Source organism: Choloepus didactylus, chromosome 7, assembly GCF_015220235.1.
Source record: "Choloepus didactylus isolate mChoDid1 chromosome 7, mChoDid1.pri, whole genome shotgun sequence".
In the NCBI taxonomy this organism is placed as follows: domain Eukaryota; kingdom Metazoa; phylum Chordata; class Mammalia; order Pilosa; family Megalonychidae; genus Choloepus; species Choloepus didactylus.
Window position 1 is genome coordinate 112,843,402 of NC_051313.1, and position 57,039 is coordinate 112,900,440.

The following is a 57,039-nucleotide window of genomic DNA, read 5'->3' on the forward strand; positions in this document are numbered from 1 at the left end:
CACCCGCCGGCGCCGGGATTCCGGCCCCCGCCCTCAGCCTATGGAGGCCCGCCCGAGCTGCCGCCCCGCCCCGGGGGAGGTGCTTCGGGCCTCAGCGGCACCGAGGCTCGGCCGTTGGGAGTCAGGGACCTGTTGGAGCCAAGCGCCCCGCGCGGGCCGGGCAGGGAGCGGCTGTCCCGTGGGGTACGGGACGCCACCTGGGGGCACCGGCGTCACTCCGCGTGCTGGGAACTGTGCCACCCAGTAAATAACTCACTCTCGCGAGGCTGGGATAACTGCACTGAGATGAGAAACATTGCTTAGGGGGCTGGGGCGACTGCCCTGCAGCAGCCTGGAAATGGAAATTTGGCGGGAACTGGGGTCCTGAGGAGGATTCCAAGACATGCTTTGAGGAGATTTGGCACGGAAATGCGTAAGCATATAAAATAATGTTTTCTTTGACCTTCACAAGTCCTGAGGATGAGATGGTGTTGTACTTGAGAGCATAAAATGTTTTGTTGACTTAGTTTGCTCAGAAAATTATGACTTGGCAGTAATGTACAGAAAACTGACTTCTCAAAGTTCACTCCCCACCTCTTTCCAGTACAGTACAGTTCTGCTTTTCTGGAATTCCCTGACATGGTGTGACCTTGCCGGTTTTAGTTAGGAGGTGTTCAAGTCAATTTTTGAATGTGGAACATATATCACTCTAAAAATCAATTGAAGCAGACTGGAAAGCCTGTCGATTGAAAAAAACTAGCAACGAATATAAAGCCCACAAGTAAGGCTAAGTAAATGACAAATAAACCTTGGCCCATTCATATTATGAGATACTATGCAGCAATTACACTGCATGAGGTTTCTGGGAGAGGCAGCCACCTTGGGTCCACAGCCTTTTTGCACACCCTAGCACATTCTTGCTGAATTTGGGGGATTGAATCATGTCCCCCACAAAAGACATGTTCACATCTTATTCCTTGTTCCTGGGCATGTGAACCCATTTGTAAATAGGGCCTTTTGAATATGTTATTATTAGTTAAGGTGTAGCCACATTGAATCGAGGTAGGTCTTAATCAGTGTGACTGGAGGTGTCTTTATAAAGAGAGAGACTTCTGACTTAGTAGTAGCCAGAGAGGAGAAAAGGAGATTGCCATGTGACAGAGAATTGCCATCACCAGAATGCTACTAAAACTTCAACGCATGGCCTTGCAGATATCTTGATTTTGGACTTTAGTCTCCAAACTGTGAGCCAATAACTTCTTATTTAAGACCAATTTGTTGTGTGGTATTTGTCATAGCAGCTCTGGCAAACTAAGACACTGAGTAGGCTAAGCTGCAAGAGACAACCATTCTGACCCTGTGACTTCTGTAGCTAGTCATAGTGTAGCTAAGGAACAACTGCTCACTCCCCAGGGGAGCAGTTCTAGCTTATTTACTGCTTTCTACAAAAGAGGCTGTATTTTTAGTCCTTAGCTGCCACATAATCTACTGTATGCATCTGGGCCCATGATGTTGCCCAGTGGAACTTGGGGCCAGGAGAATTGGCTGCTACATGATACTCCTTCTGTTTGTTGTGCTGTAAGTAAGAAACTGTCTCAATCTGATCCACTGAGTCTCATCTACTTTTGGCATTTAACTGAGTTATGGCAGGTTTTCTACTTGCCATTCTTCTCTGTCAGAGGTATATTATATTCTGATGGAGTAACAAAATTATAGTTATATCCCTTAAAGAGTCTTAAATATCTACATATACCTTGACCTACAAATTCCTCTTTTGAAAATACATCCTAAAGATATAATCCTCAATACAGATAGAGCTTTTGTCCTAAAGAGTGTACTATAGTATTAGGCTTGTAGCATTATGATCCATGCAATGGTTCATTAACTCTGACAGAAAACTGTTTTTATGAAATACTGCCAAACGAAAGCACTCCTGAGAATGCCTGAGATGTAGGAAAAGGACACCTTCCACAGAGTTCTCTTGAGGTTTTATAGAAAGAAAATAACACATTTGTGCATATATAAAACATAAGTGGTTAGAAAGTACATACCCTGATAATTAAATGTCCTTCAAAATACAATGAGGGAATGAATGTATAAAAACCATTTAGCACAGTGATACATGACAATGGCTTAATCAATGCTAGCTGTTATTTGTGTTAAAATTCATATTAGTATTAGTTTCTGTCGTGAAGAAAAAATACTGAACTAGTAATCAGGGGACCTGAGTTTTAGTTCTGTGCTACACAATAAATAACTCAACTAATTAGTTTAATAACCCTGATATTGTCAAACTGCTTTAATCCTGAGTGTCCTCTTTTGTAAAATGAAGTGTGGGGGAGAGATTAGACAAATTCTAAATTCCCTTCCAGTTCCAAAAATCAGTTTCAAGCCTCATCAACTGAGAGAAATAAAAAATGTCAAGACAACCAACTGGAAATGTCTAGATGTTATAGCAAATATGCAATTAAAGTGCACAAATTAGCAATATTTGTTATAATTGTCATAACATAGCCACATGATCATATTATCAAATAATTTAAGTAGTCAGCCATCCAAGTAAAATGTGTATAAATATTGAAAAGCTATCTGCTGATCATTCCCTTGAGCTTTACTTCCAGGAGTATCAGCTTGTGCTATAACAGCACATTTATACCCTGTTCAGTTTTCAGTTTTGAAAAATCTACTGCCAATGCAGAAACTCAGAGCACCTGTCAGTATAAACCTAGGCAACTAATAGAATGATGTTTATTAAGGAAAAGAAACCTAACCATAAAAGTGTTTTGAACATATTCTGAGTAAATTTCCTACTAACAAAAAAGAAATAAAAGTATACATCCCTTGTAGTGGATTGAATCATGTTCCCCGAAAAATTCATCCAAGTCCTAACCCCTGGTACCTATGCTTGTGACCTTATTTCTAAACAGGGTCTTTGCAGATGTAATTAAGTTAAGGCTCTAGAGTTAAGATTATCCTGGATTTCGGGTGGGTCCTAAGTCTAAAGACTGATGTCTGTATAAGAGAAAGGAGAGAGAGGTTGGACACATAGAGGCCATGTGAAGATGGTGGCTTATATTGGAATTATGCTATCACAAGCCAAAGAACTCCAGGAGCCATGGGAAGTTTAAAGAGGCAACGGGGCAGAAGGCCCACCCTGTTCAAGTGCTGGGGCAGACTCACCCTTTCCACATATATGTGTGGGTCCAAGAAGAAGTCTTAGATCCAGACCTCAGCTTCCATGGTTTGGTGGTTTGAAGCTGTATGTACGTCCAAAAATTATGTTCTTAAAGCATATCCATTCCTGTGGCTGTAAACCTATTGTAAGTAGGTTTTCATGAGGTTACTTCAATTAAGGCAGGGCCCAGCATGGGTCTTAATCTTCTTTTGGAATTCTTTATAAATGGGGTGAATACAGAGAGAGAGAAAGAGAGAAAGCTATGGATGCAAGAAGTTGAAAGTAACAAAACCCAGAAGAGAAGGGAGAGACCAGCAGATGCTACCATGTGCCTTGCCATGTGACAGAGGAGTCCAGGATCACCAGCATCTTGATGATGCCTTGATTTGGACATTTTTTCTCAGCCTCAAAACTGTAAGCTTCTAAGCTAATAATTTCCCATTGTTAAAGTCAACACATTTTATGGTATCTGCTTGCAGCAGTCTAGCAAACTAAAACACACAGTTCTGACCCTGAAGTGATTTTACCTTCAGTCTGTCCCTTTTAGTCCAGGCTGGCAGTGGTTTCATTCATATGGATCTCACAAAAAACTTGTTGGTTTTCCACGTAGCACAAAGTGGTCTGTTCTGGTTTGCTAATGCTGCCATTATGCAAAATACCAGAAATGGATTGGCTTTTATAAAGGGGGTTTATTTGGTTACAAAGTTACAGTCTTATGGCCATGCAAATGTCCAAACAAAGGCATCAGCAGTAGGGTACCTTCACTGGAGAAAGGCTATTGACATCTGGAAAACCTCTGTTAGCTGGGAAGGCACGTGGCTGGTGTCTGCTAGCCCCCAGGTTGTATTTCAAAATGGTGTTCAGCTTCCAACGGCCTTCTGGTATATTAACCAGCCACAAATGTCCTTGCAGTAATGGTTAGGCCATGCTTGCTTGACCAAACACCTGGACACCATCACGTGGTCAAGTTGACACATGAACCTACCCATCACAGGGTCCAAACCATGAGAGTAAGGAACTTTCCACAAATTCTTCCTGGATAACTGCATTTCCAATCCTGACTTGCAATGAAATGGCTGACTGGATCCATGTTCAGTTAAACCCTCACATGGAGCACTATTCTCTGCAGACTCACTTTCCGGAAACTCAATTTTTCAAACCGCCAATTTCTGGTTTCTTTGTGCCCAGGAGTTCAGTTCTCAGCGTACCCCTTTTCTCTTGCATTTTACTATCAGCTGCAAAGAGAAACTGGGCTGCACTTTCCACATTTAGCTTGGAAATTGCCTCAGCTAAATATCCAAGTTCTTCACTTTGAAGTTTTGCCTTCCATCCGATATCAGAACTCAATTTTGCCAAGTTCTCTGGCACTTTAAAACAAAGAATCCCTTTCCTCCAGTTTCCAATAAATATTCTTAATTTCCTTTTAAGGCCTCATGGGAAGTAACTTCAGCATCCATAACTCTACCAACAGTCTCTTCAAAGCAATCTTGGCCTTTTCTATCAAACGCATCACAATTTTTCCAGCCTCTACCCATTACCCAATTCCAAAGCTGTTTCCACATTTTTTGGTATTTGCAATAGCAGCATCCCACTCTCCTGGTACCAAAATTCAGTTTAGTTTCCTAGGTTTCTTAAGCAATTACCATGAAATGGTTAGGCTTAAACAACTGTAACTTATTAGCTTATGATTTTGAGACCAAGAGAATGTCCAAATCAATGCATCACTAAGGCAATGCTTTCTCCCCAAGACAGTGGCTTTCTGGGGCTGGCTGCTGGGGACCCTTGGTCCTCAGCTTGTCACATGGCAAGGCACCTGGTGGTGTCTCCTGGTCTCTCCCTTCTCTTGTGGGTTCCATTGATTTCGGTTTCTGGATACTCTGTTGTGGCTTTCTTTCTCTATCTTTATTCATTCTGTTTATAAAAGCCTCCAATAATAGGATTATGAACCACCCTGATTGGGCTGAGCCATACACACTTTAAGTGAAATAACCACATCCTACTTAAAATGGGTTCTCACCCATAAGAATGGATTAAATTTAAGACTGTGTTTTTCTTGGATACATACAGCTTCAAACCATCACAGGTCCTTACTACTTTTTAGTTTTTAAATAAATGTATTATATAATATATAAGAAATATATAAAGAGGTATAAAGAAAATAGAATTATCTGTCTACCCAAATATCCAGCTTAAGTTATGGAACAGTGTCAACACAGTTAAAATCTTTGGTTTATTTTCCCTATTTATTTCCCCTCCTTCTCTGTTAAGAGGAAATAACATCCCTGAATTTGAAAATTTTAATTCCCAGGCTTTTCCTCATACCATTACCAGATCTGTATTTAGCCCTAAGCAAAATATTATATTGTTTCCCACATTTCAAAATTTTACAAAAGTGGAATCACACCATATATATTCTTCTACAAGTTTTATTTCATTTTTACTTGTGAGGTTTATCCATGTTAGAATGTGTACCACTGTCCTTTCCTTTTCATTTATGTATAGTATTCCACTGTATCAAAAGAACACAATCCATTTTTTGTGGTTTTGGATATTTGGAGTTTTTCCAAATTTTTGCTATTCAAACAATGCAATTATAAATATTATACCTGTCTCCTAGAGCACAGGACAATAATTCTCAAGGATATATACATAGTAGTGCATCCTAGGATGTGCTATTCTCAACTTCATTAAATACTGCCAAATTATTTTCCAAAGATTTTATAATAATTTATTTTTCCACCAGTAAATGTATATTAAGTTCAGGTGTTCCACATCCACACCAATACTTTCTAATGACAATGTCAATCTGAAGAGTGTAAAAAGACCCTTGTTTTTGTATTGAATTGCATTGTCCTATTTACTAGTGAGATAAATTTTTAAAATATATGTATTAGACATTTGTGTTTTCTCTTTTGTAAATTTCCTATTCTTCTCTTTTGGGTTTTTTTTCCTGTTGGGTTGTCTATCGTTTTTTCATTGATTTGTAAGAGTTTTTACATATTCTGGATACTGAGATACTGATCCTTTGTTGCCTATGTATATTATCCATGTCTTCTCCCAGTTTATGGATTGTCTTTTCACTTTTTATGAAGAGAACTTTTTTTTCCTTTTATATTTTGTGTTGTTACATCTCATTAAGTCATTTCTACCATGAATTCATAAGGATATTCTCCCATATTTTATTATTTAAGTTTTAAATTTTTGCCTTTTCACATTTATATCTTCAGTCCACTTGGACTTCAATTTTCCTTCTAGCACTGTTCACTGAAAATTTCATCCTTACCCCATTGATATGTGGTACTAATCTTAATATATTAAGTTTCAGATATATATATATATATATATATATACACACACACACACACAGATATACATATCTGTATAAGTTATCTGTTGCTGCGTAACAAATTACCCCAAAGTTTAGTGGCTGAAAACAACAAATATTTATTATCTCACAGTTTCTTTAGATTAGGAATCCTGGCATGGACTAGCTGGATAGTTCTGACTCAGGGCCCCTCATGAGGCTAAAATCAAGGCATCAGCCAGCACTGCAGTCATCTCAAGGGTCTCCTGGGAAAGGACTCACTTCCAAGCTTACCCATGTGGCTGTGGGTGGGCCTCAGGTCTTCATTGGCTATTGGCCAGAAACATCAGTTCCTTGCCACATGAGTCTCTCCATAGCGTTGCTCACAATGTGGCAGCTTGCTTCCCCTCTGAGTGAGGAAATGGAGAAAAAGAGGGTAAGAGAACTCCCAAGATAGCAATCACTGTCTTTTTATCATCTGATCTCAGAAGGGACTTCCCATCAGTTATGCCATATTCTATTCATTAGAAAACAGTCACTATATCCAGAAGAGCACAAATACCAGGAGATGGGGATCATTGGCAACCATCTTAGACCTGCATACATCAATCTGTTTTCATCTTTCTATTGGCCTATACTTGTACCACTACCACACTGTCTTGATTACTATAGCTTTATATTGTCTTGTTACCTGGTAGGGTAGGTAACCCTACTTAATTATTCTTCAAATACAGCTTGCCTATTTTGGGCCCTGTTGTGGGTTGAATTGTGTACCCCAAAAAGGTATGTTGAAGTCCTAACCCCCAATACCTGTAAATGTGAGCTTATGTGGAAACAGTATCTTTGCAGATGTTGTCAAGTTATGGTGAAGTCATAATTGATTAGGGTGGGCCCTAAATCCAGTGACTGGTGTCCTTATAAGGAGAGAGAGATTTGTAAACATGCAGATAAACAAGGAGAAAAATCTATGGGAAGAAAGAGGGAGAAACTGGAGTTATGCTTCCACAAGCCAAGGCTTGCCAAGGATTGCTGACAACCACCAGAAGCCAGGAAGAGGCAAAGGGAGGATTCTTCCTTAACGCCTTTGAAGGGAACTGACACCTTAATTTTAGACTTCTAGACACCAGAACTGTGAGAGAATAAATTTCTATTGTTTTAAGCCACCCAGCTTGCTGTACTTGGTTATGGTAACCCTAGGAAACTAAAAAAGGCCCTGAATTCTAGAATAAGCTTATTCAGTTCATTTTAAAATTCTGTCAGGATTTTTGTTGGAATTGCATTACATTAATGAATTAATTTGTAAATGAACCGATATTTTATGGGATCAAATCATCCTATCCATTTATGTGGTTTATCTCGCAGATATTCCGAAAAATTCACTAGAAGAGTCAGAGAGAAAAAAAGACAGTTTGGAGTGTCTTTCAGTTTGTCCCAGACAAATTTCTTCTGTCTGGACTTCTTATGTGAGAATTCAGTGGTAATGCCTAATGTATGAAGGGTCTGTGTATTGCCTTTATTCCTGAGTTTAACAGTTTTAAGGTCTATCTCAATGTTGAAGTTCTAAAGTTGTAATACATTGAGTTTTCATGAAATATTTCTCAATAAATTAGTACTAGGTATGTACAAAACTTCTGTTTTTGTCCACCTTTTTGCAGTGGATGTTTATGGTTCATGTTGCCCAGCAACCCTTCCTACTTAAAAAAACAGATCTCCTTTTCTTTTGGGAAACTGCTTCTCCCCTACTCCAGCCAGATTCTTCTAATCCAGGCTAATCACAGTGCCCTGACCAAAGGAGAAAGTGCAGGTCAGGCCGGTTATAGCTCCCACCTGGATCTTATCAAACTGGAATTCAAGAAAGAGGTTCACTCCTCTAGTAAGGGGCTGACAGCTGTTAAAAGCCAAGTGTGTCTGACAAAATTAAATTGAAGAGAGAAGATGAGAGGAGAAATGGAGATGACATGCTGGTGGCCAGTTGGATGGTGCCAGATGTATACCTATCCTGCTTCAGTTTGGTTAGATGAGCCAATAAACTGATTTTGCCCAATGTCTGGCAACCCCAAATCCTGACATCCATTTCTCTTTTTGAAAATTTACACACACTCTTCTATTCATTTAGGTATTCTGTCAAATCTCATTCCTCATTCATTTTATTAAGGTCCTTTCCTAAATTATACTTATACCAGTTATTACAATTTATTCTTTTAACAATGGGAAGCATTTATTGACTATCTTCTATGTGCCAGGCATTGAAGACAAAGTAATGACTAAGCCTTCCAGTGAACACAATTAAAATTTGTGCCTTAGCAAAATTAATGTTAAAAATACTGCAAGTTATGGACGTTTAGATCATAAAATAGTCAAAGCATGACCTAAATCTCACTTAATCCTCACCAATATCCTGTAAGAAACCTCAGAGAGCCTCAATAACTAGTCTAAGCTTATAGATCTAATAAATAGTGGAACCAAAACTTGAACCTAGGTTTTTGACTGAGCCGGAGTTATTTTAATTAATCCCGTACTCCTTACACTGAGAATACTTTGTATTCTTACAATTTAAAAAAGAATAACTACCAGTTTTCACTTTCTACTAGATTCCTAAATTCTGACCAATTTTCTGAGGTATGGGTGATTACCAAACTCAATAGGTAAACAGAGACAAAACTGGATCATCAACTAAGAGAAACCGCGCTTTCCAGCGGCAAGGCCTTGTTTTCTTTAATTACTTAAAAAAAAAAAAGTGCCTGCCCCCATCATGCGCAAGTAACTGTGGGAGTTGTGGTCTGTTCGTAGAGCCCTTGCGGCCGGAGACGCTGAGGCACCGAGAGCCAATCAACGAAGAGCCAATTTGCTCTCCGCACAGCGATTGGCCAGAATTCAGAGGGCCCCCGCCCTGCGACGCTGTCGTGCTGTTGCTAGTAGAGGCAGTCCCAAGGTTCGAGAGTCGTGTTGGTAGCTTCTTCGTTCCCGCGTCCTCTTTGAGATACAGCAGTGCGTCTATGGCAGAACCGCAGCCCGCAGCCGGCCTTACCGACGAGGCTGCCCTCAGTTGCTGCTCCGATGCGGACCCCAGCACCAAGGTGGGCGTCGGGTCTGATTGCCCGGCCTTGGGGCCCCTAGTGGCGCGGCGGTGGCCTTTGGAGGGAGCGGATCCCCGGGCTCAACTGGTCCCGGCCTGGGTTGGATTCGAACCCCATCTGGCTGCCGCTGCAGGTCCGACCGTCTTTGGCGGACGGGAGTAGTCTATGAAGAGGGTTAATCCCGTCTGATGGGGGAATCCGTGGTGTCCGTGATGAATCAAGGGGTTCCACTTTTTCAGGTTGTTTCAAAGGCCTGCGACTTTACCCGCATTAACTTTATTTTGGGACGGTAGCTGGAAACCACAGCTAACTCAGGGCCAGGCTTCTTTACGTAGACTTGCGCGTTCCCGAAGTCAATTGCCAAGGCTCATAAGAAGAGCAATTGTAGAACTCCCAGTCGAAGGTCCAAAGGTTCCTGTCCCTGCCGGTCCCTCTCGATCATTTTATATAACTGCCCTGGCTCCAAACTAATTTGATCGCTCCGATTTTAACCGCGCCCAGGATTTCCATTTGCTTGGCTTTTGCTGCTGCTCACGACCACACTTTTACCCTCACTGTGCGTGGTGGCCCCCAGGAGAAATTACAGAATCATGGAGTTTACATCTGGAGGGAATCTTAGAAATTCCTTCTCCGACCCTCTCGTTTTACAGCTGAGATCCAGTAAGAGGAATGACTTGTTGCACATGGAGGCATTCACCTCTCCAGCTTTGCTTAACATGTCAGTACTGAGTCAGTGTAGCTCAATTAGGTGTGGTGCCTTGGTGCGTTGTCAGAAGCTGCTCGGGGAGTTTATTCTAGGGTACTCATTACTGTTGGCAAATGCCTTTATTTATTCACTAACTGCATAGTGAGCTCCTTGAAGACTGAATATATGTTTAGAGGGACAGATGGTCCATGACTTTGGTCTCTGCTTACCCTTTGCCTTCAGGGTGAAGAGTTGGACACTTGGGATTGCTTAAGCTTTTGACTAGCACCTGGTACTTAGCTTAGGAACAACGTTAGTTACTGCAAAAGTGGGGAAGGGGAGACTATATATTTCCTCTCACTCTTATCTCACTCATATACACCCCCCTAATGTTAATACCTAGTTATTTCGCCTAATATAAATTGAGTCATTCAGTGTAAAACAGTTTCCCAGATAACTGGGAGTTTTATGTACTAGGATATTTAAAAAGAAAGACTGACTTCAGGGAGAGCTTTATAAAATTTATTAATATGCTTCCTTGCATTCCTAATTTATACCACACATTAAATGAATTTCTCTTGATAATTTAGAGTAATCAGTTTTTGAGATCAGTAATTTTTGGCCCTGGAAGTATGATTTGGGGAACATGAAGTGGCATACATAAGAGCTGATACATATTGAATGTGTTAGGCCTTGGGTTGATGTTTTAAGTACATTATTTAATTTAGTCCTTACAACAACCCTATTGGGAAGGCATAATTATTATCCCCACTTTACAAATAAGGCACACAAGTGTTGAGTAACTTGCCTAGGGAGGAGCCCATACTCCCAACTTCCACCCTAATTTTGCTCCTAGGGTACTGATTCGGGCAGTAATTCTGGAATTTGCCGTGAAGGAAAAGAAAAAACCCAAATGAATTAAATTTAACTGATCAATGATTGCCTGCTATATGTAAAGATTGTGGTAGGTACTTTGAGGAACACTTGGATGAACAAGACAAGGTCCCCTCCTGTCTTTGCTTACCAGACTATCATAAATACCACACACTGGGTTGACTTAAGTTAAACAATGGAAATTTATTGGTTGACAGTTTTGAGGCTAGGAGAAGTCCAAGATCTAAATGTTGGCAAGGTTTGGTTTCTTTCCAAACACTGGAGGATTTTCGTGCTGGCTGCAGACAATTCTTGGGTTTCCTTGGCTTTCTCATCACATGATGATATCCTCTCTTTTTTCTTCTGGGTTCCCTCTCACTTCCTACTTCTGGCTACTTCCTGTGGCTTTCTCTTTATAAAGCTTCCAGTAATCCCGATTAAGACCCACACTCATTCAGTTGGGCCCCACCTTAATTAAAAATAACACATGTTTACAGTGGGTTCACACCCACAGAAGTGCAGATTAAGATTAAGAACATGTTTATGTTGGGGCACATAATTCAATCTACCACACCTCTCTTTCCTATATATATATATATATATATATATATATATATACATATATATATATATATATATACACAAACTCTAACATAAGATGGAACTGGGATTAATATGCTATTATAAAAAACCCCGGGAGCACAGAAGATGTAGAAGTTTTTGAAGGTAGCAGGTATGTCATGATAAAAGCACAAAGCATTTGGAGTCTGAAGACTTGCATGTGAATTCCCAGCTCTGTCATTTTGGCAGGGCAGTTGGTTATCGGAGTTTGTGAAGGGGGCATAAAATACTCAGCTGCTATGAGAATGAATAGATAAAATCGATCAATACCCTGTAATCTGTAAAGAGTGATATAATTCAAGATTGTTGTTCAACTGTAAGGATCAAAGTCCAACTGTGGGATTGTGTCTTGAAAGATGAGTGGGATTCCAGCAGACGGACATACAGGGGAGGATATTCTAAATGGAGGAAACATCTGAACCAAAATGTGGCGGGATAGCAAAAAGATGCAGTATATGGCATGTCCCTGGAGAGTTGAATTTTATGTTTTTGGTTGAAATTCAGTATGTAAGCAGTGGAGAAATGGTGGAGAAGGTTTGAATGGTAGGTTGGAGCCAGATTATGGAGAGCTTTGAAAGTCAAATCCAATTTCTAATGAATTTGGGCTTTATATAGGTAGTGGGGAACCATTTAGGATTTCAAAGCTTTCTATAAAGTAGAGTGGAGGGATCCAATCTACTTTAGCAAGCCTGGAGGTGATGAGGGCACTTAGAAGGCACTTCCAGAAGGTGAGATAAAGTGATGAGGGCCTGGTTTGGAAAGGAGAGAGCAGCATGGTGGAAAGTCAGCCTGCTTGTTGATCATTTGCATCTTTGTCATAAAGGCAGACTGAAGAATACATAGCTGCACCACATCTTGGACAGTCTTACTTGGCTGACTTTTCCTTCAAAAGGCCAAATATTCCTTCTCCCAAGTGGTAATCTCCTGAAGATCATTCTTTTTACTATCTCCACTGTGTCCTTTATTCTCAGTGGTGCTACTGTTTCTAATTTACCACTACCATTGTCTTCCTTCATATCATTCTGTTTCTCTTGAAACAAATTTGTTCATGAACTAATCCCCAGAATTTCAAGAAATAGCACACAAGTGCTTTAGGAATGGGTTACTCTTTTTGGAGTCTGGCAGACTGGATTATGTATCCCAGAGAAACATGTTCTTAATCTTTTTTTTTTTTTTTTTTTTAAGTGGGTTGTAGTCACTTCCCCTAATAACTAGTGTTGTTGAGCATCTTTTCGTGTGCTTTTGACCATTTATATATCTTCCTTGGAGAAATGTCTATTCAGGCCCCTTGCCCATCTTTCAGTTGGGCTACTTGTCTTTCTATCGAGTAGCAAGAGTTCTCTATACATTCTGGATATAAATCTATTATCAGATAAATGATTTGCAAATATGTACACCCAGTCTGTGGGTTGTCTTTTTACTTTCTTGATGGTGTTGTTTGAAGCACAAAAGTTTTCAGTTTTGATGAAGTTCAGTTTGATGAAGTTTAAAATCTTCTGTATATTATTTTTGCAGCTTTTGTGTACATCTAAAATTATTTAAAATTTAAAATTATTTATAAACATGGCACAAAGTTTATAAGCTGTGCACTATACCACCAACAGAGGGTAGAAATGGAAATTTTTATTTTCTACTCTACACAATTCTATTTCTTTTCTTTCTCCAGACTATACAAATAATGCAAATTCATTGTGGAAATTTTGGAAATTAAAATCACTACTAAATCCACTAGCCAGAGATAAGCATCATTATCATTGAGGTTTAAATTCTTACCCAAATGTAAAAACATTTATAAAAACAAAGGTCACGTGTTCTTTGGTGGGAGAGCCATGTAAACAAGGTGGGGAAGGATGGTGCTGGATTGACAGGAATTTGTGTTGTAAGGATGTGACTCTGAGAAGAGGTGCTCAGCCTGGGCCATTTAGGGAGTGATACTTGAGCTGGCTTTAAAAGGTTAGTGCTGACTCTGCTTTAGGGGAAAGAAGGAGGGAGCTTTCCAGACAGCAGCAGGAATGAAGGCATGCCTGTGGGCCAGTGATGGAAATCCCTTATCCATGTTCTTAATCTTAATCCATTCCTGTGGGTGTGAACCCATTGTAAAAGGGCCCTTTGGAAGATGATATTTTTAGTTATGGGGTGGCCAACTGAATCAGGTTGGGTTTTAATTTGGATTACTGGAATCCTTTATAAACAGAATGAAATTCAGACATAAAGAGAGAAAGCCACATGGAGGAGAAGAAGCTGAAAGTCAACGGAATCTGTGAGAGAAAGGATAAGACAGTGCCATGTGCATTGCTGTGTGACAGAAAAGCCAAGTACTTGGGGATTGTAGGCAGCCAGCCCTAGAATGTCACAGTCATCAGGGAGAAAGCATCACCTTGCTGACACCTTGATTTTGTACTTTTAGCCTCAAAACTGTGAGCCAATAAATTCTTGTTTAAGCCAACCCATTGTATGGTATTTGTTTTAGCATCTGGGAAACTAAGCCTTTTAAAAATTTTTTTATTCATTCAAAAATGTTTATTGAGCACCTAGGCACAATGCTAGGTGCTGGGGGATACAATGGTGAGCAGATAGTCGAGATCCCAGCTCTTAACAGAATAAGAAAATGGCAACAGGGTACAATTTGAACAGAATTCTGGGCCTGGATGATTTTGCAAAGTTTAATTATATTGACATCCCGTAGAAAACTGACCTCCTCCCAGCTTGATACAGAGCAGCTCCCCCAACCCCCAGCCCTGTTTTTATTTTGCCTGTTTTATATATTAGTTTTCCACTGAAGACATTGTTTGGAAAAAAAAGGAGTTCCACTCCTTAAAAAACAGCAAAAACTATGTTGCTATGGAGTAACTTTTTTCTTCATTTGACAAGCATCTATTACTATATGTTTAGCTCTGTGCCAAGGATAGACATTAGGCGAGGTGCATTGGATACTGAGATAAAACACAATCCTTACCCTCAAGGATGACTGTCTGTCTAATAGGGGCAATAAAAATAATATATATAGATATATATTATAATATGGGGCTCCTGTCGCATCTGAAGGGTTGGGGTCATAGAAAAATGTCAGTGTTGGTGACCCTTGAGCTGAGTCTTGCTAAATAAGGAGGGAGGTAGTCAGGTAGCATTGGATGCAGGCTAGGGGGAAGAGGGCATGGAAGGGAAGAAAGAAGAACAACAATGGCTAGATGGTGGTTTGCTATACTAGGAAGAGAGAATCATAGTATATATAAAGGCATGATGATGCCAGAGGACTGATGCAGGTACATTCAGGGCAGTGGGGGTGGAGTGGGGGGTGGTACACAGAACCACCATTGGATGCTCAAAGAAATAAGAGAACTATTATATTCATTTGTTTATCTCACCTTATAAAGATTTACATTTGGTAAGTATATTTTATAATATATAATATATATTGGTACATTTATATGTGTATAAAATTAAAATAAATATACATTTAATGGGGGGAAGCATGCTTTTTTTTAACTGATAAGGTACAAAATAAAAAATGTTTCTGATGACCAATTTAGGGGAATAGTTACAAAATATGAAGTTAGAGAAGCTTGCACTGACCATATGTGCTTGCTTTGGGGACTTTTTCCCAAGAGTGGAAAGGAGACACTGAAGGATTGGTTTTTAACCCAGAAATGACACAATTCAGTTATTATTGAAAGATCACTCTGATAGCACTGAAGAGGATGGATTGCATTCAGGTAGGCCTGCAAGGAACAGATACCAGGAAAGCTATGACAAATCTAGGCAGGAGCGTGAGCAAGGAAGTGATTATTAGGAAAGCAAGGAGGAGAAAGATTCCACAGGAATTTAAGCAGTGAGGTCAGTAGTATGCTTGGATTGGATTGGGGAAGAGGTGATGAGGGACGACTCAAGGAAGGTATCCAGGAGTCTGACGTGAACTAACAAGGGATAGTAGAGGCCTTCATCTATTCATTTTGGCTGTGGTGGTTTTGATAGTTTGACCCAAGTGGAAATGAGAAGTAAACAGTTGGAGATGTAAATCCAGAGCAGAGATTTGAGGCATGGGCTGAGGAATTCAGATTTAGGGATCAAAAGCAATAGTTGGTAGTGGAAACTTGGTGTATTTTATAATAACTATAGCAAGAGTCATAATATGCTAAGTATGCTTGTTCCATTTACTTTCCCATGTTGAATGGAACTATAATTACCCCCAATTTAAAGATATGGAGACTGAGGTTCAAAGAAGGTAATGATTTACTCAAGGTCACAGTGGTAGAGCCAGCATTTGAACCATATTGCCTCTCAAGGATTATTTTTTTCATACTTGTGTGTTTGCTTTATTCTCCCTCTGTGTGAGAATTGAAAGACTTCATGATACTGAGTGCTTCTAGGATTTTCCTATTTCTCTTTTCTTTTGCAAGAGTAGATTGACTTACGAAGGAAGCTTAGTAAGCTTACCAAGAGTAGTGCTTTCATATAGTGAGTAATTTTTAAAATTAAAAATGTTTCCTTTGCACCTGCTAGCTATTTGTGTCTCCCTTATCTATGGGGTAAATACACTTGAAGTAGTCCATTGGCTGGTGAGCTATAGAGTGAGAAGGGAAAAACTTCAGGAAACCCATTTAGATAAGATAGAATAAATAGAAATGGAGTAGCTGAATTATTTTCTGGAGCAATCCATCTGTGCCGGTCAGAAGCTGTTATGGACCCCAGGAGAGCCATGTTCTTTTATTCCAATCTTCTGGGACTTTTGATTAGATTATTTCCATGGAGATATGACTGCACCCATTCAGGGTGGGTCTTGATTAGATCAATGGAGTCATTAAGAGAGCTGAGAGCCCACACAGACGCAGATGCTTGGAGACGCCCAGAGTTTGCCCTGGAGAAGCTAAGAGAGCACCTCCAGATGCTTAGAAACACCCTGGGAGAACAAGCAAGGATGCGCAGAGGCTGAGAGAGAGAAGCTAAGAGAGACAGAAGCCCAGAGACATTTTGGAGAAAGCCATTTTGAAACTAGGACCCAGGAGCAAAGGATCAGCAGACACCAACCATGTGCCTTCCCAGCTGACAGAGGTGTTGGCCTTTCTTTAGTGAAGCTGTCCTGTTGTTGATGCCTTAGTTTGGACAGTTTTATAGCCTTAGAACTGTAAATTTGTAACCTAATAAATCCCCTTTATAAAAGCCAATCCATTTCTGATATTTTGCATAATGGCTGTTTTAGCAAACCAGAAAACTGTCGTATTTTGATATAGGCTGAGTCAGGAAAGTAACACTAGAAGGAGGAAGATAGTTTTTAAAAAAGGATCATATCACATTGTATATCAACCATTTGCTCTTGTGGACATAGTAAAACAATGTTATTCCCCTCAGATATACTTGTATTTCCAAAGTGATCTTTCACTGAAGGCAATTGAAAGGCCGATTTTAAAAAGTCAGAAAAGAAAAACGTTATCTATTTTTGTTTTATTAGTTATGACACCTAGAGGTAAAGCATTAAACCCTTTCCCCTTTCACATGAGAATTTGACTTTTGGTTAACCCTCTAGCTCTGTTTCCCAGGAAACAGATAAAAATGGTGTGTTGTTACTAGGCAACATTGCTTTTGGTAAAATTAACTTGATTGGAGAATTGCCTCTGGACAGTTTTATATAGGAAGCCATAGCTTTGGGCTTCTCTGCGTGCAGTGACTCTTGTAACTGTCCTTTGTGGAGATTCTGGAAGCTATGCCTGTGGAAATCCTACAAGATACTAGCTCCTGTGGAGCATAGGGCTTATACACCAGGGCAGTTATCACTCCTACCCATTGTGGATCTTCTCCCTCACCTGAGTTATATAGTATAAATTCTTGTAAGGACTTCCAATGAAGAGTATCTAATGCTGCTCTCTTGGCAGTCTTTTTGAGTAAACTGGTGCCATATATGGTCTATGATAGTCTTGAGAGTCTTGAGTGTTTAGTAGAGCCTTAGGAAGACCCCCCTCCTGAGGTGATGCAAAACGTTTGAAAGTTCATTGGAACAGAGAGTTGATGGCCTCCAAAGGGAATTGGCAGCACAGTCATTAAGGACCAAATATAACAGTTTAGGCCAAGGCAATTTAAAAATTTTTTAGAGGTTGGTGAAGACGAGTTTGAAAATTATATCTTTTCAAGACTGAAGGTAATAGGGGCATGCAGATTTTGATTTTGAGTAAGATGTAATATCTTACAAAGCTTCTTAGTAACAGTTCTGTATCTTCACTAGAGAGAGAATTTGGGGTTTCCAGGTAGAAAACACAAAGTCAGGCAACTTTTTATTCCATTGTTATGGTTACTGACTAGTTTGGTTTATCATGAAAACACACATAGTGACAAAACATACTCATATCCCATTGCTGGGGGCAATTATATAAAATCTATTTGGAGACTTCTGCTTCCAGGAAGATGGATTGTGTGTTCCTCCTGTTGAGTCACTATATTCCTCCTGTTAAGTACAATTAAAATCCCTGGACATAATATATAAAACAAACATAAGAAGACTCTGAAAGATAGAGAGAAGAAGGCAGACTGACTAGGGACCTCAGGATCCAAGGAACAACATGGAGGTTAGTTTCCTGGGTTTTCCTTTTGCCTCATATATCCTAGACTTTGAGCTGAAAAAAGCTGGCAACTCAGAAATAACAATGGGTATAGACAAAATTTCAATGAGAGCCTGCCCTCTCTAGCTGCAGGAACAGGAAACAGGCAGTCTAGCACAACAGAAAACTTATAGACAATAATCACTCTACTCCAGCCAAACACACAGAAAACACCGTGGCCTAGGCCCTGTCTTTGCCAACATGCCCTGTCTCTAGAAGAAACAGAAGACTCAACAGACCAATTAGAAGTAAAGAACTTGAGTCATTTATCAAAAACCTCCCAACAAAGAAAAGCCCAGGACCATGCAGCTTCATAGGGGAGTTCTGCCAAACATTCCAAAAAGAAATGATACCAGTCCTGCTCAAACCCTTCCAAAAAATTGAAGAGGAGGGCATACTACCTAACTCATTCTTTGAGGCCGATATTACCCAAATACCAAAGTCAAATAAAGATACTACAAGAAAAGAAAATTACATGCCAAGTTCTCTTTTGAATATAGATGCAAAAATCCTAAAGAAAATATGAGCAAATCAAATCCAACAGCACATTAAAAGAATTACACACCATGATCCAGTGGGATTTATCCCAGGTATGGAAAGGCTCAACACAGGAAAATCAGTTAATGTAATACACCACATTAACAAAATGAGGGGGAAAAACCACATGATCTTCTCAATTGATGCAGAAAAGACATTTGACAAAATCAAGCACCCCTTCTTCATACAAAACACTTAGAAAAACAGTAATAGAAGGAAATGTCTTCAACATCATAAAGGGCATATATGATAAAACCTCTGCTAATAGCATACTCAATGGTGCAAGACTGAAAGCTTTCCCTCTAAGATCTGGAACAAGACAAGGATGCCCACTGTCACCACTATTCAACATTGTGCTAGAAGTTCTAGCCAGAGTAATTAAGCAAGGAAAAAAAAAAAGACATCCAAATTGAAATGGAAGAAGTAAAACTTTCACTATTTGCAGATGACATGATCCTATATATAGATAGTCCTGAAAAATCTACAACAAAGCTACTAAAAAGAATTCAGCAAACTAGCAGAATACAAGATCAACATGCAAAATTTAGTAGTGTTTCTATATAATAGTAATGAGCAATCTGAGGAGGAAATCAAGGAAAAATTCCAAAAGAGAATCAAATATCTAGGAATAAATTTAACCAAGAATGTAAAGGACTTACACACAGAAAATCAGAAAACTTTGCTAAAATAAATAAAAAATCTAGATAAATGGAAGGACATTCCATGCTCCTGGATTGGAAGACTATTGTATAGATGTCAGTTCTATTCAAAACAATTTACAGATTCAACACAATCACAATCAAAATTCCAACAGCCTACTTTGCAGAAATGGAAAAGCCAATCATCAAATTTATTTGTAAGGGAAAGGGCCCTGAATAGCCAAAACCATTTTGGAAAAGAAGAACAAAGTTAGAGAACTAACACTTCCTGACTTCAAAACCTGTTACAAAGCTACAGTGGTCACAAGGATAGATATATAGACCAATGGAATCTGATTGAGAGTTCAGAATTAGCCCCTTACTTCTATGGTCAATTAATTTTTGATGAGGCTGCCAACTCTACTCAATTGGGAAAAAAGAATCTCCTCAACAAATGGTGCTGAGAGAAGTGGATATCCATATGCAAAAGACTGAAGGAGGACCCCTAACTCACACCATATACACAAAAGTTAACTCAAAATGCATCAAAGACCTAAATATAAGAAAAAAAACTTTAGAACTCCTAGAAGAAAATATAGGGAAGCATCTTCAGGATCTTGTGTTAGGCAATGGTTTCTTAGACTTTTATACCCAAAGCACAGGCAACAAAAGAAAAAAAATAGATAAATCAGACCTCATTAAAATTTAAAATTTTCGTGCATCAAAGGACTGTATCATGAAAGTTGAAGAGACAACCTACTCAATGGGAGAAAATATTTGGAAACCACATACTCAATAAGGGCTTAATATCCAGAATATATAAATAAATCCAACAACTCAACAATAAGAAGGTAACCAATTAAAAAATGGGCAAAAGACTTGAACAGACATTTCTCCAAAAATGATATACAATTGTTTAAAAAGCACATGAAAAGATGCTCAACATCATTAGCTATTAGGGAAATGCTAATCAAAACCATCATGTGATACCATCTCACACTTACTAGAATGGCTACTATTTAAAAAAAAAAACAAAATTACAAAGTGTTGGTGAGGACATGAGGAAATAGGAATACTCATTCATTGCTGGTGGGAATGCAAAATGGTGCAGCTGCTGTGGAAGACAGTTTGGCAATTCCTCAGAAAGCTAAAGTATGGAATTACCATAAGACCTAGCAATCCCACTACTAGGTATATACCCCAAAGAATTGAAAGCAGGGACTCAAATAGATATTTGCACACTGATGTTCATAGTAGCATTATTCACAATTGCCAAAAGAGGGAAGCAACCCAAGTGTCCACCAGCTGATGAAAGGATAAACAAAATGTGGTATATTCATCAATGGAATATTATTCAGCCATAAAAAGGAATGAAGTTCTGATTCTGTGACTACATAGATGAACCTTGAAGATACCATGTTTTCAGTGAAATAAGCCAGACACAAAAGGGTAAATTGTATGATCTCAGTAATTTGAAATAATTAGAATAAGAAAACTCACAGAGTCAGAATCTAGACTAATCTAGGTTACCAGGGGCTGGGTTGGGGGTGAGGAATGGGGAGTTCGTGCTTAAATTGTACAGAATTTCTGTTTGCATTGATTATAAAGTTTTGGTAATGGATGATGATGATGGTAGCACAACATTGTGAATGTAATTATCAGCACTGAATTATAAGTGTGAATGTGGTTAAAAGGGGAAATTTTAGTTCTCATATCTTACTAAAATAAAATTAAAAAAAAAATGGATTACTACTGTGGGTGACTGGAGCTCAATCCTACTGGAGAGCCTCTGAGACTATGTAAAACATGCCTCAGAATCCTCCCTGTGAGGGGCAAAGAAGCCAGGTTTTTATCCACCATTGGTTGAGGACCATTCTAGGGGTATATAGTTTGTGGTATTTGGACCTGTCCCATGCAAGGGTCTGCTCCTGTGGCCAGAAAATACCCCTGGACACAGAGTAATAGGAAGTCCTTGGTATATTTCAGGATATTTCCACGGTAGAATGAGGGGACAAAGTTGCTTCCCATCACCATCACAATCCCCAATTACTGTGTTAGAGTGGTGGTCTGTTTGTATCTTGTTACAGAAAGCACAATTAATCTTGATAATAAGTAGTAAATGTTAAAGTTTTTTAATATAAGCTGTTTCTCCTTAGGATTTTCTATTGCAGCAGACCATGCTACGAATTAAAGACCCTAAGAAGTCATTAGATTTTTATACAAGAATTCTTGGAATGACGTAAGTAATGTATTTATTGGCACCTGTCATATTTAAATACATGTTTTGTCATAGCTTTGCAAATATAGGGAATGTTTAAGACCTGTTTAAAAATGAATTGTTCAGGAGTAAAACAGGTTCTTTCGCCAGGAGCCTGGGACGGACTCAAGCTCTTTTTCTTCTCTATTCAATCCAGGCTCATTGGACAGCAAAAAAACACAAATACCTGCATTTTCTCTAATTCCCTTCTCCTGAGAGCTGCCAGCTAAATCTTTAATGTATTCATAGCCCTTTAGATGTTCTAGGCCACTGTAGACCTCTTTGCTTCAGGAAAGGTATAGATATAAGGACATATTACTCAGAAAATTAATGGGTTTACTTAAAACAGACCATCTGTTTCATTTTTTATGGGGTGTGTTCTCTTGTTCAAGTGGTAATATCCACTGATCTTGTAATCTTTAAGGCATATTTATGTATTTCTCTTTATTTGTTTCCCTGAAATGAGTTGTTTTATGTGTGTCTGTAGTAATACAGATATATAAAGAGTACAATTAAATGATCTTTAATTTACTGCCTAGATAACTCCTATTGACATTGGGAGAAAATTCAAGTAATACAGTATATGTCTATGATTAGAAAATTTGACTTGTTCAGAAAAATACAAAATGAGAAGTGAAAGCCTCTGTCTCTCAGTCCTTCCCAAAGATAATTAACTACTGTTAATTGTTAACTACTATTAACAATTTCTTCTAATTGTTCCTAGTAAAGCGTCTGTTGTTTTTATGGCCTGTATAAAGGACAATGAAAACAAATTTATTGAGAACTTGCTATTTGCCAGGCACTTTGTGTGTTATTTCATTCAGGCTTCACAGTTGGCTTATCAGGTAGCTTATATTTAAGTTTAAATATAAACTTAAGTTTATAGAGATTAAGTTTAAAGAGATTAAGTTACTGGCCCCAGATCCCACAGTTGGCAGGTGGCAGGGCTGGAAATTGAACCCAGGGCTGATTGACTCCAATGTCCACCTTGTTTTTAAAGAGCCCCAAAATAGGGTGCAACTTGACATTGCACTGGAAGGTAAGAAAAGCAAGTTACAAGAGGTTCATTTGCTCCAATTCCCATCTGACTCATCTGTTACGCTTGTGCTGTCTGCTTTAGTAGGTGCAGAGATAGTTTTGCATGACTGCAGTATTTGAGATGTTTTATATTTTATTATAAATATGTTAGAGTAGATCTTTTTTGTGATAAATCAATGCAGTGATCTCAGTGGGCGAAGGCATATTATATTGCAGTGATAATTAAGTGAGAGATTCGAAGTAGGAACTCTAGAAACTTTCCATTTGTTATGCTTTAACCATTTCCTCTTGGTATTTATGAACAAAGTCATCTTTGAGCATTTACTCCTCAATAATCTAAAGAAAATTGTATTATAGACATCCCTCATTGCCTTACTCCTTGCAAAATAATCCTACACTCTTTAAACTCACTTTATAGGCCATGACTTCCATTATTTTCTTTAAAACTTTAGGATTAGCCATTTTCTGTTTTATCAGTCTTTCTCTTTCTTTCCGTTCAGTCTTTCCTTTTCCATTGGCTCTTTCCCCTCAACCTACGAACAAGCTTAAGTGTTCTCTATTCTCAATCATTCTTGCTCCTCTGTTCTCCCACCCCCTTCCCGTCATCACCAGTTGGGTCCAGAGGTGGGCTATACTTGCTTCTGTTTTACTTCCTCACCTCCTCTTCTTTCCCCCAATTCAAGGCAGCCCAGCTTCTACTCCTCCTGAAACTGCCTCACAAGACCTTTCCAGATCTACTGATCTTTCCTCAGACTTGATCCTGCTTGACCTTTCTGCAGTATTAGATACTGTTAACCACCTTACTGTTGACATTTGCATATCTTCTGTGATACCAATCTCTCCTCCTCCTCCTCTCTTACCATCCATCCTCAGTTTCCTTTTGCTAGAAGTTTTGATGTGGTAAGAACTTAATAAATTTAAATGTACTGAATACCATGTATCTGAAAAGAACATGTGTTTCAAAGGACAATAATGCATTGTAGTTTCACTAAAAAATAAACAAAGTTCTCTTTTGAAGATTCCTTTTCCATTTACAAGATACCTATTTTGGTTGAAGAGTTAATGAATTACAGATGTTGGCAATTTAAAATTTTTTTTTATTTCACTGATATTTACAGATGAACAGTTGTTTTTTAATGAGTTTTTTTTCACTGCTTTTACCGTGGTAAAATCAGTGAAAAAAATAGCCTTACAACATGCAGCTCTTATTCTTAATAGAACTTGAATATGGGGATATGTTGATTTTAGCATAAATAAACCTTTCCTGTTGTTAATGATTCAGACTTGTTGTTTTTTAATTTCAGGCTACTTCAAAAATTAGATTTTCCCACTATGAAATTTTCACTCTATTTCTTGGCTTATGAGGATAAAAATGACATCCCCAAAGATAAAGATGAAAAAACAGCATGGGTATTCTCCAGAAAAGCTACACTTGAGCTGACACAGTGAGTATAAGTTTTTTTTTTTGTTTTTTTTTTTAATCTTCATTTTATTGAGATATATTCACATACCACGCAGTCATACAAAACAAATCGTACTTTCGATTGTTCACTGTACCATTACATGGTTGTACATTCATCACCTAAATCAATCCCTGACACCTTCATTAGCACACACACAAAAATAACAAGAATAATAATTAGAGTGAAAAAGAGCAATTGAAGTAAAAAAGAACACTGGGTACCTTTGTCTGTTTGTTTCCTTCCCCTATTTTTCTACTCATCCATCCATAAACTAGACAAAGTGGAGTGTGGTCCTTATGGCTTTCCCAATCCCATTGTCACCCCTCATAAGCTACATTTTTATACAACTGTCTTCGAGATTCATGGGTTCTGGGTTGTAGTATGATAGTTTCAGGTATCCACCACCAGCTACCCCAATTCTTTAGAACCTAAAAAGGGTTGTCTAAGTGTGCGTAAGAGTGCCCACCAGAGTGACCTCTCGGCTCCTTTTGGAATCTCTCTGCTACTGAAGCTTATTTCATTTCCTTTCACATCCCCCTTTTGGTCAAGAAGATGTTCTCCATCCCACGATGCCAGGTCTACATTCCTCCCCGGGAGTCATATTCCACGTTGCCAGGGAGATTCACTCCCCTGGGTGTCTGATCCCACGTAGAGGGGAGGGCAGTGATTTCACCTTTCAAGTTGGCTTAGCCAGAGAGAGAGGGCCACATCTGAGCAACAAAGAGGCATTCGGGAGGAGGCTCTTAGGCACAACCATAGGGAGGCCTAGCCTCTCCTTTGCAGCAACCGTCTTCCCAAGGGTAAAACCTATGGTAGAGGGCTCAACCCATCAAACCACCAGTCCCCTATGTCTGTGGTCATGTTAGCAACCCTCGAGGTGGGGTAGGCGAATACCCCTGCATTCTCAACAGGCTCCTCAAGGGGGCACTACATCTTTTTTTCCTTGTTTTTTTTTTTTTTTGTTTTTTTTTTTACCTTTCCCTTCTTTTTTAAATCAACTGTATGAAAAAAAAGTTAAAAAGAAAACAAACATACAATAAAAGAACATTTTGAAGAGACCATAACAAGGGAGTAAGAAAAAGACAGGTAACCTAAGATAACTGCTTAACTTCCAACATGTTCCTACTTTACCCCAAGAAAGTTACCTGATATAGCAACATTTCTTTGAGCTTGTTCCTACTATATCCATCAGAAATTAACAGACCATATTCATTCCTGGGCATCCCCAGAACGTTAAATACCTTATCTGTTCTTCTTGGATTATTCTTCCCCCTTCCTTAATTGCTCTCTATTGCTAGTTCCCCTACATTCTATATTATAAACCATTTGTTTTACATTTTTCAAAGTTCACATTAGTGGTAGCATATAATATTTCTCTTTTTGTTCCTGGCTTATTTCGCTCAGCATTATGTCTTCAAGGTTCATCCATGTTGTCATATGTTTCACGAGATCGTTCCTTCTTACTGCCGCGTAGTATTCCATCATGTGTATATACCACATTTTATTTATCCACTCATCTGTTGAAGGACATTTGGGTTGTTTCCATCTCTTGGCAATTGTGAATAATGCTGCTATGAACATTGGCGTGCAGATATCTGTTCGTGTCACTGCTTTCCGATCTTCCGGGTATATACCGAGAAGTGCAATCGCTGGATCGAATGGTAACTTTGTATCTAGTTTTCTAAGGAACTGCCAGACTGACTTCCAGAGTGGCTGAACCATTATACAGTCCCACCAACAATGAATAAGAGTTCCAATTTCTCCACATCCCCTCCAGCATTTGTAGTTTCCTGTTTGTTTAATGGCAGCCATTCTAATCGGTGTTAGATGGTATCTCATTGTGGTCTTAATTTGCGTCTCTCTAATAGCTAGTGAAGCTGAACATTTTTTCATGTGTTTCTTGGCCATTTGTATTTCCTCTTCAGAGAACTGTCTCTTCATATCTTTTGCCCATTTTATAATTGGGCTGTCTGTACTATTGTCATTGAGTTGTAGGATTTCTTTATGTATGCAAGATATGAGTCTTTTGTCAGATACATGGTTTCCAAAAATTTTTTCCCATTGAGTTGGCTGCCTCTTTACCTTTTTGAGAAATTCCTTTGAGGTGCAGAAACTTCTAAGCTTGAGGAGTTCCCATTTATCTATTTTTTCTTTTGTTGCTTGAGCTTTGGGTGTAAAGTCTAGGAAGTGGCCGCCTAATACAAGGTCTTGAAGATGTTTTCCTACATTATCTTCTAGGAGTTTTATGGTACTTTCTTTTATATTGAGATCTTTGGTCCATTTTGAGTTAATTTTTGTGTAGGGGGTGAGGTAGGGGTCCTCTTTCATTCTTTTGGATATGGATATCCAACTCTCCCAGCCCCATTTGTTGAAAAGACCATTATGACTCAGTTCAGTGACTTTGGGGGCCTTATCAAAGATCAGTCGGCCATAGATCTGAGGGTCTATCTCTGAATTCTCAATTCGATTCCATTGATCTATATGTCTATCTTTGTGCCAGTACCATGCTGTTTTGGCAACTGTGGCTTTATAATAAGCTTCAAAGTCAGGGAGTGTAAGTCCTCCCACTTCGTTTTTCTTTTTTAGAGTGTCTTTAGCAAATCGAGGCATCTTCCCTTTCCAAATAAATTTGATAACTAGCTTTTCCAAGTCTGCAAAGTAGGTTGTTGGAATTTTGATTGGGATTGCATTGAATCTGTAGATGAGCTTGGGTAGAATTGACATCTTAATGATATTTAGCCTTCCTATCCATGAACATGGAATATTTTTCCATCTTTTAAGGTCCTCTTCTATTTCTTTTAGTAGAGTTACGTAGTTTTCTTTGTATAGGTCTTTTACATCTTTGGTTAAGTTGATTCCTAGGTACTTGATTTTTTTAGTTGCTATTGAAAATGGTATCTTTTTCTTGAGTGTCTCTTCAGTTTGTTCATTTCTAGCATATAGAAACATTACTGACTTATGTGCATTAATCTTGTATCCCGCTACTTTGCTAAATTTGTTTATTAGCTCTAGTAGCTGTATCGTCGATTTCTCAGGGTTTTCTAGATATAAGATCATATCATCTGCAAACAATGACAGTTTTACTTCTTCTTTTCCAATTTGGATGCCTTTTATTTCTTTGTCTTGCCGGATTGCCCTGGCTAGCACTTCCAGCACAATGTTGAATAACAGTGGTGACAGCGGGCATCCTTGTCTTGTTCCTGATCTTATAGGGAAGGCTTTCAGTCTCTCACCATTGAGTACTATGCTGGCTGTGGGTTTTTCATATATGCTCTTCATCATGTTGAGGAAGTTTCCTTCAATTCCTACCTTTTGAAGTGTTTTTATCAAAAACGGATGTTGGATTTTGTCAAATGCTTTTTCAGCATCTATTGAGATGATCAATTGATTTTTCCCTTTTGACTTGTTAATGTGTTGTAATACATTGATTGATTTTCTTATGTTGAACCATCCTTGCATGCCTGGAATGAACCCCACTTGGTCATGGTGTATGATTTTTTTAATGTGTCTTTGGATTCGATTTGCAAGTATTTTGTTGAGGATTTTTGCATCTATATTCATTAGGGAGATTGGCCGGTAGTTTTCCTTTTTTGTAGCATCTTTGCCTGGTTTTGGTATTAGATTGATGTTAGCTTCATAAAATGAGTTAGGTAGTGTTCCATTTTCTTCAATGTTTTGAAAGAGTTTGAGTAAGATTGGTGTCAGTTCTTTCTGGAAAGTTTGGTAGAATTCCCCTGTGAAGCCATCTGGCCCTGGGCATTTATTTGTGGGAAGATTTTTGATGACTGATTGGATCTCTTTGCTTGTGATGGGTTGGTTGAGGTCTTCTGTTTCTTCTCTGGTCAGTCTAGGTTGTTCATATGTTTCCAGGAAATTGTCCATTTCTTCTACATTATCCAGTTTGTTGCCATACAGTTGTTCATAATATCCTCTTATAATTTTTTAAATTTCTTCAGGATCTGCAGTTACGTCACTTTTTTCATTCATTATTTTGTTTATATGGGTCTTCTCTCTTTTTGATTTTGTCAGTCTAGCTAGGGGCTTGTCAATCTTGTTGATCTTCTCAAAGAACCAACTTTTGGTGATATTTATCCTCTCTATTGTTTTTTTGTTCTCTATGTCATTTATTTCTGCTTTAATCCTTGTGATTTCTTTTCTTCTACTTGGTTTAGGATTGGTTTGCTGTTCATTTTCTAGCTTCTTCAGTTGATCCATTAGTTCTTTGATTTTGGCTCTTTCTTCCTTTTTAATATATGCGTTTAGTGCTATAAATTTCCCCCTTAGCACTGCTTTTGCTGCATCCCATAGATTTTGGTATGTTGTGTTCTCATTTTCATTCGTCTCTATGTATTTAGCAATTTCTCTTGCTATTTCTTCGTTAACCCACTGATTGTTTAGGAGTGTGCTGTTTAACCTCCAGGTATTTGTGAATTTTCTAAGTCTCTGATGGTTATTGACTTCTAATTGTATTCCATTGTGGTCAGAGAATGTGCTTTGAATAATTTCGATCTTTTTAAATTTAATGAGGCTTGTTTTATGTCCCAGCATATGATCTATTCTGGAGAAAGTTCCATGAGCACTAGAAAAGCATGTGTATCCTGGTGATTTGGGATGTAATGTCCTGTATATGTCTGTTAAATCTAATTCATTTATCAGATTGTTTAGGTTTTCAGTTTCCTTATTGGTCTTCTGTCTGGTTGATCTATCTATAGGAGAGAGTGATGTGTTGAAGTCTCCCACAATTATTGTGGAAACATCAATTGCTTCCTTTAGTTTTGCCAGTGTTTCTCTCATGTATTTTGTGGCACCTTAATTGGGTGCATAGAGAATTACGATTGTTATTTCTCCTTGTTGAATTGCCCCTTTTATTAGTATGTAGTGGCCTTCTTTGTCTCTCAAAACATCCCTGCATTTGAAGTCTATTTTATCTGAGATTAATATTGCTACACCTGCTTTCTTTTGGCTGTAGCTTGCATGAAATATTTTTTTCCATCCTTTCACTTTCAGTTTCTTTGTGTCCCTGTGTCTAAGATGAGTCTCTTGTATGCAACATATTGATGGTTCATTTTTTTTGATCCATTCTGCGAATCTATATCTTTTAATTGGGGAGTTTAATCCATTTACATTCAACGTTATAACCGTGAAGGCATTTCTTGAATCAGCCATCGTATCCTTTGGTTTATGTTTGTCATATTTTTCCCCTCTCTCTATTAATATCCTTTATTGTACCCATACCGAATCTCTTTAGTACTGAACCTTTCTCCAAGTCTCTCTGTCCGTTCTTTGTTTCTCTTGTCTGTAGGGCTCCCTTTAGTATCTCCAGTAGGGCAGGTCTCTTGTTAGCAAATTCTCTCAGCATTTTTTTGACTGTGAGAAATTTAAGCTCTCCCTCAAATTTGAAGGAGAGCTTTGCTGGATAAAGTATTCTTGGCTAGAAATTTTTCTCACTCAGAATTTTAAATATATCGTGCCACTGCCTTCTTGCCTCCATGGTGGCTGCTGAGTAGTCACTACTTAGTCTTATGCTGTTTCCTTTGTATGTGGTGAATTGCTTTTCTCTTGCTGCTTTCAGAACTTGCTCCTTCTCTTCCGTGTTTGACAGTGTGATCGGAATATGTCTCGGAGTGGGTTTATTTGGATTTATTCTATTTGGAGGTCGCTGAGCATTTATGATTTGTGTATTTATGTTGTTTAGAAGATTTGGGAAGTTTTCCCCAACAATTTGTTTGAATACTCTTCCTAGACCTTTACCGTTTTCTTCCCCTTCTGGAACACCAATGAGTCTTATATTTGGACGTTTCATGTTATCTATCATATCCCTGAGGTCCATTTCAATTTTTTCAATTTTTTTCCCCATTCTTTCTTTTATGCTTTCATTTTCCATTCTGTCATCTTCCAGGTCACTGATTCATTGTTCAACTTCCTCTAGTCTTGTACTATGAGTGTCCAGAATCTTTTTAATTTGGTCAACAGTTTCTTTAATTTCCATAAGATCATCCATTTTTTTATTTAGTCTTGCAATGTCTTCTTTATGCTCTTCTAGGGTCTTCTTGATCTCCTTTGTCTCCCGTACTATGGTCTCATTGTTCATCTTTAGTTCTTTGAGTAGCTGCTCTAGGTGCTGTGTCTCTTCTGATCTTTTGATTTGAGTGCTTGGGCTTGGGTTATCCATATCGTCTGGTTTTTTCATATGCTTTATAATTTTCTGTTGTTTTTGGCCTCTTGGCATTTGCTGAACTTGATAGGGTTCTTTTAGGATTTGTAGACCAATTGAAGTCCTTATTTCTAATTTATCAGATCTACAGCTTCGTGGAGTACACTTTCTCTAACTAACCAGCAGGTGGCGTCCACGAGCCAGCTGTTCTCCACAAGCCAGTTCTCCCCTGCTTAGCCTTTTTGGTGAGTGGGGGAGTGAGTCTTGTGGGGTCCAATTGGTGTACCAAGCTTGCGTGTGTAGTTGGTGTTGCCTTCCCTGTATGTGGGGCATGTTTCTGGGCAGTCAGGGAGGGGGGGTGGCTCTAACAATCAAATCTCCCTGGTGATCCTAGAGTTTTAAAGCTGCTGCAATAGTCTAATCCTTCAGTTCAGTCTTGCCACAGTTTGTCTGTGCCACTGACCCACAAGTCCTTGGTATTGGTGTATGGTTCCTGAGACTTGCAAGTGGGCCCCTCTTCCAGGCTGTGCACCCCGGGTCCTCTGTTGAGGGATGACTGTGCTATGTCACAGGTGAGTGCCGTCTCCCCAGGGCAGTTCTGGGCTGCTGGGCTGTGTAGGGAGGCTCCCAGTCTGCTGAAATGATGGCTGAATGGGGCTTTGTTAATTCACACTGCTCCGCCTGCCCAACTCTGGGACAATCAGCTGAGGTTGCAGGGAAGGCTAATGTCCACGCCCAGTTTTGTGGTGTGTGCCTGTTATTTGAAGCGCTTCCGTCCCACTGGGTTGTCTGGGGCAGGTCTGGGCTATGGGGCTGGCGACGGGCAGGAGTGTTTCCTGTCCACCAGGATGATGGCTGTGAGCGGACACCCCCCTTTTCTTGGGAAGTTGTGGTGTTTAGTGAATTTTTTCAGCCACTGGATTATTGCCTTTTGTCTCAGAGCTCTCTTAGTTCTGCTCTTGTCTTGACCTGCCCAGATTGCAAGTCTTTGAAGCTTTCTGTATTGGGCTTCTTAGAGTAATTGTTTTAGAAAAAGAAAAAAGGATTAAAAAAAAAAAAAGAGGGCCCTCCTCAGAGATCTAATGGGCTATTGAAATGCTAAGAGACAAAGCAATTAGGGCCATTAAAGAAAGGTCCACAGGGCAGAGAGATCAGCTTTTCTTTGGGATTTGCATATGAGCCTCAGGGCCTGAGCTCTGCCCTTCCCCTTTCTATGTTCTCCAGAACTCCAAAAATCCTCCGCTTTTATTTTGGAGTTTTTCGTGTTGTTTTGTCTATGCCTGTCTCCTCTCTGCTGGGCTGGCTGCTCTCAGATTCTCTGGTGTCTGGTCTCAGTCTATCTATAGTTGGAGTTTGGATCAGCAGAATGAGTTTCCGATAAGGGCTGCCACTGCAGTTCTCCCTTCTCCTTCCTGGAGCTGACAGCCCCTCCTCCCACGGGACTGAGCCTGGCAGGGAGGGGTGCGGGTCCCCTGGCCACAAAAACTTACAGATTTCGCTGATCTCAGCAGTTCCACGTTTTCATGAGTGTTGTATGAAGTATGCCCAAAGTCAGATTGCTCTGTGGTGTCCAGTCCACGCAGTTCCTGGCTTTCTACCTACTTTCCTGGAGGAGTAACTAAAACATACAGCTCAGCAGTCCGCCATCTTGCCCCGCCTCCAAGTTTTTATATATTCTAAATTTTTTAGCTGTTTTTTCTTTTAACTTTTTAATTTTTTCCTTACTAATTTAATGCAAAGTAGGCCTGTCTAATAACATCACATAACAATATGCTTGAGTGTTTTTACATGGATCTTTTGGTCTTTGTATTGTCCTTATGTCATAGATGGGGCAAGTGAGACTATCTGACTTTCAGATAGAGAATATAGGATTCTGAAATGTAAGATATTTGAGAAACTGTAGCTCATGAATATTTAGGTACTACAGCTTAGGTCTCCCACCACCAGATTGGCCAGACATATATGCTCCTAGTATGTGCACAAGGATTACTCTGCTTGCTCTGGAACTGGGACCAGGGATCTGCACTGGAAGCACAGTGGAGCCAGTGAAGGGAGGTGGAGGGGCCATCCAGGGTGTCACAAGATTCTGTCAATTTCAAGTAGCCATTTTCTTGATTCAGTGCTTTCCCTGTTACTGCTGTCTTTTAACTGTTTTCTGGAGCTTTGAGAAAGTGTTTCTGCCAGTTGTTGCTGATTATTCAAAGCTTCTGGTGTTGGGGGTGGAGGATGGAGCCCTGAAGCTTCTTACTCTGCCATGTTGATTGGGGTGAGGAGCTCCTTCAATATTAAAAACTTTAATATTTGCAGTAGCAGGGGTTAGGCCAAGCGTATAAAGTGGCATATACATGTGGTGAGATTTCAAAGACAGGTGGTTGCAACTTTGTTCTCAGAACAGGACACTTGTAGTTATATTTTCCCTCCTTTTGTAGCAATTGGGGTACTGAAGATGATGCAACTCAGAATTACCACAATGGCAATTCAGACCCTCGAGGATTTGGTATGCTTGCCAATTTGTATGTAATATTTATGGATGTATATGATTGTGCCTTGCAAATAAACCAACATTAATGGACTAATTATTAAGTATAATTAATTTAATAGAGGTATGGTTATTTTTATTTTCCACAAATGTTCGCCTTTAGAGCTGTTTAATTTCATAGTCTTAGTCTAAAGTTTACATTTAAACTTTCAGAGTGGTTTCACTTTTCAGTCTCAGTATTACAGTTCCAGTATACTCTTTAATTAAAAAAAAAAGAAAGTGATTAATAGTAATCCTGATTTCTGTTACCACACATTTCTGCCTTGATCTAAAAATCTCTCAGTCAAGGCGACAGGGTTCTAGACTTCACTTGGCTGGAATTTAGTCAGTGCTGACAACAAACCTATTAAGTATAAGTAAATAAGTACTCTTTTTGGTATAGGTTATTCTTAACAGATTGAACTATATACAAGCTGATAGAGTAACTAATTAATTCATTACACTCATCTAGTTACACTTAGATCCTTGTTTTTTAATGTATTATAGATTTTGACCTAGTTGACTTAATCTCCAGGTGCCTTATGTTTTAAAGCAAATCATGGCACTTGGTATACCTGATGTACGCTGTTATAATTATTTTTCCTTTTCTCCTTGCTTTTTTGGGGGTTGGTCACCTAAGGTCACATTGGAATTGCTGTTCCTGATGTACATGGTGCTTGTAAAAGATTTGAAGAACTGGGAATCAAATTTGTAAAGAAACCTGATGATGGTGAGTCATTTTACCTGTTTTCTGCAGGCCTATCTTTAGTTAAATAGCATTTACCCAGTACTCACAGATGGCTCCATTGCAGTAAAACACCTCGTGGTTGCAAGTAACAGAAATCTACCTCAAACAAGATTAAGGAAATAAGAGAAATTACTGGAAGAATAGCTGGGTATCTTAGAGAATGGAAGGGCAGCAATTAAGGTGGCTTCACAAGGGACTAGAAGCCAGCAGGACCTCAAGAGCCATCAAACCTAGACTGCCTCTTCCACTCCTTAACCCTACTACCTTCTTTCATTGTCCTCCAGCTTTCACTGTTTGAGTTTCTGATTACCCAAAAAGAAGTTACTTAAAGCCTGTTTCATCTGATATTAGTATAACTACACCAGGTCTATTTATTTAATAATTGTCTGGTATGTCTTTTTCATCCTTTTACAGCCTTTGCATGTTCTTAAACTTTGGGTATGTCTCTTAAAATAGGATATGTCTGGATTTTGTTGGATTTATATTTTTTATAATTATTTTACTTGAATTTGTTTCTGCCACGATAATTTGTTATGTCAATTTTCCCACATTGGGTTTCATTTTAATCCTTTTTTTCTTTTAAATTAAAATACATAATATCCAAATGTCTTCCCCAATAGGATAAGAACTTGCTTCTTCCCTTCATCATGTTACTATTACCCAGATTGGGATATTACTGCTTTATTTTCTGTTTCTTTGGATTTGGCTTTTTTTTTTTTTTTTTAAAGATAATAACAAATATATCAAGATATTTGGTCGCCTTTATATATGTCTTGCAGCATCTTTTGACTTTTTTCTGTCCTTTTATTTAAGTATCTCAGCCAAAACTGTTTTCAGAACATTTGTGAGGAAAAACTTTGCCTTTAGAGGCTTTGTATGCCTTCCTATTTGAATGATAGCTTGGTTGGCTATAAAATCCTAAGTTTATTTTCCTTTAATCTTGAAAATGCTACTCCATTGTGTTTTTGCATCTAGTTTTACTGTTGAAAATCTGTCTAGTTTGTGTCCCTTTGTACGTCATCTTCTGTTTTGTGCTGGAAGCTTTTTAGATCTGTTATTTTTTTGTCCTTCCCTTCTTTCTGGGAAATTTCCTCAAACTGGTATACCAATTAGCTAATTTTTCCTCAAATGTATCTCTTCTCATATTTAATTCATCTATTCTTTCTTAATTTCAGCTTCTTTAATTTTCATCCCTAATTTTTGCTTGGTTCCTTTAATATTTTCTTGTTCTTATTTCATACTGGTAATATTTGATACTGTTCATCACTTTATGTTTTTTTTTTTTTTTAACTTCATTTTATTGAGATATATTCACATACCACGCAGTCATACAAAACAAATTGTACATTTGATTGTTCACAGTACCATTACATAGTTGTACATTCATCACCTAAATCAATCCCTGACACCTTCATTAGCACACACACAAAAATAATAAGAATAATAATTAAAGTGTAAAAGAGCAATTGAAGTAAAAAAGAACACTGGGTACCTTTGTCTGTTTGTTTGTTTGTTTCCTTCCCCTATTTTTCTACTCATCCATCCATAAACTAGACAAAGTGGAGTGTGGTCCTTATGGTTTTCCCAATCCCACTTTATGTTTTAAATTCTTGGTCCATTGTTCTAACATTTCTTCTTCTATTTGAATGTATAATCCATTGTTTTATGTTTTAATGGTTATAGTCCTTGAATTCTTTTTATATTGGTGCCTGAGCTTATTTTTCTCCTAGGGCTATTGGGCTATTCCAATCCATCAGGAAATGTGAATGGTTGAAGACCAGACCTGAGTCCTTAACAGCCCTAATGATCTCAGAAAGATGAGCTGGATGAGCCCAGAGTGGAGATATCTAGGCACCTGAAAATGAGAATTAAGCACGTTATACTCCAAACACAACTCTTAGGTTAGATTGTCCCACTTTGTCCCTCAGGGAAAAGCAGTATTAGTAGGAGACACTCCTTATATTATAAATTCCTAGCCTGGATGAGTGGAGGGTGAGGGCTAGAGAGATCAGTTGTTCCCACCTGTTTTTCTTGGTTCCTCACAAGCACAAGCCTTCTTTACTGCCCTTATTTACTGCTGAAAACATCTGAACCAGACTTCTGAACCCCCCACAGGGATAGGGCAGGTACTGATGCTCAAGCCATTGAGGGAAGCAAGAGCAAAAGCTTCTAAAAGTTTCCCTTCTGTTTATTCTCCAACAGCCATGATGGGCTGTCTTTTGGTCCAAGCCAAAAGTACCAACTCTCACATAGCCCAGTTCAAACCAGTCACTTCCCCACCCTACTCCCCATTCTTCTTCTCCTGACCCATCACCCCAGGACTTTCTCACTTTTTTCTCCCCATTTTCCATCTGTTTTCCTCTGGAATTGATCTTGGGGAAAGGAGCTGGAGCTAGGAGTTAAACTAATCCAGCATATTGGCCCCAAAATAAATTTCTGAGGTCGCATTTTTCCATTTAAGTAAACAACTTTGACTTACTAGGCTCTCCTTCTCAGTTATGAATTCCTGGGAGAAAAAGTCTGATTGACATGGTTAGTATAGGGGTTAAAAAGGTTTGTATGACCCAAGCATAGAAACAAAACTTTTGGGTGTGTGGGCAAATCATGCTACCCTGTTCCTTCAAGTATCTGCCTATTTTTTCTTATATTTTTTGTCTTTTAAGACAATTTCTGTAACTATTCAACTGTTAGCATGAAATTATACTCCAAAAATGAGATAAATACTTGATGCTTTAAAGATGCAGCCAGTCCCACAGTTTAGTTTCAGGAGGGTTTGGTTTCCAGCTATCTGGAAAATAAAATTTTAGTCATTCTGAAAAACATACATTTGGGCAACACTGACAAACAGAATTTTTAAAAATTAAAACTATAAATAATGTATTTTGTTAAAATACAAATTAGAATTTGAATTAATAAAAACATTTTTAATTAAAATGTTTAGTCCTTTCAATATTGAAAATCATTTCATTTTACAGGTAAAATGAAAGGCCTGGCATTTATTCAAGATCCTGATGGCTACTGGATTGAAATTTTGAATCCTAACACAATGATAACTATTATTTAGTTCTATGAGACTACGTCTTTGTGATTTCAATGAAGACATTGTAGAGGACAAAAAGGAAACAATGTGGTTCAAGGTAGTTATGTAACAAAAGCATTGAGGACTAATGGATCATTGTCCTAGTTCAAATTATTCTTAAGTTCATTTCTTTTTCCTACTTCACCTAACTGTTCAGTAATTCTGGTTTTAAAATAGTGCTTTTATCTTATGCCCTTGAATGTAATTCTTTAACTTTACTTTTGAAGTAATAATTAGAACAGTTCCCTTCAGACACTGCATTGGCCTTCATCTGTCTTCTAAATAAGACATTTTTTAAGCCTTTCTTTGAATCATCATTTTCAAAAAAACATTTAACATGTTTTTGTTGTGGATATCTTCTGGGGTTTCATTCCTCAGAAATAACTTTTCCCAATGAAAAGTAAGGAAAACACTGAACAAAAATGAAACCTCATGTGTACTTCAAACAGTATAAAGAATTGTGTTACAAAAGAAAAGTTCCTCTTGGGAGCAATTGAGAACCATGCTGACAAGGATGCTGATAGAAAAACCAATTTCTGTTCATTTATAAAGTACTTCCAAAGTTCAAGAACTAACTTCATTTTTTTAGGATGGAGAGGAGGAGGAAGGGGATATTGTTTACTGGATACCCAGACACTGGACTTGGCTGTCACATGCTTTATCTCATTTAATCCTTACAACTATCCTATGAAAAAGGCTAAACATATAAAATAACTTTAATAAATTGAAGACAATATAAATAGGCTGAAGTCCTCAAGATCTCATCATCATGTTTAGTATTTAGATTGTGTCTCAAATATTAGTACCTCACAATACCTCCTTTGCTAATTTCCTGTAAAATCCTTGGACAAGTTTGAACATCATCCTCTCAGCTCTCAGGCCTGATTACCACAGTGAGGAGTAAGCAATGGAGGAGGTCTTTAGCACATAACTCCCCTGGGGACAGCCAGGTGACTCCTGCACAGGTGGTACTTAACATTACTCCTGAAGAGTCTCTATCCCAAGGTCTGCATTATGCCATTAACCATTTATTATCAATTATATTCAGTGATAACGTAATAGTTATCAGAAGTCAGCTAAATGATCTTCCCTGCTGTGACTCATATTTGGTTTTAAAAATCAAAGTGATTTTGAAAATCTCTTATGGTCTTAAGAATAAAAACATCTAGTTCATGGTTTAACTACATTTCAATTTTTTGCAAACTTTAATGAAAGATCTTTGGATAGGCCTTGCCAACTGTGCTAGCACTGCTAGAAGCTCTTTACATTTCCTTTTTAGATGGATTGGATTTATGTGACCAGTTCGAACAAATACAGGTACTTATGAAGTTAAATAAAATAAAATTGTAAATAAGTCTATGTTTAATTGCAAACTTCTGTCCAGCACATTCTTTCTAAAAAAGGCTGCTCTCAGGGAGTACTACAAGGATGTGAAAGGGCTTGCATATTCATTCTGAACTGGGAATAATTTTAATTCTGTACTGCCTATAAAAAAGATAATTTCCGTGGATAAAGAAGTATAGAAGAATGGGAAGAGGAAAGTAAATAAGGAATAAAGGATTGTGGTAGATAATGGGCAGAAGGAAGAAAGGCTAATTATGAAAAGGTGAGTTGTAGGAACTGAAGAAAACCAATTTCATGTATTGAGTACTAGAATTATCAAAATGGGGGGGTGTAATTAGATTCATAAATTATCATATAAACCTTATTTCCAGCCTTCTCCCTTGCTTACTCCTTAAGTCCACTTGTATACCTCATGCATTGAAAAAAAAAAAAAAAAAGAGAGAGAATGTATTGTATTGCCAGGCCTTGCTAGGGATTGGAAACCTTATTTCCAAATTAACTTACCTGACAAGTGGTGATATGAAAGGATGAAATAAAGCACCAAAAATGTTTTCTCATTCTTGTTTTTCATTACTGGACAGCAGTACTGTGTCATTTACTGTTAACATAAAATAAATTGGCAGTCTCCCATGAGTCCTACACAGCTAAGACTGGAACTCTTAACACCAGTTGTTTGAATTAAGAGTTGATGGCTGAGAGAATCACTCATGGCTTCCCTTAATGGCATTCTGACCAGAATTTTACAGAGTGTATATAAATACTCTTCTGTAACACAACTGTTTGTGCAGAGTAAGGATCAGTAAAGATACTTGCTGCTGGCAATAAGAAAAAACTCTATTTGATGTAACAAGCACATAAGTTGACTGGCTCTAGAATAGGTTGATGGAGCGTTCAGTAATAACAAGAACCTCCAGATTCTTTCCATCTTTCTCAGCCTGTAATCCTCAGCATTTTCTTTGGCTAATAATACTATGATTACAGACACCTACCATGATTCCAAGTGTCACGCGTAGATCTGCAATGGCCATTGAAAGAAAACCATTTGTTCCTTGTGTGTCTCTTAAATGAGGGGTAAAAAACTTTTCCCAAAGCTGTCTAGCAGACTTCCCCTCATCTCTCCACCAGAAGTGGATTATTTGCCTGTTTATAATTGCTGGCAAAGGAAATGGGACCGCTCTGACTGAGATGGATCATATTTTCTCAAGTTGCCTGCATGTGGTTAAATACTGGATCAAAATTGAGACTGCTAGAATGGAGGAACAAATAAGGTCTTTGGGGTAGGCATAAACACACTGCAACAGGCAAAATTAAATATCGAGAACCTAGTTGTTTCAGGGTGCCATAAGAAATAAGACATTTCCTGCCCTCAAAGAGTAGAGCCAAGATTGTGATTCTCAACCATATCAGACCTAGCAACCCTTTATAACTCTGTAAAATCATATCCCTCCTCTCAAACTATCTTAAAATGAAATACATATATAAATAACGTACATATATACGTGATTTCATAAAGGCCCAATGCCTTCATTGTAATGTAAAGGAGAAATGAAAAATATGAAGTAAAGTACTAAGCATTTCAATATGTAAGTGCCCTGGTGCTATTATACTAGAACAGAAAAAATCAGGTGTTTACCCTTAAGAATGGAGGAAGAAAAGAATTGTGAGGAAATGGCATTAGTCCCTCTGCCAAAATAATTACTGAACTGGCAGGAATGTTCTGAATCAACTATTTAATATTTCATTTATTTTAAAGAAATGTGTGAAGTTACCTGGCCTGAACATTTTGGTAAAGGACACAATTGTGGCAGAGAAATTCACAGGTGTCCCAGAGTAGTAGGCAAGTAATATTTAGCCAAGTATAGCATCAGTACTTTGGTAAGGTAATGTTGAGTCAGATTAATCCAATAATCGGGGGGTGGGGAGTGGGGGGTAGAAATTGGCTAAGAGGATTTCTACTTTTATGCATTGATCTGAATCCTGTCAATATAGGCAAAGATTATAAAAGATGTTTTAAATGCCAGTACCTAGGACTGCTGAAACTGCAATGAAATAGGCATTTTCATAGACTTTATCCAAACTGTCTACATATCAATTTTGCAATAAATGTCAAGAATCTTTAAAGACTAAAATGTTTGAATCCTTTTATCTGGTAATAGTGTGATATCTTGGGAATTGTGTTTCTTAGAAAATAATCAGATTTCATTTAAAAATTAGGTAAAATTTTTTACTTCCATCATTATGCGTAATAGCAAAAAATTAGAAACAAATGTCCAAAAATGGGAAAATAATTATTGTGCTGCCTACATATGACAGAATATTTTGCAGCCATTAAAAAAAATGTTTTCAAAGAATAGAGGTGAAGAAATGCCCATAAAATATTAAGTGAAAAAAAAAGGACACAAACTTACGTACATCATGCTCTTGATTTTCTTTAACTGAAAGTCATATGTATACACAGAAATTGCTAGAAGGAAATGTACCAAACTGTAGTGATTATCTGGCTGCCAGGATTACCAATGACTTTATTTCCTTCCATATGTTTTTCTGTATTTTCCAAGTCCTCTAAACTGAGCAAGTATTACTCTTGTAATGAGGAAAAATAAATGAAAAATATTGCTAAATTTGCTAACCCTTTAATTTTTCCCCTTTTTGGGTAAAAGGTATTTTAACAAACAGGTTTTGTCTGCTACCCAAACATCTATTTAGGATGGTAACTTATTTCAAAGATTAGAATGCCTTTATATTAAGTTATCTGAAACTATTTGTTTTAGATAGACTTAAAATTCTAACTGAGCAAATTCGATTATAACACTAGTTGGATTAAAAAAAATTGGAATGGGTTAAGTGAAAATCCATGAAGGAATTTAGTCAGAATTATCTTTTTCTTCTACGTCTGCTCTTAGCTACTGATCCTAATATCCTATTATTGTTACTAATATTTATTTTGTATTCTAAACTATATCTAAAATTATATCATCAATCTCTGGTACAAATTGGGCAAGAGCGCCACTTGGTGTTTATTTAAGAAATTGCTAGCCAATGTGTATCGAAGACCAATGTAGAGTCACCTTAGCAGTAACAGAGGCTTCAGCCAATCCCTTGGAGAGCTCTGAAGCCAGGATGGCCTTTTAGACGCATCAGAGATTGAAGCCAAGGGGTCAGGCCTGGCCATTTACCACTGAACTGATCAGTCATTAGGCACAAGTTGCTCCCAGGGAGGGAGCCTAGTCTTGGGTGATGCAGCTGCCTTTCCCCAAGGAAGATTTCTGGGGAGAAAATTCCTGGGGAGGGACTCAATTCTGAGCTATCAGCAGGCAACATTTCTAGCAGTTGGAGGAATGAGAATCTTGGTCCTGAAATGGATCTGGACTGCATATCACAGCAAACAATATAGTCCATCCCTTGCAACACTTGGATTCACTTGCTTAATGCAACAAGTTTAATCCATCTGGGAATCATTCCTTTAGGATTCTCATTGATCTCTTTTCCTGTTAACCACTTAAGAGAAAGGTGAAGTGGAATTAACTATTGTTCTCATCACTGCAGATGATTCTTATCATCTCCTCTACTGCCATCCTAGACTCCTTTCATCCTTGGCTAGCACCTCTGCTACTCTAAGGGACTTACCTGGTGGAGTGACCCTGACTGTCACTCCTGAGGGTTCTGAGCCCCTGGTCACCACGTCCTTCTCAGGCAGGGCAGGTTGCTGTACTTGTCCATATACCATCAAAATTGGGCGGGGAACACCAACAGGTCGATTATATGCATGCTAGACATATTCCTAGTTGCCCCCATTGTGTAGCACAGCCCTAATTCCTCCTAATGATCAGTGTCTTCTACTCCTGCCAGAAAGGTCATTTTTTTCTTGCGCAAAAGTAACAGCAGCAACCAGAGCTTAAAAATTAAGGGGTCTCTTGAAGGAAGATGCTCAGGGCTCCATTCCCCCCAGAAGTTTTGAACAACCAGCAAGAACTGGCAGAAACAACTTTTTTTAAAGCTCCAGAAACCAAAGGATTGCAGCAACAGGGAGAGCAATGACAAGAAGAAGACTACTGAAAAGTGTTAGGATCCTGTGGCACCCTGGCTGGCCCCTCCCCTCCCCTTCACCTGCTTAGCATGGAACCAACCCACACTCCCATTGTGGATCCCTAGTCACAGTTCCGTTGGGAGCAAAATAATCTTTGTGAATGTACTACAAGCATGTATGTCTGGCCCAATCTGTTTGGTGGTGGCCTGAGGGACTCGCTGTCACAGATCTTGCCCTGCATGTAGAAGGTGGCTCACGGAGCTCTTCTACAGAATGCTGTGGGACAGCAGTCAAGTGGATGCCTGGGGCAAGGGATTGCTGGCTGTAGGACAGAGGGCAGGGTCCACACCATAAGGAAACAGTTTCCTAGGGAAGAGGGGACATTTGTATCCATGTAAATGGGGGAATTCCTAGGGTCACACATGCATGCTAAAGACAAGATGCATGTGCAGAAAGCATCAAGGAGGCCCCTAAACTTTGGCCTGGTGCCATTCTCTTAACTCATTTTATGGATAAGCCTTGAAGGAAAGCACTTGCATATAAGTCAATCTGCAAAGACTGGGAAAGGTCTTTTCTTTTCTTTTTTTTTTTTTTTTTTTTTTTTGCTAATTCCTGACATTCAAGGAAAGCTCTGTCATAACACTAGCTGAATACAACCTAGTGAAATATTGAAATGAAAAATAAATGCAATACACAATCGTGTACAGTGTCTAACAGAAGGAGAGAAGTCTCAAAAGGACATTTTGGGACATATGAAAAAATTGAAATATAGTCTGTAAGCTTTATAGCCATGTTAAATTTCTTGAACTTGATAACTGCACTTAAGGTGGATATATAAGTGAAAATCTTTGTTCTTAGGAAATATACATGGCAATATCAAATGTTCAAGGAACATGATATATACAGCCTACTCTCAAGTGTTCAGAAAGTGGATTGATAAACAAACAAATAGATGGATAGATTGATAGATTGATGGATAGAAAGAATATGGCAAATGTGGCAAAATGTCAGGAAAGGTAAACACATAACTAGAATATATGTTGATTCCAGCCAAAATGAATTACTGCACCTTCCAGGTGGAAGGTGTCCAATGTAGGGGTTTTACCAAATATAAAGTATGTCCGTTTCAATTATACAGCTGGAGATGAGTGAAAGACCACTGGGTGGGTATGTGAGCTGACTTGGACTACGTTTATTACCTGACTCCTATTTCCCCTACTCTAACAAAGGGGCCATGATAATGCTTTGAGTACCCAGGTATCAATGACAACTTTGAACTTTGTGTCCAACAGTCTTCAAAATGCTGAAATCTTTTCACCAGTGCATGGTTACTCTAGTAAACGGCTGTAGTCCCTCTGGGTCTAAGGGAAATCATTACTGAAATACTTACTGTGATGTTGCAGGGATTCAGTTCATTCAGTTACTGGATTCTGGTTCTGAAAACCTGTTGTTCAGGTCTGGAAACTGGGCAAGAAGTTGTGATTTAAAAAATATATATTTATCGAGTCACTCAGCCTCTCGTTATCCATCCTTGATTTCTTTTTATTTTATACACTGAACAATGGGTTTGTCATCTGCCCATCTACTTTCCACTGGGGAGTCCGTGTTCTATTAACCTTATCTATAACTGTCTCAGTCCTCCCATCTGCCACTCCAATCTTACTGCTCATGACAACAATTTGCTCTTACCTTGTTTCTGAAGGTTAAGTGTGTGACTTTTATTATTTTGGGATCCTTTCATCTCCATTACTATCAGGGAGCTCAGTTCTGTAACAGCATCTCCTATCATCAGCCCTACTGAATACAGAGCCACCACTGAGTTCTCAGTTCTCAACAGTGCTGGAGTCCTCCTCATTAGCTCTTTTCTGAAGTTGTGGCAAATGGCATGTCTCGTGGGCATTACTGTGGGACATAGTCACCTGATGGGTTTTCTGGTCATACCTAGAATATCTACTCTAGCATGCCACTTCTTGAAATAACCAATTATAAGTCAGGAAAATGGTTATCTTTGGGGAAAAGGGGAAAGGTAGTGATTGAGAAAGGGCATAGAGGGCTTCTGGGGTGTTGGTGATGTTTTATTTACTTGCCGGGATTCACTTTGTGAAAATCCAACAAGCTGTGTAATGATTATTTGTGTACTTTAATGTATGTATGTTTGCACTTTATGTATGTTAGACTTCTATTAAAAACAAACTTTTTCAAAAAAGATAACTAACATAAATGGAAAAAAAAAAATAACAAGAGGAACACTTTGTAGGTTAGAACCAAGATGAAGCATGTTCTCCTCAGGCTGTTCATGTTGATTTTGACATCTTTGTACTGCAGAGTGTAATTGGTCACTAAACAAAGAACATGTTTTACTCATTTTAAAAATGTTTTTAAATTCGAGGGAGCCAATAAGATGGCTTTCCTTGAAACCCTCCTCCCTCGGTTTCTATGAAACTACCCAGCTAGTTCTAAAGCTACCCTCCTGACTGTTCCCTTCTGTCTGCATTTCCTCCTCTTCCCTTTAAATGCAGGTGAGGGTGAGTAGAGAAGAAAAGTTGCTCACTGGAGACAAACAGGTTTCAAATCTTGTATAACCACTGAGTGTGAGATTCTGAGAAAATTATATCCATGTGAGGATTACATTTCTCACATAATGGAGTGAAGAGAGTGACACTTTACTTCCTCACAGGGTTATTTTAGATGCAAGGGAGAAAATGGGTGTGAGCCGTTTTGTAAACTGTGCCATAGGAATACAAGACATTTCCCCAATATTCTGTCCTCAGCCCTAGCCTCTTCTTTCAGTTCAGTCTCTTCCTTCTTTGGTAATATCATTTACTTTCATGGCTTTAACTATCATCTTGTGGATAATAATTCTTCAAGGAGATAAAAAAATTAAAGTTATAATCTATACAGAGCAAAATCGAGAATATAATTAATGTATGATTCAATTTGGCCTCAGTGCCATAGTCTTCCTAGACTTTGGAAATAAAACTGGTAGCTTATTTTTCCACTGGAAAAAAACGCCTTTCACCTTTTGCTATTTATATCTCTTTGGTCTCCTCCCTTTTCTCTGTCTCACTGTCAGGAGCATTCTTACTTTTCAAGTCCTTGGTTTGTCACACTCTATATTGACTATTTCCTTCCCACCTCTTCTACCCTAAAGTACTGGTTCTCAAACTTTTGCACATCAGAGATCATATGGAGGAAAACATTATGCTAAGTGAAAGAAGCCAGTCACAAGAGGCCACATATTTTATGATTCCATTTATAGTAAATGTCCAGAATAGGCAAGTACATAGAGACAAAAGTAGATCAGTGGTTGCTGGGAGGTGGTGGGGAATGGGGAGGGACTGCCAATGGGTATGGGTTTTCTTTTTGGAGTAATGAAAATGTTCTAAAATTAGATTGTGGTGATGGTTACACAACTTTGTGAATAAAAGCCACTAAACTGTATACTTCAAATGGGTGAATTATATCTCAATAAAGCTGTTTTTAAAAAATCACGTGAAGGGCTTATGAAAGCACGGATTGTTGTGCCTCACCCCCAGAGTTTCTGATTCAGTAGGCCTAAGGTAGAACCTGAGGAAATTCATTTCTACCAAGTTCCTAGGTGATGCTGTTGGTCCAGGGCCACATTGTGAAAAACACTACTAGAGGAGCAGTATCCAACAGAAATGTAATCTGAGTCACATAAGTAAATTTGAATTTTTCTAGGAGCCACATAAAAAAGGTAAAATGAAATAGGGGAAATTAATTTTAATAATATGCATTATTTAACCCAATATATACAAAATATTTCCATCAACATGTAATAAATATAATAAAATTATTGAGATAGTTTACATTCTTTTATTTGCATTAAGTCTTCAAAATATGGTACATACAGTACATAACTTACACCACATTTCAATAGCCACAGGTAGCTCGTGGCTACTTTTATTGGACAGTGCAGTCCTAGAATATTCTCTTTTTTTCTTTTCTTGAAATGGGCTGGGGTTTAAATCTCATCTGTATGATGGTGACAATAACATTCCATACCTCATGGGATTATTGAGGACGTGAAGTGAATTAATAATACATGTGAAAATGCTTGGAATAGTTTGGGGCAGATAATAAGCAGTCAATGTCATCTATTATTATTTCTCTGAAATTCATTAAACAAAAGAAAAGGATATGTGGCTCAATCATTTAAGTAAAATTAAAAAGAAAGACATATTAGCTATGTAAAGTCCTAACCTAAATCACTGAAATAAAATGATAGACAATAACATGTTTGTTCGAGATAGAATGGTCTTGGCTGGAAGAAACAGAAAATTCAATTCAAGAGGATTTACATAATGAAGAGATTTAAAGGCTTATGTAACTGGAGTGCAAAGGAGGAATACATTTCAGTTTTGATTAGTCCAGTCCAAACAATGTCATCAAAAGGTCCCAGGTCTTTCTGTTTCTTCACTTTGATAACCAGTATTGGTTTCATCCTAAAGTTAGTGTCCCTCTTGGCTTTGGGTTGGCTGCCAGTTAGAATTAGGTTGAAATGCAACTTGATTTATATCTGGCAGGAGAGACAGTGACTCTCCAACCATCGAACAAAAGCTCCTTCAGTATAATAGGACTTTTCTAGATAATTTACTTCTTGACTTGGGTTCACTTTGTGAAAATCCAAAAAGGTGAATAATGATTATTTGTGCACTTTACCATATGTATGTTAGACTTAAAAATAAAAGTTTTTTTCCAAAAAGGAAAAAGTGTTTTCCACTGTAAGTGAAATAAAGGTAAGAGACCATCTCATGGGTCAGGACCAAGATGAAATGTGTCCTCCTTTAAGCAATAGATAATATTGTTTTGCTGGGTTTTTTTTTTTTAACTTTTTAAAAAAATATCATATTCAACTTGCTTTTCTTACTCCACATTACAGTGTAAGAGTCATCCATGTTGAACCACATTGATATAAATATTCTAGTTAATCCATATGTTGTGCACTGTTTTATTGTATAAATGTACCATAACCATTTTTCTGTTACTGGATATGTAATATTTTTCATATTTTTCTTATTAGGAGCAACACTGCTATGAACATGAATAGATGTCTCCATTAATAGATGTTGGAGAACTTTTTTCTAGGGTTATGTCTAGGAGTTTCACCTAGGGGAGACATTTCTGGGTCTTAGGTTATGCCATCTTCAACTTCACTTGATATTGGCAAATTATTCTCCCAAGTGGTTGTATCTATCGGGATTAGGTTTGGTTGCAAGTGACACTAAGCCTAAAATAACAGTGGCATTAAAAAAAATAGCAATGTACTTCCCTCTAAAATAAGTCTGGAGGCAGGCAGTCCAAAGGTGGACAGTTACCTTCACAAGGTCATCAGAGACCCAAAAGACTTCTCTCTTGTTGCTCCCCAATTCTCAGCATATGGTATTTATCTTCTGGTGCAATAGGATTTTTCAGAACAATATGATTGTTCTGTGCAGTATGAATATTCATTCCACCCAGCAAGAAGGAAGAAGGAAAGAAAGGCTTCCCATTATATTCAATTGGCCAGAACTTAGTCAACTGATCACACCTAGCTGTAAGAGAGATTGGGATATGTAGTCTTTATTCTGGGTGAATAAAAAAAGAAAAATTCTAGTTTTATTGCATTGTGCTAGAGAACATGAACTGTGTCATTTATTCTTTTTGAAATTTACTGTAACTTTCTTTGTGAACAAACGTGATTGATTTTTGTGAATGTTCCTTGGACAAGAATAATATGTATATTCTGTTCTACTTAAAACTATTAGATAAAATCTCATTGAGAGTTTAGTTAAAATCTTCACAGCCTTATTATTATTATTATTATTTGTCTACTTGGTGTATCAAATTCTAAGAAACATATATTAAAGTCGCTAATAAAATTGTAATTTTATGAAAATCTCCTTGTATTTTTAAAAAAGTTTTTGCTTATGTAGTTTGCTCCCATATTAATTGATAAATATAAACAAGAGTTTATAAGTTATATCTTCTTCATTTATTGTTTTTTATGCAGTTTTATTCAGATATACTCACACATCATACAATCCATCCAAAGTATAAAATCAATGGCTCAGAGTATCATCACATAGTATTATTTTTTTTATCATTACAAAATAAAATTTATCTTCTTGAGTTAAAGAGGAAATCTATTTTACAAAATATCCTTTTTTTGTGTATAAGGCTGTTGGCCTTGAATTCCACTATATTTGAATTAATATCACCATCTCTGCTTTCTTTACGTTTGTATTTACCCAACATTCTTGCTATTCTTCTTTAATTTTTCTACTTTATTATTTTTAACATACCCAAATAATCAAAGTATATAGAAGAGAATAGTTCCTTCTCCTTCCCGAATCACATCCATCTTAAAGAAGCTAAGGTAACAATTTGGTGTATGTCCTTTAACACCAATTCTCTAAGTTCATAAACAAGTTTAAACGTGGTGTTAATGACTCCCAAAGAAATCCAGGTCCTAATCCCTGTAACCTGTAAATGTTACCTTATTGGGAAAACTGGTCATTGTAGATACGATTAAGTTAAATATCTTGAGATGAAGAGATTATCCTGGACTATCAGAGTAGGCCCTAAATGCAATCATAAGTATCTTTGTAAGAGGAAAGCAGAAGGAGATCTGACATAGAAGAAAAGGCAAAATGATGACGACAGCAGAGATTGGAGTGATGTGGTCACATCCAAGGAATGCTGGCAGCCACCAGCATTCTCCGCTAGATTCTCCACTAAAACCTCTAGAGAAAGTGCTGCCCTGTCAACACTTTGATTTGGTCCCAGTGAAACTAATTTTGGACTTCTGACCTCCAGAAATGTAAGAGAGTAAATGTGTGTTGTTTTAAGCCACCAAGTTTGTGGTGATTTGTTACAGTAGCCATAGGAAACTAATACAAAGGTATAAGACAAACTTTTTCCCTTTTTAAATTTTTACAAGTATGACATGCTCTATATTGTGCTCTACAAACTTTTTTTCCTCTTAACAATATATCAGTTAAATCTGTCCAGATCAATATCTATAGATTTCATTGTTTTTAATAGTCAAATAATATTCCATAGTATAGATGTTTCATAATTCATTTAACCATCCAACGATGGACATTCTCATTGTTGCCAGTTTCTTATTGCAAATAGTACTGCAATAAACATCCTATGTTTATGTGTATCTATATATGTTGGGATTTGGGGGGTGGGGGTGGGAATAGACTCACAAGAGGAACAGTGAATAATTGTATTGACTTTTAGTAGATGCCATCAGATTATATTCCAAGAAGGTTGTAGCAATTCACACTTCCTGGTCTGAATTTCTCTCAGGACTAGTGAAGTTGAGCATCTCTTCATATTTTTTGGCAATTTGCATTTTCTATTTTATACAATGCTTGTTTAGTTCCTTTGCCCATTTTCCTCCCTTTGGATTATTTTTCTTAATCTTTTTTCTGCCATAGGGTTTAGAAATATTTCTCTAATTTTTTTGTTAGTCTTAATTTTACTCCCCTTCCATAAAAATGGGAGAGAATTCCTTCTACTCTGTCACATCTAAAGAAGCCTGAGAATCTAAAACATCCTCCCCTCGATGCCTCAATGAAGAAATCCCATGTGTCAATTCCTCTTACTCAGCATTTTGGAACAGACATTTTTCCCTTATCTCTTACTCTAATTCATTGTTTGATGGATCTCAAAGGCCTAATCTACACAGATGCTGAGAGAATCCACATAGTGTCTGTCAGTATGGGTTAGGTTATGCTATCATACAAATGACCCCCCCCCCCCCACCTAAGTGGCTTACCAAACAGATTTAATTCTCCCTTATACTACCTGTCCACTGAGGGTCTCAACTGCAGGTAATGGAGCAGCCTTTATCTGGAACATTATTGGCCATCTTGGCAGAGGAACAGAGACCATGAGTTTCAGCTGTAATTAACACACAGTAGTTTTTGTTTTTTGTTTTGGTATGTTTTGTGTGTTCTTTTTTACTTTTATTTTTATTCTTATTTATATTTTTATTTTTTGGAATAATGAAAATGTTCAAAAATTGATTATGGGGATGAATGCACAACTATATGATGATGCTGTGAACAATTATTGTATACTTTGGATATTGTATGGTATGTGAATATATTTCAATAAAATTGCATTAAAAATAATTATATTAAAAAAATCATTTGTCATTGTATTAGGGAATTTGTCTTATTTCTCCTTTTGTGTCTATTATTCCTTGCTTTATCTATTTAAAAGTCATGTTAGGTGCAACAAACTTAGGAATCTATATTTTTTCCAGTTATATTGAATCTTTTATCTTGATTAAGAATCCCTCTTCATCTCTATCAGTATTTGCTTACCTTAAAGGCTAGTTTAATAGCTACACAAGCTTGAAATTGATTAAATTTTGCATGGTGTATCCTTTTATCCTTTTACTTTCAACACTTTTGTGTCTTCATATTTAAGGAGTGTCTTTTGTGAAAAACTATTTTGTTTTTATTTTTTAAGCCAATTTGATAATGCTGGTTTTTCAATTAGATATTAAATCCATTTATATTAATGTAATTATTGATATGTTTGGTTTTACATCTACCATCTTACTATCTATTTTCTTTTATCACACTGTTGTATGTTCTTTTTCTCTTCTTTCTTGCTTTCTTATAACTCGTTTTTGAATTGTCAATTTACCTCTCTAGCAGTTTGTTAGTGTTAATATTTTTCTTTTTTTAATCATTAACTCGGTGCATTATTAGCTTACTTAAATATAATTTAAGACTTTTACCACTACTCAGATACTACAAGACCTTAAAACACTTTTAACTCTATTTATGTCTTCCTACCTTTATTACTACTTTTCTGTATTTTATTCCTTTATATATTTTAAATCCAAAAGACATTTGGGTTATAGACACACATACAGAATCAAGCCCCTCTCTCCACCTACATCTCTATCACCCTAGCCCAAGCCATTGTTTGCTCCCATTTGGAATATTAAAAGTTCCTGGCACTTCCCCTTACTCCACTCTCAACTCCTTACAGTCTATTCTCCACACAGCAGTAATAAACATCTTTTTAAAAATTAAATCTAATACTGCCACTCAGCTATTCAAAACCTTCTAATCCTTCCTCTCTAATTCTGCATAAAAAGCTGAGTCCTCATCATGGCTTACTAGGCCCCACATGGTCTGACCCCTTTACTCTCTGGCCTCATCTCCTAACATTTGCATCCTCACTCACTCTGTTTGAGCCTCTTTGGCTTCCTTCAAAACTCCAAGCATGATGCTTCTTTTGGGCCTTGGTACTTACTGCTTCTTTCTCAAAATCTTCTCATGGCTCCCAACCTCATTTCATTCAGGGGTCTGCTCAAATGTCATCTTATCCGGGAGGACGTCCCTGCAATCCTATCTAAGTTAACACCCACAAGTAATCCCACTCTGGATCATCTTACCTTAACCTTTGATTGCCTCCTGTCACCTATCATCACCATATATTTTTATATTTTTATTTTTATTTTCTCTTTGGTTATTGTCTATATCCACCACTAAAATGTAAGCACTATGAGGACAGGGATGCTTGTTTTATTCAATGGTGTATCCCCAGTGATTAAAACAGTGCCTGGCACATATTAAGGACTCAATAAAAATGTTAAATAAATGAATAAATGAAAAGGTTTCCAAGAAGGCCCTGAAGGCAAGGGTCCCTGACTATTGGCTAAGAGTAGAGGCAACCAAAAGAGGTCAACCTTCCCTATAGGCCCAATCTTTGTGAGAACCCAGGCCTGGGATATCACCTTCTGGCCCCATAGGCCCAGGTCATGGCCATGTTTTCAAAAATGGTGATGACGATGATGGGTAGAACAGTCCAGTAGTCATTCACCAGTTTTATGAAGTAGACACCTGAAGGATGAATGAAGAAGAGGCTGCCCAGGTACAGAAACAAAGAGACACACACTGTCAGCAGCTTGGTGTGTTTCCGGAGGGAGGAGGTGTCCTGGAGTGGAGTGATGATGACCTGCATGATCCCTACCATGGTGCTCAGCCCCAGGATCACCAGCAACAGGAAGAAGATGATGGACCATACTTCTGACCAGGGAATTAGTGCCAGGGCTTCAGTGAAGGCCAGGAAGGCAAAGCTTGGACCCTCCTTAATCTTCAAAATCTGTTTCTCTATGTCACACTCAGACACCTTGCTGAGGCCCATGCTCTTGATGGTCTGCGGAAGGCCGTTGAGCCAGGTGGTGAAGGTCGCCGTCGGGTTGTCATGCAGGCTTACAGGGGGCCCGGCCTCAGGAGGCAGCTCTCCCTGGGCTACCAGCTTTATGAGTATTTCAGCATTCCTCCTTCTCTGGAACTATAACCTTCAAAAAGTAAAGGGAGCTGGTGTCCAGGTTCCTCGATGAGCCAAAATAGCCATCCCTAACAGGCCAGGATGGGGCTGACCAGGGGTTTCCCGGTCTGGGAGCTCGGCTCCTGCTTTCCCCAATGGGCAGGACTGATGGCCGGTTGCTGAGACGGTCTGGCCGAGGGATTTGCCGGAACCGATTCAGTGGGCAAAGAACCAGAGGCAGCCTCCTAGGTCCCTGGTTCCGGCCTTGTAGCCCTTGCCGGGTTCTTCAGTCCAGTCAGTCACACAAAAGTGAGGGCAAAGAAGCCTCAGCCGAGAAGCTGGGCTACCCCTTCAGGCCCACGCTCGCGCGCGACGCTCAACACACAGTTTTGCTCACATTTCAGGGGCCCAATCACAGGGTCATACTTGAGCTTACTAAAGAAAGGAAGTGCAACCATTCTACAAGGTGAATCACTGACTATGAAGATTATATAGTCCATGACACACATCTGCTATGTGCAGGCAACAGAAAAATCACAAGGCATATAAAGGCATTCAATAGTTTGAAGGATGTAATCCAAGACAATCAGAATAGGTGCGTTCTGGTGTCGGTAGGATCATATGGTTTCTCTCAGGGTGGGAGTTACTTTTCTCCTTCTAATGAGGTACATAAAGCTGGGACCATTCAGGCAGTCACTGGACTGAACGTTCTTCCCAGGTTCAGACAGAGGTAAGAGTCCTCTGAGGCTGCTGGCTCCCTGGTCCTTCTCTGGTATAAGCCCAAATCATAACACCCTGCATTACCCTCTCAAGAACCTGAAGCCTCAGGTGAGAGCCCCTTCAGGATCAAGTCTCTCTCTAGGAGAAAATGGTAGTAAAGGATGTTTTTTCCCACAAAACACTCTTAACTCAACATTCTGTTCCGGGTCATTTCATCTTGGCCTTTTCCTTCAAGCTAAGATTAAAAAACGAACAAACAAAAAAACCCACACACTTCATCCTACTCCTTTACATTTTTGCCATTTACCATCCTACCATGTGTAATTGGAGGTCTAATTTCTCTTACAGCATGATCACCATGTTTCCTTTTCCATTATAGTGCTAATCAGTGCTGTTCACCAATATCTGGTTCTCTTCTTCTGGACACACAGTAGTACTGTACTTCCTTGGCTCCCTTGCAACTGGTTCAGTGAGTAGTTCTGGGCAATGAATTGACAGCAGAAGTAATGTCTGTCACTTCTGGGCTAGAGAATTTGTTAGTATGAAACCTCCAGAATTTTCTTATTCCCCCCTGGAAAAAGCCATTGATATTCTGGGGTTATTTTTTTCTGTTCCCTAGCATAGGTCTATTCTGACTGAAATGATCACATACCCTTTTCAGGTACTGAAAATACACATAATGAATTAAAGATACTCATAATGTTTGATGTGTCTTTAGATACATAATGGGTATAAAATGCTCTCCAAGACACTCAAAGTACAAATATAGGCCCAGCTTGCTTAAGTTTCATTATCAAATTAAACTGGCTCAAACACCCAGATGCCCTTTAGGTAGGAAGTTAAGAATTACTCTAATGGGCTAATCTCATTTACCCTACATTGATTTTCCTTAAAGCGTAGTCTACACACCCTCTACATCAAAATCACCTGGGGTATTTGTGAAAAATACAGGCTCCATGCTACCCCACAAATCAGAATTCCTGGCAGGACTCAACATGTCCTCCCACCCCCCCCCCACCCCAGTCATTCTTATGCACAGCTCACACATGATCTGGAATTATCTATGCCCTCCCTTCCTTATCTGTTGATCCCCACCTGACCTCTAGACCAGCGCTATCTAATAGAACTTTCTGTGACGGTAGAAATTTTCTATTCTGTACATGTGCTGTACAAACAGTAGCCACTAGCCACATGTAGCTATTGAGCTTTTGAAATGTGGTGTTTCATTTCAAATCATAAGATTTGAAATTTTAATTTAAATTAAAACAGCCACATCTGGTAAGAGGCTACCATATTGGACAGCACAGTTTTAGACTATTAGTGCCTTGAGAGCAAAAACGGTATCTTCAATCTCTGTATCCCCTCTGTGCCTAGCACAGGGTAATTCAGTAAATAAAAACTTAAATAGGAAATAGGGATGGACTATTTCCATTTTTGTGGTTCCTGGTATATTAGGAAATGAAGAAATGCTAAAATAGGGTTATAAAATTTCAAGTATGTTTGAAATGTTTTCATTATATTTACAAAGCAGTTTTATTGTCTTATTCTCAAGATAATTACAGGACTAAAAGATTAAATTAGAGACACACTGGTGTCTGATGACAATACCTACAGAATAGTCTTAGAGTACGCAATTATCTTTCTACCTTTGACTTAAGCAAATATAAAAGACATACTAAAACAATAATGAATCCTGCTTTAGGATCTTCCATGTACCTTCAGTTAAAGTGTATATATGGGAATATATACACTAGTGAATACAATCAGATCACTAAAACCAAGAATGTGATTTAGATTGGATATAGAAAAAGTTAATTCTTCAAATTCTGGTCTAGTAGAAGAGAATACTGAAAGAGGCTGTGAGAAAATTATTACATCAGAGAATGTGGGACTTGAAGTTTCCCACTTCTGCTTGCCAGCCATTCTCTCACCTACCCTGCTCTTTCACAAAGAAAGAAGAGCATAGATTAAAGAATGACATTCTGTAGCTTTACAATAACATTAAAACTTCTTTGAAAATAATTCATTGTTCTAGCTCTATTTATTCCATGTAGAACCCTGGAGAACTTATAAGCAATGTAATTCTTATCAGCATGGAAGGGTGTAAAAGTTAACTCTTGCCTGAAGTTGAGGCAAGGAACTAGGTATAAGGTAGTTATGAAGCATATTTATCAATCATTTCCTTAGCTTTTTCTACAAACAACCTGAGGTGACTAGCAAAATTACACACAGAACGTAGAAAATTATAAACAAACCAGAACAAAAGAAAACCCATTTTTAAGCAGAAGCTTCAGATCAGGGAACAAATTTAAATGCAATATGCTGGCATGGGTCCCTATCTAGGCACACATTTGACTCACAAATCTGAGTCACAAATTTCACTCAGAGCTTCAAGGCAGTCAAAGTGAAAAGGGAAACACAGCCAGTTATATAATTTGCTTAACCATAAGAAGTCACATCAGTCACTCAAGTGTAGACAGATATTTCATGATACTTGGAGCTGAAAGAAAATTCTCTCATGTGATTTCACCTGGGAACACAAAGTGACTGAGTTCACAATAACAATTCTACAGTAAATGCACTGGTGGGTTCTGTGGAGCAATGTCTTCTAGAACCCCTTAATGTATGCACAAAACACAATATTCAAAATGCAATTCAGTAAAACACTCCTAGAAGGGCATGGGTAAAATTTGTGTGTGTGAGCTCAGGACAATATGGTTAAGTATGCAGTTTTTTGATGGACCCACTAGAATTGTGTGGCTGAATAAAGGCAGATACATATTGTTTAGAATCCAGTAATCCAATCAGCAGATGTTAGGAGGCTGACAGCCTTCTGTGAAGAATGAGGCACCCCACACAGATTCTCACTAAGAACATTTCACCCTGCACTACAGAGCCCAGAGGGTGTATCTCCAGGCAACCAAAAATAAGAAAAAAATACATGTTCAAGTCTATAAAATTCTATACAATAGAACAAGGGGTCTCAGACAAGTCGTGTTTGTTTACTAAAGTTCACATTGTGCAGTGAGTGATATATGATGCATTGTGGGAACACAGGCTCAGGCACAACAGAAACTTTTAGCAAAATGATCCCTTTATTACTTACACAGCACAGAGGGTCCAAAGAAGCAGGTAAGAGATCCTGGGAGGCCAACCGCTTGGGTCAGTGTCAGTTGATGGCAGCTCCGCATGCCCCACTACATGTTGGGGAGGAGAGACAAGTTTGTGCTGCCCCAGAGTGGGCTATTTATATACCCTAGAGGGAAGAGATCCTGCCACTGACAGTTCCTGCCCTGATAAGCAGCTGGGGCTACTTGTTCCTGGTTTCCAGGTTTAAGATATGGTCAAGCCACTCCATTAAACCTAATGTCTTCTCCAGGCTGTGGAATAAAAACATCTGCACATAAAGAAAAGGAAGCGGGTCAAGTGAGGGCTGGAGTTGGCTGCTGAGCATGTCCACGACTTTCTGAGAACACATTAGGTTCCAATATTTAGAAAGTTCGGATCTGGCAACCCTGGACCCTCATACCACATGGCAATAAATTCGTGGGGTTGAGTACAGAGCATTTGCCCACTTGCCTGGGTCCTTCAAGTACTTGAATGCTCTGTCAGAAAATGACAAAAATTAGAGTTGAAAATTTTTCAAAGAAGAAATTATCAATTGCTCACTCTGGCCACACAAAAATCTGAATAGTGCTCCCATGAAATGTATGGCTTTTAGCAAAGTGGCTGGCCAGTAAATCTACTTGGAAAAATTACTTGCAGAACATACTATTAACTAAAGAAACTAATCAGGTAGTACTGGATCTAAATCAATTACTTTCAAGGACATGTCCCAAAATAACTATTTTAATTTTAGTCTTAGAACATGTGATCTTAATCCATTCTTTCTGACAGCAAAAAT

At 38.3% G+C, this 57,039-nt stretch overlaps 1 protein-coding gene across 2 annotated transcripts; it reads left to right on the forward strand.

Moving 5' to 3' along the window:
- The first annotated feature begins 232 nt into the window (after nucleotides 1-232).
- GLO1 (glyoxalase I) lies at nucleotides 233-40,206 on the forward strand. 2 transcript variants are annotated; one of them, XM_037844011.1, is made up of 6 exons: nucleotides 233-412; nucleotides 21,633-21,715; nucleotides 24,076-24,216; nucleotides 32,818-32,885; nucleotides 33,547-33,636; nucleotides 36,630-40,206. In XM_037844011.1, exons 2-6 carry the CDS (start codon nucleotides 21,654-21,656, stop codon nucleotides 36,716-36,718), a joined length of 450 nt encoding a protein of 149 aa, XP_037699939.1. In that variant the 5' UTR covers nucleotides 233-412; nucleotides 21,633-21,653; the 3' UTR covers nucleotides 36,719-40,206. The 2 variants fall into 2 exon arrangements, with proteins under 2 accessions (XP_037699939.1, XP_037699940.1); XM_037844012.1 differs by lacking the exon at nucleotides 233-412 and adding an exon at nucleotides 9,369-9,535.
- Nucleotides 40,207-57,039: the final 16,833 nt, after the last annotated feature.

What these genes read in the sequence shown, in the direction of transcription:
- GLO1 (XM_037844012.1), top strand. Translation starts at nt 9,455, where the DNA reads ATGGCAGAACCGCAGCCCGCAGCCGGCCTTACCGACGAGGCTGCCCTC. An exon ending in ACAAGAATTCTTGGAATGAC is followed by an intron (nt 21,716 to 24,075) that starts GTAAGTAATGTA and finishes TTTTAATTTCAG; the next exon opens with GCTACTTCAAAAATTAGATT. An exon ending in TGTAAAGAAACCTGATGATG is followed by an intron (nt 33,637 to 36,629) that starts GTGAGTCATTTT and finishes TTCATTTTACAG; the next exon opens with GTAAAATGAAAGGCCTGGCA.